At 39.2% G+C, this 71,860-nt stretch overlaps 3 protein-coding genes and 3 pseudogenes across 3 annotated transcripts; 4 read left to right on the top strand and 2 right to left on the bottom strand.

Annotated features, from left to right (window-relative positions):
* Positions 1-8,064: 8,064 nt before the first annotated feature.
* Positions 8,065-9,003, bottom strand: LOC122482819 (olfactory receptor 5B3-like). Its single transcript, XM_043579115.1, is given in 1 exon segment — positions 8,065-9,003. A coding segment is annotated over 1 exon segment (939 nt).
* A 3,884-nt stretch (positions 9,004-12,887) lies between these two features.
* LOC122484359 lies at positions 12,888-13,575 on the top strand (annotated as a pseudogene).
* A 22,668-nt stretch (positions 13,576-36,243) lies between these two features.
* LOC122483798 lies at positions 36,244-37,192 on the top strand (annotated as a pseudogene).
* Positions 37,193-41,019: 3,827 nt separating this feature from the next.
* LOC122483797 (olfactory receptor 5B2-like) lies at positions 41,020-41,966 on the top strand. Its single transcript, XM_043581200.1, is given in 2 exon segments — positions 41,020-41,635; positions 41,638-41,966. Coding segments are annotated over 2 exon segments (942 nt in total). The 5' UTR covers positions 41,020-41,022.
* A 15,857-nt stretch (positions 41,967-57,823) lies between these two features.
* Positions 57,824-58,774, top strand: LOC122484360 (olfactory receptor 5B2-like). Its single transcript, XM_043582312.1, has one exon. It carries the CDS (start codon positions 57,824-57,826, stop codon positions 58,772-58,774), a length of 951 nt encoding a protein of 316 aa, XP_043438247.1.
* Positions 58,775-65,811: 7,037 nt separating this feature from the next.
* LOC122484361 lies at positions 65,812-66,651 on the bottom strand (annotated as a pseudogene).
* Positions 66,652-71,860: the final 5,209 nt, after the last annotated feature.

A 71,860-nucleotide genomic window follows, 5' to 3' on the forward strand; every position in this document is an offset into this window, starting at 1 on the left:
TGAATTACCCTGTTGTAGCCAATGCAGCTGATGTTCTATCCAAATCCCCTAGGCACTCATGTGGCTCCAGAGGTAAAAGTTGAGCAATCGAGAAAACAGGTGAAGGTGGCTAAAGGTACAAATACCTAGTTATAAGATAAATAAGTACTAGGGATGTGACATACACCACGATTACTATAATTAACAACACAAATACGTACACTTGAAAGTTTCTAAGATGTTAGATCTTAAAAGTGCTCATCTCAGGATAAAATGTTGTAACTATGTGATGTCATAGATGTTAGTCAAACATCGTTGCCATCATTTCAAATAATTATGTTATATATCTTAAACTTATATAATGTGATTTATCAATTATATCTTAAAAAGCTGGAAAAAACAAAATTTGAAATCACTCAAGGTAACTAACCACTTTAATAGATTGAGGAGAAAGAACACATTAAGTTATCTGATTTATTAATTCAGAAAAAGTGTTTAACAAAATCTCCAGTGCCTTCGTGATAAAAGCAACCAGAAATCTGATAGAAGTGAACTTCCTCAAAAGTAGAAAGAGTACTAATGAAAAGCCCACAACTAACATCATACTCAAATGTGAAAGAGTGAAATCCTTCCCTGTAACATCACATATTAAGCAAGGATGCCTGATTTCACTACTTACTTTCAAAGTTGTACTGAAAGTTCTATCTAGAGTAATTACATAAGAAAATAAGAGTTAGAAGGCATATAAATTGGAAAGGAAGAAGAAAACCCGTATGATTTTCAGATGATATCTCACATAGAGAAAATCCAAAAGAATGTACAAGAAACTATTAGCTAACAAACTTATTCACCAAACAAAAATATGTAGTGCTTACATACACTAGCAATAAACAATCCCAGAAGAAAATGAAGGAAAAAATTCCACTTACAATAGCCTCCTTATGTTAAAATACAGAGGAATAATCTTAACCAAGGGTGAAAGTGTTGTACACTGAGACTACAGAATAAATTGTTGAAATTCAGGAAGGCCTAAATAAGTGGAAAGACATTCTGTGTTCACGGATTGGGTCATATGATACTGTTTACTGGCAATACTTTCCAAAGTGATCTACAGTTTTGATGTAATCCCTCTCATAATTCTAATGACCACAAGGAGAAAGGCTATTACGTAAATTCAAATGGAATTTTCAGGGACCATCAACAGCCAAAACAATATTGAGAAGGAAGAACAAAGCAGGAGGACTCACCCTTCTGGATTTTGGAACTAATACAAATCTAAATTAATCAAAGCAATTTGATATTGGCTCAAGGATAGTGACGTCAGTCAAGTGAATAGAATTGAGAGACAAGAAATAAACCCATGTGTCTATTGCCAGTTGATTTTTGACAAAAATGCTAAATTCATTCAATGGCAAAAGAAATCTTCAACAAATGGGCTGGGACAGCTGGATATCCACATGTAAGAGTGAAGTTGAATCCCTTCTCACAGCATATATAAAACGCAACACAAAATGGTTGATGACTGAAATATGAGAGCTAAAAACATAAAACCATTAGAAAATGTGAGAAAAGTTCCAGACCTTGGATTGGGCAATGGTTTCTTATGTATTACATCAAAAACACAAGCAACAAAAGAAAAAAGAGATAAGATGAACTTCTTCAAAATTACAAACCTTTGTATATCAAAGTATATTTTCAATAAAATGAAAAGAATGGCTTAAGAATGGGAGAAAAAAATTTGCAAATCACATTACTGATAAGGCTGTAATATGCAGGCTACATGAAGGACTCTTACAACTCAACAACAGAGAAACCAATAGACCCGTTGAAAAATTGGCAAAGTCCTTTAACAGACATTTCTCCAAAGAAGATTTACTCAAAGCCAATAAGCACATGGAAGTATGCTCAAAATCATTAGGCATTAGGGAAAAGTAAATCAAAACCATGAGATACCATTTCACACCCATTAGGATGGTGTGTAAAAGAAAATGGAAACTAACAAATTGTAGCAAGAATGTGGGTAAATAGGAACCCTTGTACGTTGCTGGTGGGAAAGAAAAATGGAACATTTGCTGTGAAAAACAGTTTCATGGTCTTCAAAAGGTAAGCATAGAATTACCGTATAAACCAGCCATTCTGTTCCTAGTAATATCACCCAAGAATGAAAACAGGTCCTCGAATAACACTTGTGCATGAATACAAATATTTCTGCTGCATTATTAACAATTGCCAATAGGTGAAAACAATCCAAATGTCTACCAATTGAGAATGGATGAAAAGATGTGGTATATATGTACACTGGGGTATTGTTCAGCCATAAAAAGAAATGAAGCATTGATACATGCTACAACACAGATAAGCCTCAAAAACAATGAATTGAGTAAAAGAAGCCAGACATAAAAGATCACTTATTGTATGATTCTGTTTACATGAGATATCCATAATAGGTAAATCCATAGGTTATTGGTTCCCAGGGACAGGGGACCTTCATGGGTACGGGATCTTCTTTGTGAATAAAAAAAGTCTTTTGGAATTAAATCGAGGTGATGGTTGCAGAACATTGTTAATGTGCTAAATACTACTGAGTTTCACAATTTAAAACAATAGATTTTTTATGCTAATATCACATACATTAAAAAAGGCCAGGCAGAAGGAAATTAAACAGACAATAGGAGGAGAAAATAATGTGATCACAAAGGCAGGAACTGATGGAAATACCACTGAGGAATGCTGGCGGTCACCTGCAGATGAAATACACCAGGGACGGAGTCTCCCCTAGAGACTTCCGAGACTGAGATCTTTGTTTCATCCCAGTGAAACTGATTTCCAACAACTGGCCTCCGGAACTGCGAGAAAACAAATGTGTGTGGTTTTAAGGTCCCAGAGTGTGGTCATTTGTTACAGCAACCATAGAAAACTAACATAAAATCTTTATTATCTTTGCTGTGTTCAACCACTGGGTTTTCAATTTAACGTGTTCCTGCAGTATGAGCTAGCATACTATGTTGTCTGTGTTCTGTTTTTACAAACAGATGATGAGTTTTTCTGTTTGGTGTCAGTTCCTCTTCTCATGCAGTTATTCATTCCTTAAAATCTTTTACTGAGCCTCAGCTCTGAGCTCTCAAGAGTCTTTGTTAGTGAACAAATCAGAAATTGTTCCCGGCTGCATAGAACTTTTATTCTAATAGAGAAAACAAATGAAAGGAGTAAACACACAAAAATGAATAAGAAATATTTTGACCACTGTTTGTGTAGAAGATAGAGGTAAATATTTGTGCCCTTTTTTTCCCATGTAAATTTGTTCCTATACAGAATCACATTTCATTAGCTACTCTTGAGCTCTATGGAATAAACATTAGTCTAGACTCTGAGAATACATATCTAAATGAGATAACATTTGTGGGCTCAAAAGTCTTGCAATTCAGTGCTACAACTAAACCTACAAAAACAAAGCAATATAATATAAGTTTTAGTAGTTCTATGGAGAAGGTTGGCATATTAGGTGATTGAAAGAGAGAGAAGAAAAGGAACAGAAGGGAAAGGATGTTGACATGTTTTGAGCAGCTACTCTGTTCCAGGCACCGTGCTACAGTCTGGCTCATTCAGTGCCTGTTTAATAGAAGTCTGTGAGAGAGGCAGTAGTTTCCCCATTAGAAACTCAGAACACTTACATAACTTGCCCTACATCACAAAGTTTGGATTGGAACGGAATTCACATTGGATTTGTTCTCTCTCCGAAACGTGTGCTAAGTCGGCGCTAGCCATTTTGGTTATGATTTGGAGGCTGGTGAGTTTTCAAAAGAAATCATTGTAGAATCAAGTTATGTTGGAGAAATTTGATAGTTTTCTCAGCCTAAATCCTCCCCACCCCCACAACATCCTCCAGATGATCTTATGGGAAGCTCTCTGAATCTGTTAGGGTCAATAATACTAGCTGCCAAGCAAGCAAACTGCAAACAGCAGTGACATGACCATAGAGGTCTTTCGTGCTTGCATATTGTTCCATTAGTTGTTCTGGGGGAATCTCTACAGAGATTCAGTTGATCCTGATTCTTTCCATTAGTAATTTTGTCATCTCTTGTGGTCTGAATCCTCTCCACCCAGCTGGTGACAAAGAAAAAGAATGAACAGGACATCACCTGGAGAGTTTCGTGGTCCAGACTCGGAAGCAGCATGTATGATCTGTACTCACATTCCATGGCTAAGAACACAAACATATGGTCAAAATTAATTGTATGAAGGCAGAGGAACAGAGCCTATGCTTTTTCCAGGAGTAAAAAAGAAATAGTTTGGGAAAATAACTAACCAGTCTTTTCCATTGTAATGCTTATGATAATCAAATATTCATCTTATACCTCCTTTCCTACAGAAAATTTCTTATTAACCTCCACCAGGGAGACAACCTAAATCCCAACTAATTAATATAGAAGCACAATGTCCAGGCTATTTGAGAGGTTAAAAGGTCTTCTCCACCCAGTCCTTGTGTGGCTCCTTGTTGCCTAGTAACTTATGCACTAAAAGGAAAACTTAGCTTCTTCCACATTCATTCCCAATAAATAAAATTGGACTATAGTAAAGATAATGGGAAAAAAAGGAGCTCCCATTCAGAATAGATAGTAATGGAAGGCGCACAGATTTCAATTTAGAAATCTTATGGAATCAACATTTTGAAGGCCCCTCAACCCTGGTGATGGGGTATATTTCTTTATAAGACCCTGATTTTTCTTTTTGGAAAAAATTCCCATTTTCTATTAGTTTCCTTAGTACCCGGCCCAATCTCTTAAATGTTTTTTTAATACATAATTTTTTTAACCTCTTTTGAAATATATCAGAGAAATAACTATGTCCATTGCCATATTAACAAACAACAACATCAGCATCACATTTTGGTAGTTTTTTTTTTTAAGTTTATTTCTTTATTTTGAGAGAGAGCATGAGCAGGGTGGGGGCTCAGAGAGAGAGGGAGAGAGAGAATCCAAGCAGTCTTGGTGTCTTCAGCATGGAGCCCGGTGCGGGGCTCATACTCACAAACTGTGAGATCATGACCTGAGCTGAAATCAAGAGTCTGTTGGTCAACTGACTGAGCCACCCGGATGCCCTAAAGTTTGGTAGTTTTTTATTTAGTTATCTTGTTAGATTTATAACTATTTGATTTGGGGGCTGCTAATAGGAAAGGCCTCATGTTTTTAATTTCAGTTCCTGTTTGTTCATTTCAGTATATAAGAAAGTGATCAAATTTAGTATATTAGCCTTGCATCCGACAATCATTCTATAATCACTTATTAGTCCGGGAGGGTTCTTTTCTCCTATTTTTCCCTATTTTTTATGTAGGCATTCATGTCACCTGTGAACAAAAACCAGTTTTTATTTATTCCTTCCCAAGTCTCCGCGTCATGAGATTCCATTCATGTACCGTAGGGATGGAGGAAAGCTCAGTGATTTCCACAGAGGAAGGAGTAGGGACTGGCAGTCTATAACAGAAATGGAAGGGAAATATTAGAATTATAATGTATTCTCCCTGGTACAGTGCTGGTATGACACTTGATCTTAGCCAAAAGGCTGAGAAGTGATAGTGCAGTGCTGGTGAACACAATGCTCTGCATTTGTTAAAACCCTTAAAACCCTACATGAAAGAGTAAAATTAATATATACAAAGCTTGGATTCCTAGTGTTACAAATGCCCCATGGTAATATAAAATTCCTTTTTAGAGGAGACTAGGTGAGAGTTGTATTCATTTTCTATGGCTGTTATAACAAATGACCACAAACCTAGAAGCTTATGCAACACGTATTAATTCCTTCACAGTCTAGAATCCAAAAGTCCAAATCGGGTTCTCTGGACAAAAGTCAGTGTGTTAGAAGAGCCACGCTCCCTCCATAGTCTCTAAGACAAAATCCATTTCTCTCCTCTTCCATTTTCTTTTTTTTTTATATTTATTTATTTATTTATTTATTTATTTATTTTTAACATTTATTTATTTTTGAGACACAGAGAGAGAGAGAGCATGAACAGGGGAGGGTCAGAGGAAGAGGGAGACATAGAATCTGAAACAGGCTCCAGGCTCTGAGCTGTCAACACAGAGCCCGACGCGGGGCTCAAACCCACAGACCATGAGATCATGACCTGAGCCTAAGTCGGACACTTAACCGACTGAGCCACCCAGGCACCCCTTCTCTTCCATTTTCTGATGGCTGTTGTCATCCATGATTTGTGGTCACATCACTTCATCTACTTCCAATATCACATTGTCTACTCTTTTATCTGTGGTCAAACTTCTTATAATTATATGTGGGATTTCCTTCCTGGCCCACACAGAAAATATGGGCTATAATCTTTAAGTTAATCAACTCTTCATAGTCCTTTTAGGCCATATAAGGTAACCTTGGAAGATTCCAGAAATTAGGACGTGGATCAAGTCATTATTCAGATTGCCACAGGGTTAAATTGAACATTCTGCACTGTTCTGAAAATTTTCTGTAACTCTAAAATAGTTCTAAAATGAAACAATTATTTAAGATAATTATAAAAATTTAGGTAATAATGTTTTTGACAGGAGAAATATTACCATAAATGTAGAAGTGAATGTTTGTGTTATATTACACTGTCCCCAAATAGTAGGATGAAAATACTAGTATATTCAAGCACAGTCTTACAAATACTGAAATATCAAAGCCTCTTATTATCTAGAGGTAACAAATTAGTTGAGGGTACATATTTATGTGGGTAAATTTTTATAGTATAAAGCTTTCTGAGGATCAAAATTAAAAACATAAATATTGTGCATTATACTAGCATATTGAATGTACATTATCTTTATTATTGACAGATATTGTCATATATATTCCTATGTAGATATCTAGAATCATTTCAGTTAATTATATTTTGTACATATGAAGTAATTTTCAAATATAATGAGATACTAACCTTTAAATAATTTTTTTTTGAGAGAGAGAGAGAGAGAGAGAGAGAGAGAGAGAGAGATTGAGAGAGAGAATTTCAAACAGGCTCACATTCTGTGTGGAGCCCAATGAAGGGCTTGATCCCACGACCCAGGATCATGACCTGCGCCGAAATCAAGAGTTGGACACTGAACAAATTGAGCCACCCAGGTGTTCCAACACTTCAAATAATTTTAAATTTAATGTCTTTTTATGATTTACTAAAGAGTATTTATTTGATACGTTACTTCCCATTTAATGAGGCATCACTTCAAAGTAAAAATTATAGAATTGTTTCAGATGATTCACTTGATTATGGGATCCAGGAAATCATTGTGCCCAAACTTTTGGAGTACAAACACTGAGTGAGATAAAAATATTTCAGCAAAGCAGAAAATAAGCTGTGCCCTCTTAGGGTAGATACACTCATTTAGTAGTATATTACTTTAAGTATATTCTCAAGGTTATTCTTAAGTTAGGACTCTTCGAACAGCATTCAACTAACGAAATAAAAATATTGGACATAAATTTCTATTCTAATACATGAATTAAATATTTAAATTATTATTATTAAAAACTAACAACATTCCAGTTAATTCTGGGAAATTCCCTACTCCAATGTGTATGTATCCTCATGGGCACATAAGGATATGTGCCCTTCTGTTCATGGTCTCATTTGTGTCCCTATTTTATGTGTTTCTGCATTGATGTGGTAGAAACAAATTCATGTAGAATAAATGAATAAATCAATACCTGCTTTTACAAGTAGTCCCCAGACGATTTTTTTTTTGACAGAGAGAGATGGGGAGCCAGTGAGCAAAGGGCAGAGAAAGAGAAGCAGAGCTCACTTAAGTGGGACTCCAGCTCACCCAAGACGTGGCTCCAGCTCACCCGATCTGGGGCTCCAACTCAAGAACCCTGAGATCATGACCTGAGCAGAAGTCACATGCTTAATGCCTGAGTCACCCAGGCACCCAGGAACTGAGACATCTTAATCATTCTTGTTCAGGTTATTACATTTCCGGACATATGTTTTTTTCCTTCAGGATAAGAGGCATTGAATAAGCAAAGATATCGCTTCAGAAACTTAATTTAACGGTGGTCTTAATGAAATTAGATTAGTGTACGTTGTACAATGTTAAAAAATCACAATCTTAAAGATAATTTTGCCTCTGAAACGACCTTCATGAGTGCACTCTTAACCTCTTTGTTCCTCAGGCTATAGACCACAGGGTTCAGCATGGGGATGACCGTGGTGTAGAACACAGATGCCATTTTGTCTGTGTCCATGGAATGGCTGGAACTGGGCTGTAAGTACATAAAAATGAGTGTCCCATAGAAGATGGAGACTGCAGAGAGGTGAGAAGCACAGGTAGATAAAGCCTTCTGATATCCCGTAGATGAGTGCATCTTTAGGATGGTGATAAATATGAATATGTAGGAAATCAAGATGACCATGAGAGCAAAAAAGCTGTTGAAGCTCACTACATAAACAAGAACCAGCTCACTGACACGTCTATCAGAGCAAGAAAGAACCATGACTGCAGGCACATCACAGAAAAAATGATGAATCACATTGGACATACAAAAGGAGAGACTGAACGTGTCTCCAATGTGGATAGAGGCATTCAGGAAACCACAGGTGTAGGAACCTATTGCCAGACGTGCACACACACCTGTCGTCATGGTGGTGGTGTAATGGAGGGGTTTGCACACTGCTGCATAGCGGTCATAGGCCATTGAAGCCAACAGGTAACTCTCCACAGTGGCAAAGGCTGCAAAAAAGAACATCTGAGCAGCACATGCATTGTAGGAGATGACCTTGTCTCTTATAAGTAATCCAGCCATGACCTTGGGAGTGACAGCTGTAGAGCAACAAAGGTCCACCAGAGACAGGTTACTGAGGAAAAAGTACATGGGAGTGTGGAGACGAGAGTCCAACAGAATCAACACTATTATCCCCAGGTTTCCAACCAGAGTGATGAGTTAGATGAGGGTGAACACGATAAAGAGGGGAACCTGCAGTTCTGCATCACTGGTTAGTCCCAGCAAGATGAACTGCATCACTTCTGTCCTGTTATCCATCAGTGTTGAGAACCACAAACGCTATGGCAATGAGAAGAAAGAAATGGGTGATAAACCAGGAGACTTATATTGAAAAGCGTATACATACAGTATGTGTTATTTCATTAGAGCAGTAGCTTGTATATCAAGTTTCTCCAGATAAAAAAAAAATTAGCTTGACAACAAAAGTTATCGCATTAATGATGTGTAGATTTGCAAACTGTTGAATCTGAAGTATGGAGCATCTCCTCAATTCTAAAGTTTTAGAAATCTGTAAACTGAGACGTAGAGAATTAAATAACTTGATCAAGATGGCTCATCCAGAAGGAATGTCTTGCCGTTCACTTCCCCCAAGCCTAGTGAAAGCAGGTACTTGCCCATGACTCACCCACCAGGAACTGCTGCAGACCCTGTAGAGGTACAGACGGTCCCCAACCTACGATGATTCGATTTAATGATTTTTCCACTTTACGATGGTGCAACAGTGACACACATTCGATGCAAATCAAACTGTGACTTCTGAATTTTGACCTTTTCCCAGCCTACTGATGTGAGGCTTGACTCTCATGATGCTAGGCATTGGCACCAGCCACAGCCCCCAGTCAGCCACACAATCATGAGGGTCAACAACCCAGACACTGGCAACCACTCTGTGGTTCACTTTCAGTACATTACATGAGATATTTATTAGAAAACAGACTTTGTGTGAGATGATTTTGTCCAACTGTAGACTTATGTAAGTGCTCAGAGTATGTTTGAGGTAGGAGAGGCTAAGCTATGATGTTCAGTAAGTCAGGTGTATTAAGTAAATTTTCAACTTACCATATTTTCAACTTACCATGGAGTTATTGAAACATAAGCTCATTGTAAGTCCTGGAAAATCTGTATATTCCTTACATCCTCTCAAGAACATCATGAGTTTAATTTGTTATTACGGTCATTTAAATTATGATGCACAAGGGGTTCCTGGGTGGCTGTCACTTGAGTGTCTGACTCTTGATTTTCGCTCTGGTCATGAGATTGAGCCCTTGCATCAGGCTCCACGTTGATTCTCTTCCTGTCTCTCTGCCCCTCGCCTGCTTGTGCTCTTTCTCTCTAATACATAAATATGCACAGGACATTGAGTAATTTTTTATATTTATTTATTGAAAAAATGTCTAATGTTTATTTGTTTTTGAGAGAGAGAGTGTGTGTGAGCAAGTGAGGGGCAGAGAGAGAGGGAGACACAGAATCCGAAGCAGGTTCCAGGCTCTGAGCTGTCAGCACAGAGCCCAAAGGCGGAGCTCGAACCCGTGCACCATGGGATCATGACCTGAGCCGAAGTTGGAGGTTTAACAGACTGACCCACCCACAGGCCCCGATTTTTTATATTTAAATGAATATTAGTTGACAAGCCATGCTTTGAACCAACTTTTGAACCCACACTGAATGGTTCCTAAGATGACAGTCTAAAATGTATTGAAACGAAATTGAATTGAACTCAACTTACGATTGCTCATTGTCTCTACTGGTCCAAAATCAGTTTGTGGTTTCCCACTGAAGTGTCTGAGAGACATGTGCATGGTGCACATGGTGGGCTACCTGGAGCCTGAGGAGCTGGGATAGTCAGTACTCCTCTATAGGAAGAGTACTATAAATCTGTTCACTTAAACTTGAAGCCTTGGAAGGGCATCCCTCTTCTGCTAACTACTCACATCTTCCTCCTAAACTTTGACAATTTCCCGTACAATAAGGGAATTACTTGCCAACATTAGACATTGTGGACATTGTTTGCCAACCTTAACACACGTACCTACTTGGAGCCTGTACTACATTCTATGAGCAATAATAAAGGCTTTATATGTCAAATGTGTGTGCATACAGGAGGTAGTATTATTATGCCTCCTTCACCATTGTGGAGCGTGAGGATTTGAGAAGTTATGCAATGCTCTAAAATACACAGCTAGCATGGGAAAGAGTCAAGATTCAAGAGTTAAATCCAATTTCTGTGTAACCAAAAGGCTCTGCTTTTAGCCATTCGCTGTCAACATCTGTGGTTGTACTGGTGACGATAAGCTTGAAATTATAGGGGAAAGTTATAGGGAAATTATAGGGGATCTTGTTAATTCATATGAGGGATTTTGTAGTTTAAAGATTATTTCACTCTTGCTCTTGCTTGTTTGTGTCCACTGAGAGGCCAGCATTGAGTGACCAGGATGAAATCACCACTCGATCAATTAGAGAATCATCTGTGGCTGTTTTGTTCATATCTTTAGCAAAGCAGGACGATGTTCCTTAAGTATCAATAAACTCCCTTCTGAAGGAAATTTTGACATGTATATGCCAGTCTCACCTCCGTAGTTTGGAAAAACATTGAAAACATCGATTTCTGTTCTCGAATAACTCAAAGTAAGCAGAGCTGCCCTACTGCTTTTGCATAGATGACACTTGTTATTAAAAATGTTTACGGAATATGGATGCTTACCTGTCTTCTGGGTGAACAGGAAGAGCCAATGATGAGTAGCGGGTCTGAATCAGAATCTCAGCCATAGGATAATGCATAAATCTTACTACAGGAGCTCTCTCAAGACATGGTCATAAGGTTCCAAGGTCTCTGAGGCAGGGAAAAATGGAGGAAAGCATATTAATATGGTTCAATTTCTGAACCTACCATGCATTCCTTCTGTGTCCTTAGAGGAATCACTGGCTTCCTCCTTATTTGTAAAATAAAGATGATAAGATTACCTCTTACATAATTCACAGACTTGTGTCTGTAAATAACAAGCAGGGAGGGTCTGTAAAACATCTCAGTAAGAAATTATCATTTTTGAAGTCAATCGATGTGATTTTTCTCTTGGGGTGTTTCTCCTGAATGTGGTTGCAGGCTGATAGAGAATCCCCGATAAGACTTCTGTGCACTAGCAAGTTTAACATTCATATGAATAAATGATCACCAAATGGGTTCAGCATGTAGACTGGTGCCTCTACAATGATGTCATGTGGAGTCATCTAGGGATTTCATTGGCTAATACATGGGGATGTGGAGAGAATTATAGAGACACAGAGCTTCTCTGGGAATTTCCCCTGGGAGAACATTTCCGGCACCTCATCCCACCTTCTCAGGATGGAAGCAATTAAACAGCCTGTGGGAGCCACTCTGGTTATTTTCACTGAACACACACGTTTTTGTATTACTTGTTATTTTTGTCAGTTTATAATTAATGCATGATTTCCATACAGTAACATCCACAATCTTAGCATATAGTTTTAGGAATATTGTCAGATTCATGTCAAGTAAGCACTATCACCTAAAAAAATTCATACAAACCTCTCTGTGTAAACCCATTCTCCACTCACTGCCCCTGGAAACCCATAAACTCTTTTGTCCAAATAAAGTCGCCTTTTCTAGAGTGTCCTTACCCATAATCTTAGAACATGTACTGCGTAGGTCTATAATTTTTCACTTAGCATTTGAGGCCCATCTGTATTGTTTCCTGTATCAAAGGAGAATATTTTTACTGCGGAGTAGAATTTTACTATCTGGTTGTTACTGATGGTTTATCTAATTCTTAGTTGAAGAACATTTGTGTTGGTGCTAGTGTTTTGTGATTACAAATAAAGCTGATTTAAACATCTGCCTCAAGTTTTTTTGTTTGTTTTTTTTCATGGCAAAAATTCTTATTTTTTAATGGAAAAGTAGCTAGCACAAAATGTTACATTAGTTTCAAGCATACACCACAGTGATTCAACAACTCTATGCATTATGCTCTGCTCACAATTGTAGCTACAGCCTGTCCCCATGCAGCACCATTACAATACCATTGACTGTATTCCCTGGGCTGCACCTTCTATCCTTGTGACATATTCGTTCCATTCCTGGAAGACTGAATCGCCCACCCCCTTCACCTATTTTGCCCTTCCCCCACATGGCTCTCCACTGGCAACCACCAGTTTGTTCTCTGTATACATGGGTCTCTTTTAGCTTTTTGTTCCTACCTAACTTTTGTCTGGTGGAATGTGTTAAGTCTTCTGCTGTCACTCCTACGGTGATGGAGGTTTTCTCACAGAGGAGGAAGTCATCTCCTATGACGTATGCGGTGCTCGAAGGTTCTTCCTTCTGGCTTTTGCCACCGTAGACTGCTTGCTGGTAGCTTTCGTGTGTAGAGTGTCAGCGCTTACTTGACACCCGCCGCTCTGACCACCATCATGTGTGTGCTCAAATGGCGGTAGGCTGGTACGTTTGGGGCTTGCTGAATTTGCCATCCACACTGGAGTCACCTTCGGCCTCTCTTTCTTCGCCATTCTTCACCAATCTCCTCGCCATTCTGATGTGGTCCATTACTTTTTCTGTGATAGCCCCTCAATCCTGGCTCTTTCCTGCTGTGACATCTACGTAAATGAGATTGTGCTCTTTAATTAGTGGATTTCTAAGTCCGTTTTGCCCTTATAGTTATCTTGACCTCCTATCTGTTCACATTCCTTGCCATCCTGAGGATACTCTCAGCACAGGGACAGTGGCTTTGCTACTTGCACGTGGGCTCACTCATGCGGTTGCATATCTGCTGCACAGTCAGTGGGCTGAAAGGCTCAACATGGCATTACTCACGTTTCTGACCCTTGATTCTGGTTATTCTCTCCCTTTTCTCCACATGCTCTTTCGTCTTCCAGAGGTTGGACCTGCTTTCTTACATAATATTTTCAGTGTGAAAGTAAAACTGAAGGGTTTCTTGAAGTCTAGACTCCAAACTCACACAAGATTTTCTCTGCCACATTATCCTAATCCATGATGTCAAAGGGCTGGCCCCGATGCAAGCATGGATCGGGCATGGAAGACTCCATCTCTTGAGGGAAACAACTGCAAAGAATTTGTGTCCATAGTTCATCTATCACAATTGGAAATTAGATTAAACTGCTATAACAAAGAAAGCCAAAACACAGTGGCTTAAATACAATACCAATTCATTTCAAATGGTGGATACCTGTGGTAGGATAAATATGAACTCTCTGGACATGGCACCCATCAGTCATTCTGGGCCAAGTTCAGTCCACACAGCCTCTCTCTGTCATCTTGCAGAGTGTTGAAATTCTGTCCTTATCATAACTATTCTACCTGCAGGAAAGGAGAAAGGGATGGGTTGAAGGAAATATAATTTCTTTTCAAGAAAGTGATATAATAGCTGTTCACATTACCTCTGAGTACATTCCACTGGCAAGAGTTCAGTCATAAGACCACAAAAAAATCAATGATAAACCAACCACAAAATTTTACCTCTGCCTGAAAGGCAATGTGCTTAGCTGAAATCTCAATAGTCTGGAATTTAAAAAAAATGTTCCTTGAGGAAAGCCAGTATACTGCCACACAATTAGGAACTGAATCTGAACTTCTACTCTGTCTCCAAAACTGTGTCTTTGGCTTGTTTTTGCCCTAGTGGAAAGTCCTTTTCCTAGATCTCACACTGCTTCATTAAGAGCCCTTTTCTCAATCACACCATCTAAAATAGCTTTTTATCTCTTATCTGCTCTTATCTTCTTCAGACATTTAAATAAATCTCTTAAATTACATTTTATTTGCTTAATTGCTTATTTTGGTTTCTTCCAAATCATACATAGTATTATATTCTTCCAAGTTGGCCGGATTGTTTTTTACTATGTTTGAAATAATGCAGTGACATGATATGATGATGTATTGGACGTGGAATGTGAAAAAAAAATGGTAGCCTAGCTGCCTAAGCAACTAGAAGGATAAGATGGCTACTATGTGAGGTATGGCAGGCATGATAACAGGAGATTTGAGTGAGAAGGGGGCTTGAATTTCACTGGAGCATACAAAGCTTGAGATGCCTCTTGGATACCACCAGGAAAGTTTTAGCACTGGAGCAGAGGTACAAATTTGGAATTTTCAGCATGTAGATGGTATTTAAACCGTGAGAATGAGAACATAGGTAAGAGAATGTAGGTAGAGAGAAGCAAAGTGTTTCAAGGACCGACACCTGGAACTTTCTCAATGAAAGGCCAAAGAGATGAGGAGCCAACAAAGGTGAGTGGTGTCCTGGAAACCAAGTGATGAGAAATGCATCAGTAGGGAACAGACGTGTCAAATCTGCTGGTAGATTAAACAATGTCAAGACTTAGAACTGGCAATACGTCATAGTGATATGAAGTTGGTGGATGACTTTGAGTGGTTTTGGTTGGATGGTGGGGTGACAAATCTCATAACGGTGTACTCTACAATCTAGTCCATGATTTTTCTTTGGTTTACATAGTTTCTAAGTATTGTCCCAACCTGTATGATGGAGTAAATGCATATTGTCTTTTCCTAGAGAAGCGAGAGAGATAAGGCTTTGAGACTTTCAACTCTGAAAAGAGAGAAGATGGACAGAGGCTAACAACATGGTGGGAAGCCAAGGTTTTAGGAGAGAGTTGGCTGGGAGGAGATGTTTGACAGTAGATGATGCTTCATGAACCTGAAGGTCAGTTTTATATCAAATATTTACTTTGCAGCAGTTCATCGATCTGGGCTTCACTTCCCCTCCATGTTGTCTGAGTACAAGGTTACTGTGTATATGGTTCTCTGGAAGAATGAAGGAGGATGAGTAGTTTATGTCACCTTGGGGAAAAGCAGTGTAGACACAGGGGAAAAAACGGCTCAGGAGGAGGTGTGGTTCTTGAAGTGATGAACAAGTAAGAAAAAGGCAGGGACTTAGAACAGGAACCGACAGACTAAAAGAGAACTTATATGCACACAATCCCTACCCCAAGATGCCTCAGAAAATTTAGGAAGGTCCTTAGCCTCTTGTAGCTAGTTGTTATTTCATTTTCCAGTTAAAGGAAAGAAGGCTGGAGGGTTTGGGTTCATTTGAGTTTCACTGGAGAGTGAGCTGGACTCTTTGGAGAAAGAGCTGATGACTGGATTGGGACCGGAATAGCACAACAGGAGCCTGGAATGTTTTATAGTTCCAGAAAGTAAGGAGGAGTTCAAAAAACAGAAAGATTGAGCAGCTCACAAAGAAACAAGAGTAAAACTGCAAGTGACCCCAATGGTCAAAGATGGAGTGATCTGAACAATAAAATAAATAATATAGTACAAACTGTACCCCAAATTTTAAAGCAGATCAATGTAAGTACATACTGACGTAAGTAAGAAATTAAGTAAGTAAAGTTTTCTTATAGAAAAACCCTAAATAATATATTTAAGTTTCCCCTAGGAGGTGGAGTGTAGTCCCTTCCACCATGACCATGACCTGAACTTAGTGTATGTTTCTAAAGTGTAGAATTTGCAGGGGGAGAAAGGTAGCATTATCTGAAGCACCAAGAAAACATATCTTGTTTAGATGACCAAGATTAAGATCCTCAGTGACAAGTCATGTAAGTAATATATGTCCCCTGATAGGAGGTGATAAGAATGGGACTTGTCACTGTTTCTCAAAGACCAAACCTCCTTGTAACCATGACAAAAAGATCAGGTGAATGCAAATTGAAAGACTTTCTACAAAATACCTGAGTAGTACTTCTCAAAGCTATTAATGTAGTGAAAAATACAGGAAGAACTGAGACACTGTCACAGATCAGAGGAGACTAACGAGACAGGACAATATATGCAGTGTTGTATCCAGGGTCAGACCCTGTAAGAGCACAATGATATTAGTTAAAAAATAATAATCTAAGTAAATTCTTGAATTTTAGAGAATAGTAGTGTATCAATGATGGCTTCTTAGTTTTGACTTATGTATTATGATAAGGGAAGATGCTACCATTAGGGGAAACTGGGTGAGAGGTATGTGGGACTTGACTGTAATATCTCAGAAACTTTTTTGAAACTTTAAAATCTTTTTAAATGTAATGTTATATGTAAAGTAATTATTAAGAAATGGTTCCAGAAAAGGACCTACCATTTTTATAGACTTCAGACCCAGATATATCCATATATTCATATATATATATATATATATTTTTTTTTAGAAAATCTCAGTAGCCCTGTATTTTTTTAATTGGATCTGAAATTCAAACTTTCTCTCCAAAAAAATTCTAAGTATAGATATATTTACCAGTAAATTCTACAAACACGTAAGAAAGAAATAAAACCAATCTGAGTGTATTCTTTCAGAGAACTTAAAATGTTTTTGTTTATTTATTTATTTATTCATTTATTTATTTGCCAACCTTAGTTTATTTACTAAACAAAAGTCCTTTAGAAAAAGGCCACCTAGTAAAGTCACAGATGATCCCTGATCCCAGGCAGACCATGCCTCTCTCATGTTTAGCTTCTGTAGCACTGACTGATGTGTGTGTGTGTGTGTATGTGTGTGTGTGTGTGTGTATATATATATATATATATATAATAATTTATTGTCAAATTGGTTTCCATACAACACCCAGTGCTCATCCCAACAGGTGTCCTCCTCAATGCCCATCACCCACTTTCCCTTCTCCCCCACCCCCCCATCAACCCTCAGTTTCTTCTCAGTATTTAAGAGTTTCTTATGGTTTGCCTCCCTCCCTCTCTGTAACTTTTATTTTCCCCCTTCCCCCTCCCATGATCTTCTGTTGTTTCTCAAGATCCACATACGAGTGAAAACATATGGTATCTGTCTTTCTCTGCCTGACTTATTTCACTTAGCATAATACCCTCCAGTTCCATCTACATTGCTACAAATGGCCAGATTTCATTCTTTCTCATTGTCAAGTAGTATTCCATTGTATATATGAACCACGTCTTCTTTATCCATTCATCAGTTGATGAACCTTTAGGCTTTTTCCATAATTTGGCTATTGTTGAAAGTGCTGCTATAAACATTGGGGTACAAGTGTCTCTATGAATCAGCACTCCTATATCCTTTGGATAATTTCCTAGTTGTATAATTGCTGGGTCATAGGGTAGTTCTATTTTTAATTTTTTGAGGAACCTCCACACTGTTTTCCAGAGTGGCTGCACCAGTTTGCATTCCCACCAACAGTGCAAGAGGGTTCCCATTCTCCACATCCTCGCCAGCATCTGTAGTCTCCTGATTTGTTCATTTTAGCCACTCTGACCTGCGTGAGGTGGTATCTCAGTGTGGTTTTGATTTGTATTTCCCTGATGAGGAGTGACGTTGAGCATCATTTCATGTGTCTGTTGGCCATCTGGATGTCTTCTTTAGAGAAGTGTCTATTCATGTCTTCTGCCCATTTCTTCACTGATTATTTGGTTTTTGGGTGTGGAGTGTGGTGAGTTCTTTATAGATTTTGGATACTAGCCCTTTTCCGATATGTCATTTGCAAATATCTTCCCCATTCCATCGGTTGCCTTTTAGTTTTGTTGATTGTTTCCTTTGCAGTGAAGAAGCTTTTTATCTTGATGAGGTCCCAATAGTTCATTTTTGCTTTTTTTTTTTAAATTTTTTTTCAACGTTTATTTATTTTGGGGACAGAGAGAGACAGAGCATGAACGGGGGAGGGGCAGAGAGAGAGGGAGACACAGAATCGGAAACAGGCTCCAGGATCCGAGCCATCAGCCCAGAGCCTGATGCGGGGCTCGAACTCACGGACCGCGAGATTGTGACCTGGCTGAAGTCGGATGCTTAACCGACTGCGCCACCCAGGCGCCCCTCATTTTTGCTTTTAATTCCCTTGCCTTTGGAGATGTGTCAAGTAAGAAATTTCTGCAGCTGAGGTCAGAGAGGTTTTTTCCTGCTTTCTCCTTTAGGGTTTAATGGTTTCCTGTCTCACATTCAGGTCCTTCATCCATTTTGAGTTTACCTTTGTGAATGGTGTAAGAAAGTGATCTAGTTTCATTCTGCATATTGCTGTCCAGTTCTCCCAGCACCATTTGTTAAAGAGGCTGTCTTTTTTCCATTGGATGTTCTTTCCTGCTTTGTCAAAGATGAGTTGGCCATATATTTGTGGGTTCAACTCTGGAGTCTCTATTGTATTCCATTGGTCTATGTGCCTGTTTTTTGTGCCAATATCATACTGTCTCGATGATTACAGCTTGGTAGTAGAGGCTAAAGTCTGAGATTGTGATGCCTCATGCTTTGGTTTTCTTCTTCAATATTACCTTGGCTATTAGGGGTCTTTTGTGGTTCCATACAAATTTTAGGATTGCTTGTTCTAGCTTCGAGAAGAATGCTGGTGCAATTTTGATTGGGGTTGCATTGAATGTGTAGATTGCTTCAGGTAGTATTGACATTTTAACAATATTTATTCTTCCAATCCATGAGCACGGAATGTTTTTCCATTTCTTTGTATCTTCTTCAATTTCCTTCATAAGCTTTCTATAGTTTTCAGCATACAGATCTTTTACATCTTTGGTTAGGTTCATTCCTAGGTATTTTATGATTCTTGGTGCAGTTGTGAATGGGATCAGTTTCTTTGACTTTCTGTTGCTTCATTATTAGTGTATAAGAATGCAACTGATTTCTGTACATTAATTTTGTACCCTGCGACTTTGCTGAATTCACGTATCGGTTCTGGCAGACTTTTAGTGGATTTTGCCGGGTTTTCCATGTAGAGTATCATGTCATCTGCAACAAGTGAAGGTTTGACTTCATCTTTGCCAATTTTGTTGCCTTTGATTTCACTTTGTTGTCTGATTGCTGATGCAAGAACTTCCAACACTGTGTGAAACAACAGCGGTGAGAGCAGAGCTAGTTATTTTTGTTGCACCACACAGACATCTTAGGACATTCAAGCAGTTTCACAAATCTTGAGAAGTTGAGTGTTTCTAAAATTATAGAGATAGAAAAGGAAGGTGGGTATATATTCCTTTTGGTAGGCTTCTTATAAAAATACCTCTCCTAAAAGCCAATAAAATACAGCATTATTATCTATTATATTAGCACATTAAGGTAGGATATGTAATATTGTTGTAAAGAATTTCCATACTTACATTTTCTATGGATGTTTAGAATCATTGGAGTTGATTGAATAATCATCATTTATCAAGAAATTTTGCAAATTGAGTCAGCTAGGAAACTTTTTGCAGTATCAGGTTTTGTTATTACACTTCACTAAATGTAATGTATTTCATGTGTTATTTTTCATTTAGTGAGAAATTCCTCATAGAAAAGAATTAACATGGTTTTTATATGATCTGTTTGACAGTGTGGTTTCCAAAAAGTTATTTGTCCAAAAGTGGGAAATGTAAATAGAGAATGAGAGAATGTTAAAAAAAGAAAAAAGAAAATGGCATCTTATGAAATGCTCTAAAATTCCTTTCTAAAGAACTATATAATGGGTAATCAACTATAATTATCCATGGTTCAGACATAGTTACTGCTGGACTCAAACGAGTAGTTTATTCATTAATTTAACCAATGTTTGTTGAGAAATTAGTACAAACCAGGCCATAACTCAATTATTGGGGATGAAGTTGTTAGTAAGGAACACAAATCCACTCTTCTCGTGCAATGCACATTCTAGGTAGTTAGAGAAATGAATAAACAAAGAAATAAATAGAAATAGTTGATCACAGCCATGAAGAATAAAGTAAATTGGGCACAGTGTCCATGGGGGTGGGGTGACTATGATACAGTAACATTTAAGCAAAGACTCGAGGGAAGTGAGGGGGCTTTCTGAGCGTTGACAACAGTAGAGAACTCAGTGCGAGTGAAGAGGAGGGAGCGAGTAGGGGAGCAGAAGACACGATGTAGCTCATATGAAACTAACAGAGGGGCACTAGCCATCCCATAGTATTTCCAGACAGAAAAATAGATAACACTATCATACTGAGTGTATCTATCTTAAAAAGTTGAAAAGTTGGTAGCCCTGCATGGAAAATTTTTTAAAATGTCTTTATTATCCACTGACCATTTTCTTCCCTTGTATTTTGGTCTTCTTGCTTTTGAAAATGATCCTTTGAACATCCTGTTTACCACACACTCCTGAAGATAGAAAAATTAATTCCTTTGATATATTGTATGTTTATAGATCTGAATAAACGTGCCCCCCAAAGCATATAACTTTATTTAAAAATTTATGTTATTGCACCCCAATGTTTATAGCAGTACTATTGACAATAGCCAATTTGGAAAGAGCCCCAATGTCCATCGACAGATGAATGGATAAAAAAAAGATGTGGTATGCTACTCAGCGATGAAAGAGAATGAAATCTTGCCATTTGCAACAACATGGATGGAACTAGAGTTAGTGTATTACGCTAAGTGAAATAAATCAGTCAGAGAAAAACAAACATCATATGCTTTCACTCATATGTGGAATTTAAGAAATAAAACAGATTAACGTAGGGGAAGGGAAGTAAAAATAAGATAAAAAGAGAGAGGGAGAAAAACCATAAGAAACTCTTAAATACAGAGAACAAACTCAGGGTTGCTCAAAGGGTGTCGGGTGGGGGGATGGGCTAAATGGGTGATGGGCACTTGTTGGGATGAGTATTGGGGTGTTATAGGTAAGTGATGAATCACTAAATTCTATTCCTGAAATCATTATTACACTATATGTTAACTAATTTGGATTTAAATTAAAATTTTTGTCATGTTTTTCTTGATTTTGGTCTCTTGAAATTGTTTTTCTTTCTTTTCCAGTTTATTTATTTACTTTGTGAGAGAGAGCGTGCACGCCCACAAGCAGTGGAGGGGAAGAGAGAGAGGAAGAGAGAGATAATCCCAAGAAAACTGCACACTGTCAGGGCTGAGACCAATGCAGGGCTTGAGCTCACGAACCATAAGATCATGACTTGAGCCAAAATCAAGAGATGGAAACTTAAGCAACTGAGCCACCCGGTGCCCCAATAGTTTTTCACCTAGAGAAAAAAATAATGTCGGACACAAATTTATATTCTGATATCTAAATTTACTACTCAAACTTTTTAAAATTAGAAAACACTGCATCCAACACCTTTAGCAAATTCCCCATTCCTTTGTGTCTGTGCACATATGGGATTCTTGCATATGCTTCTCTTCATGAGCTTATGTGTGCCACGGTTTACATAGAGGTATGCGTTGCCACATGGTAGACTAAATAAGACATAAAGTTATAAGGTTGATTAAAAACAGGGCTCCAAAATTTTAAGGCCCCTTTGGCCATCCTTGTTCAGGTATCACATATGTGAACATACGATTTTCTTTTCCAGATGAGAGACGTTTGAATAAGAAATGACATCACTCCAGTAATCTAGGTGCAGTATGGCCAGTAATATGTCATGTGTGGATTCAGTCATATGTGGAATTTGAGAAACAAAGGATAAAAAAAAAGAGACAAGAAGCGACAAAAAAAAAGCTGACTCAAATGTAGGGATCTGGTGGTTGCCAAAAGAGGAGGTGGATAGGAGGATGGATGGAAGGGATAAAGGAGATTAAGAGTTAAGCTTCCAGGGGCACCTGGGTGGCTCAGTTGGTTGGGCCTCCGACTTCGGCTCAGGTCAGGATCTCACAGCTTGTGAGTTCTAGTCTCGCATCGGGCTCTGCTCTGACAGCTCAGAGCCTGGAGCCTGCTTCGGATTCTGCCTCTCCCTCTCTCTCTGCCCCTCCCCCACTTGCACTCTACCTCTCTCTCAAAAATAAATAAACGTTTAAAGAAAGAGTTAAACTTCCAAAATAAATAAACTTCCAAAATAAATAAATAACTTTCAAAATAAACTTACAAAATAAGTAAGTCATGGAAACGAAAACTACCACATAGGGAATATAGTCAGCCAATAAGATGGTAATAATGTTGTTTGGTGACAGATGGTGGCTACAATTATTGTGGTGAGCACTAAGTAGCATATAATTGTTGAATCATTATGTTGTACACCAGCACTAATATAACATTATATGTTAATTATACTTTGATTTTTAAAAATGCGAATCATTGCCTATTGGGGATCTGAGAAGAACAACACAGGTCACTGTGGATCTTATAACTTTAAGAGACAACGCTTAGAGAAAATTTTGCCTTCTCAACCACCTTCTTGAATGCGTTTTTCACCTCTTTGTTCCTTAGGCTATGCACCAGGGGGTTTAGCATGGGAATTACCACAGTGTAGAACACGGATGCAATTTTATCTGAGTCCGTGGAATGGCTGGAGCTGGGCTGGGCGTACATGAAGAGGGCTGTCCCATAGAAGATGGAGACTGTAGAGAGGTGGGAAGTGCAGGTGGACAAAGCCTTCTGATATCCCTCACCTGAGCACATCTTCAGGATGTGCACTAAATCCATATCTTTCAATAATAACTCTGAATGTAAATGGACTAAATGTTCTAATCAAAAGACATAGGGTATCAGAATGGATAAAAAAAAAAAACAAGACCCATCTATATGCTGTCTGCAAGAGACTTCTTTTAGACCTAAAGACACCTGCAGATTGAAAGTGAGGGGATGGAAAACTATCTATCATACTAATGGATGCCAAAAGAAAGCTGGAATAGCCATACTTATGTCAGACAAACCAGACTTTAAAACAGACTGTAATAAAAGATGAAGAAGGGCATTGTATCATAATTAAGGGATCTATCCATCAAGAAGACCTAACTATTGTAAATATTTATCCCCACATCTTGGAACCACCCAAGTATATAAATCAATTAATAACAAACATATAGAAACGCATTGATGGGGTGCCTGGGTGGCTCAGTCGGTTAAGCACCCAACACCAGCTCAGGTCATGATCTCACAGTCTATGAGTTTGAGCCCTGTGTTGGGCTCTTTGCTGACAGCTCAAAGCCTGGAGTCTGCTTTGGATTCTCTCTCTCTCTCTCTCTCTCTGTCCCTTCCCACTTCGCACTCTGTCTCTCTCTCTGTTTCTCAAAAATAAATAAACATTAAAAAATAAACTTCTAAAAATAAAAAAAGAAACTCATTGATAATAATACAATAATAGTGGGGGGCTTTAACATCTCCCTTACATCAATGGACAGATCATCCAAGCAGAAAATCAACAGGGAAACAATGGCTTTGAATGACACACTGGACTGGATGGACTTACCAGATATATGCAGAACATTTTATCCTAAAGCAGCAGACTACACATTCTTCTGAGGGTACATGGGACATTCTCCAGAACAGATCACATACTGGGTCACAAATATGCCCCACTAAGTTCAAAAAGATCGAGATCACGCCATACATATTTTCAGATCACAATGCTATGAAACTTAAAATCAATCACAAGAAAAAAATTGGAAAGCCCTCAAATACATGGAGGTTAAAGAACATCCTATTAAATAATGAATGGGTTAATGAGTAAATTAAAGAAGAAACTAAAAAAATACATGGGAGCAAATGAAAATGAAAGTAAAACAGTCCAAAACCTTTGGGATGTAGCAAAGACAGTCCTACGAGGGAAGTATATTGCAATTCAGTCCTATCTGAAGAAGTATGAAAGGTCTCAAATACACAGCCCAACCTTAAACCTAAAGGTGGCAGAAAGGAGCAGCAAACAAAGCCCAAAGCCAGCAGAAGAAGGGAAATAATAAAGATTAGAGCAGAAATAAATAATATGGAAACAAAAAAAAAAATCACAGAACAGATGAATGAAACTAAGATCTGGTTCTCTGAAAGAATAAACAAAATTGATAAACCCCTAGCCAGCTTATCAAAAAGAAAAGAGAAAGGACCCAAATAGACAAAACTCACAAATGAAAGAAGACAGATCACAGCCAACATCACAGAAATTAAAATCCTTGTTTTAGCATGAGTCAAAAGAGTGTCCTTTCTTAAACTCATTCTTCCTCCCATTACTGTCATCTCATAGTTGAATCACCAAGATCAAGAGTTGAAAAGTCCTGGTTTGTTGGCTAGCTTGAGTCTTCAGGTCTGTTTTGGTGGAGAGCTCCATGTTTAAAAATTTTTATGTGATATGTTCTTGTGTAGGAACCGTGTCTTAAATCTTTATTATAATCTGAGGCCCTTTAGAAAGACAACTATCCTCACAAATCATTATCTACCATTGTTCTCCTGATTCTTTCACATCCTCATTCTCCAAGCCTAGCCCCTGAAGTCATTAGGTCTGTCAACCATCGACAGTCATAACATCTCAGAATATGGAACGTCCTGCAAAGAGTAAGAACTACATGCATATATATTTCTATGTATGCATGTGTACATATATTTATGCATGTGTTAATATACATGTATAAAATATACCATTTCATTTAAATTCATTCTGAGGTAAGTAGAATTTTGATTATTCCCACTTTACCATTAAGACACCTGAGGATATGAGAAGGTATATAATTTGGCTGATCTTTTTAAAGAAAGCAGTTGATGTTATTCCATAGATATCACTAAACTCCCCATTGACGGAAATTTTGATACTAAAATCCCAGCCTCAGCTCACTGCTTTAGAAGTAATGTTCAAATCATCTATTTTGGTGCTCAAATAACTCATAGTAGGTACAGCGCCCCGTGGATTTTGCATTAATTATACTTCTTACTAAAAAAACAATACACGCAACATAGAAGCTTACCTCGCTGGCAGAAAAGAAGAGACAGGCAATCCTGAATAGTGAGTCTGAAATCAGACTTTTTGCTATGAAATAATGCATATATACTGTTGTAGATGTTCTTTATCAGGTACTAGTGAAAATTCCAAGACTTCTAAGACAGGTAAAATTGGAGGAAAGATCCCAACATGGAGTCACAAACATGATCCAAGTCCTAAACCCACCCTTAGTTCTGACTATGCTTTTGGAGCAGCCACTTGTCTTCTCCCTATTTGTAAAATAAAGGATAAAATCATCTCTCCCACATAATTCACAGAATTGTGTCGTGATGAGCAAAGGAGGGAAGCTCTAGAAAACACCTTGCTGAGGGGTTCTCACCTGGAACTCAATCAATATCATTTCCATGAGGAGATGTTTTCCCTGGCCACGATCGCAGGCTGGAAACAAATTCTCAGGTCCAAGGTCAGGGAGGAAGGTCTGCATGTACCAGCAACGATAGCAGTCAGCTGAATAAATGATGGCCAGAGGGGCGTGGCACATGGCCTGGGGTCTCTGAAATGATGTCATGTTGAGTCCTACTGGGATTTCAGGGGCTATCTCATGGAATCAGGAGGGAGTGAGATAGACACGGAGTTCTCCGTGTATGTCCCCCAGGAGGGCATCTGTAGCTCTCATCCACCTTCTTAGGGAGAAGCAATTAAACAGCCTGTGGGGACCTAGCTGGATCTGATCAGGGTGCACACATGGTTTTGTGTCACATGTTCTTATATTTCATCCCTTCTCCTACCTGCTGTCCCTGGAAACCACGTTGCGGCTTTTGTCCATGTAATTTTGCCTTTGCAATAATGTCCTGTAAGTTGAGTCCTAGTGTGTGTAGCCTTTGTGTCTGGATTCCTTCACGTAAGATGTATCTGAGATTCATCCATATTGTTGCCTATATTAATTTCCTAAGACTGCTCTTAAAAAGTACCACAAAGAAGGTGGCATTAACAGAAATGTATCATCTCACATTTCTGATGCTAGAAATCTGAGGTCCATGTGTCGATGGGGTTGGTTCCGTTGGTTGCTTGTGAATTCGGTAAGGGAGAAATTGTCTCATATCTGTCTCCGAGCATCAGGGTGATGTGCTGGTGTTCGTTTGCATTCCTTGGTCTGCTGACCATTCTGACCTCTGTCTTCCTCTTCACATGGTGTTATTGCCTTGTGATTGCATCTGTGTAAATTTTCCCTTTTTAAAGGGAGTCCTATTAGATTAGATTAATCCTATAAGATTTGGGGCCCACCCTACCCCAGTGGAACCTCATCTTAAATAAGTAAATCTGCAACAATCCTATTTCCAAATAAGAACACACTTTGAAGTACTCAGCGTTGAGATTTCAACACACAAGACATCGAACTGGACTTTGCACTTCTCATAAGGGTGTTTCGTTACTTATAGTCTTAAATTTGTTTTTCTGTCAGGGAACGTGGATATTGATTTCCTATCCCTCTGTCCTGCTAATCTCACTCTCCAGTCATTTATTTATGTGGCTAATGACTTGCAGAACTAATTCAGCAAAGTGTATCTATTTCCCCTGAAGTATGCGGGTTCTGATGTCCTTGACCCTACCTTTTCCCCTATTTATCTTTTAGCCTGCCTGCCAATGGATTACTCTTGGGACTCATGCACCATTTCCACATAAAAAATTGTTCTTAAGTCTCCCGAATCAGGTAGACACCAATTTTCACATTTTACCATTGGATGTTTCTGTGTGTTGGATATGGCTTTCACAGTTCAGCGACATTATAATTTTGCCCTACGTTCATCCAGGGACTAGAAGTTTTCCTTCCTATGACTCTCCAGGGAGTGTAACCTTGGGAATGCACAACGTCTTCCAGATCAACAGGGATAAGCATGACTTTTTTCAGACACTACTCCTTTAGAGTTATACCTGGATTAGAGTAGTTTATTCTTCATCCAGTGTTTAGTCGAAGGTTGTGGTCAAGTGTGCTAAGGGTTCAAGGCTCTTTGCTTATGGATCACTGTGTGGTTTGGTAAAGCTTTTGCATTTTCTCCGCATCCTGCTTTTATGACTCTTAAGTGGATGCAATGTAAAGTATGTGTTCAGCCCTCAGGACCATTAGGCATGAGTATGATTTTAGGAGGACTTTTCTTGACTATCTCTTGCTCCTGTTCTCTCTTGAAATCTACTGGATGCTCTGCCATTTTATGTTTTTCTACCAGTATCATGAAATTTTCCAACCCTCTTTTAATTGCTTATCACCAAATGCTCTATGGTTTTCCATAATATTCTTAGGCTTGAACTTCTTACCTGCTCTAAATAAAGTCATTCACCTCAGGTAAAGCTTCAGAATTCTTGTCTTCATGGACTGCCTACTCTCTGGATAGAAACTCTGTGCCATTGTACTAGGACTGGAGGAAGAGACAGGATCCAGCTCTCCCAGAATGATACTCTTCTTCTTTAAGCAAGTGCTAGGGGGAAGACCATAGCCCTAGGTTTCTTGGCCTGTCCTTCCCAATGTGAAATCACTACCCAACAAACAAATTGAGGCAGAGGCCATTGGGTCCCTAAACTCTCAGCCTTCTGTATGTTGGGCAAAGCTTTTACCCTATTAACTGGATGGGAGATGACAGCCTCTGCCCCCCGCTCCCAGCCTCACTCATTGGGAATAATGCTTCTGCAATATGGACGTGGAGAGAATGAGAGATGCCTGTGTCCTGCCCTGCAGAGAATGATACTGTAGCCCACAATGGAACCTGGAGTTAGAAAGTACCCCTGCCTTCTTGGACACATTTTCCTGTAACATAACTTCTACTGCACAGAGCTGGGGAAGGTGATAGAAGGTGGGTCATGGCCTAAATGCCACAATGCTGTTCTTAGGAGACTGAGCAGATCTCCTCAAGCACATGTTTCTCCATTTGCTGTATGTCCTTAAGACAAGTTCAAAGGATTTCAAATTGTTGGGGTTAAAAAAAATTTCCACCAGTGATGACGTTGTTTCACTGAAGAGAAGTTCTGTTGAGCCCTTTGTATGCCATCTAGAGAGCCCACTGTTTAAATTATTTCTCATAAACTTTTAATGTTGGAATTGTTTTGGATTTGCACAAAAGTTTCACAGGTAGCACCAAGAACTCCTGGATATCCACTCACCTAGTTTCCCTCAAAACTTTTCACCTAAAGTTTTATTATCTTACATTATCATGTTGCATTTTTCAAGGCAAAGAATCCAACATTGGTACTTTACTGTTAAGTGAAGTCCAGAGATTATTCAAACTTTATTACTTTTTCCCATAATGTCTTTTCTTTCTCCCCTTTGGTCAGGATCCAATCTTGGATACCACATAAGCAAGTAAAAATCATTGTAATTTTAAACCACAATCTATTAGTCACCAACAATATGTCAGTCATAGTCTTTCCTTCTTTCTTCCTTTCTTTATAGTATTGTTAGTAGTTTTGGGGTTTTTTTTTTTTAATTTTTTTTTCAACGTTTTTTTTTTTTTATTTATTTTTTGGGACAGAGAGAGACAGAGCATGAACGGGGGAGGGGCAGAGAGAGAGGGAGACACAGAATCGGAAACAGGCTCCAGGCTCTGAGCCATCGGCCCAGAGCCCGACGCGGGGCTCGAACTCACGGACCGCGAGATCGTGACCTGGTTGAAGGCGGACGCTTAACCGACTGTGCCACCCAGGCGCCCCAGTAGTTTTGGGTTTTTATTTACATTCCAGTTGGTTAACATATAGCGTAATACTAGATTCAGGAGTAGAATTTAGAGATTCATCACTTCTATATAACACCCAGTGCTCATCACAAGTTCCCTTAATACCCATCACCCATTTAACCCATTCCCTGCCCCCCTCCAGCAATCCTCAGCTTGTTATCTTTAGTTAAGAGTCTGTTTTATGGTTTGCCTCTCTCTTTTTCCCCGTTATGTTCATGTTTTGCTTCTTAAGTTCCACATATGAGAGAAATCATATGGTATTTGTCCTTCTCTGACTGACTTATATTGCTTAGCATAATACTCTCTAGCTCCATCCATGTCATTGCCAATGGCAAAATTTCATTCTTTTTTGTGGCTGAATAATATTCCATGGTATTATAAACACCACAACTTCTTTATCCATTCATCAGTCAATGGACATTCGGGCTCTTTCCATAATTTGGCTATTGTTGATAGCACGGCTATAAACATCAGCATCCATGTGTCCTTTAAAATCACAGGCATTATTAAGTTAAGAGAGAAAGATACAGGAGTAAGGAGGAAAATAAATAAAATAATCTAGAGAGTTATATCTAGAAAATAATTTGGGGTGTGTTGACTAGACTATGGGAGCAAATTGATAAGAAACATCCAGGTTTTTTAAGGAGCTGCATCTCTAAGAAGGTTATACCTTCATTGAAAAAGTCTTAAACCACCTGTGGAAATTAAAAAATTGCATGGGTGGAAGTAAGTCTGCCAAATGATGTTCCTCAAGGAGAACAGACCCTTCAAAATCACTTCACAAGTTGTAAATAAAGAATAATGGGTAAGAAAACAATTTCAAAAAAAAACTGAATGAGGTTCTAAGAAAAAGAATGGCAAATAGAGTTCATCACAAAAATAAGAATCAAGATATAATGAAGAATTATCTATCATCCTCATGGTGGAAGGGTCTTTGTCAACTCAGCAAAATTCTGGAATTAACTTTGTCTTCCTTTGTTCACTTTTATGAATGAGTTGGTGGCTTTTTCCTTATTATCTTTACCCTAGTTCAATATTATATATTGGATGTGTATACAGGATGAGCTAACTTTTCTTCTTAGTTCATAAGCTATTGGATTGAAAGGACCCACACTTGCAGTGGATGGAGACGATAAATTTATCCCTTAGATACACGGAGCTTCTAGAAGTCGTTATAATCACTAGAATTTCAGCTGCTTCCTCCCAGGAATTTTGATTGGAACTCTAAAAAGTCTTTATGGGGGTGCCTGGGTGGCTCAGTCAGTTAAGCATCTGACTCTTGATTTTGGCCTAGGTCATGATCTCGTGGGTAGTGAGTTTGAGCCCCACATCAGACTCTGTGCTGACAGTGTGGAGCCTGCTTGGGATCCTCTCTCTCCCTCTCTTTCTGCCTTTCTCCTGCTTGTGCTCTCTCTCTCTCTCCCTCAAAATAAGTAAACACTAAAAATATACAAAAACTAAAATAAAAAGTCTTCTGTCCTTAATGTCTTCAGAAGTTTCCAGAGCAGTCCCCTAGCACCTCACTCCTTGACCTTCTAAAGACAGCTATATCTTGTGAGTGATATTGTCTTTGTGCCTGAAACAGACTTCCTTCCTCCAGTAGTTATTTGCTTTTTTTGTATAATGAGACCGCAGAGGATTTTATTCGACCTCTTTATTCTACCAAGAGTTTGTCCCAATTCTCCAGCCTCTCCAGTAACCCCAACTTCAAATACTACCAGTGAGGTAAGAGGACCCTCCTTTACCACAGCTGTACAAGCATCTGTTATTATCTGTTTACTCAATGGCAGCCATACAAATGTGTGTGAACTGGTGTCTCCTTCTGGTTTTAGTATTTATGGTTATTGATATTTTGTATCTTTTCATGTGCTTCTTAGCACTCATACGCTTTCTTTGTTAACACATCTCTTCAAACCTTTCCCCCGCTTTTTAATCGAAATGTTTGTTTTCTCATAATTGAGTTGCAAGATGTCTACAGTCTCAAAATGAACTTTTAAATCAGCTATTGTATTTGCAAACACTTTCTTCCAATTTGTGATTTGTCTTTTTAAAAATTGTATTCATGGCATTGCTTGATATGGAAAAACAATTGAATTTTGATGCAGTTAAAGTTTGGACTCCAAAATTACAGCTTCTTCCTTTTTTATAACTTTCATCTTGTTTATTGCTATTCTTTATTAGATGAATCACTGGCATCATATCTTCCTCTCCTTGTTTTCTTCAGTTCTTTGAATACATCTGACCTCCCTCAGAGAGTTTCTATTGACTGTTCTCCCCTTTGTTTGGACCACATTTTTCTCCTTATTTTCATGCCTTACCATTTTTTTTTGGCTGAAAAAATGGGCCCTTCAGATCACATAGTATAGAAACTTTGAATGCTGACCATCCCCAGAGTTGTTGTTTGATACTCATTCTTGTTTCATTGATCGAACTACACTGATTTTAGAGTCTGTGTCCCTTCTGTGTGTAGCCTTTGAAGTTTCAACCCAATCTTTTCAACTCTTGCTCTTATTTATAAGCCTGTGCTCTTAAGGGTAGCCACTGTATCAGTGGTCAGCGAATGATGTGCCGGAAGTTCTTCTTAGACCCATTTTGAAGGAAGGTTCTGGGAATGGTTTGGGGAACGTATTCAAAGTTTGGGCAGTTGACAAATCTTCCCTGGTTTTTGCTTTCTTCTTGGCGGGGAACCATAAGATGAGCCACGAATAAGTAACTGGCATCAGCTCTGTTTTTACCTGCATACTACATGTGCATACCCAGAAATATGTCAGAGCTTTTCAAAGCCCCTGTATCATTTCCTGAATATCCCTTTTTAATGCTTGACTTGTCCCTTATTTTCCCCAAACAGTATCACAGCTCTTGGCAGCTGTGATTGGCCCTTCTGCAATAGTTCTGCCACATACTGTTGTGGGGCTAATGGACTTCTCTTGCTCCATAACCAACATAATTTCTCACAGCCTTAGAATCTTCATTCAGGCTCTTTGTTCTGTCAGGAATACTCTACCTTGGGGTTGACAGTACTAAGGTTTGGCAATGACATGAAGAAATTGAGATTATCATGGACTACCAATGGAAATACAAAATGGCGCATTACTCAAAAAAATTGTTTGGCTGGGCGCCTGGGTGGCTCAGCAGATTAAGCGTCTGAGTTCTGCTCAGGCATGATCTCATGGTTCATGGGCTTGAGCCCCATGCTAGACTTTGTGCTGACTGCTCAGAGCCTGGATCCTGCTTCAGATTCTGTGTCTCTCTCTTTCGCTCTCTGCCCCTCCCCGACTTGTGTGCTCTCCCTCCCCCCACCCCCGCACTTTCTCTCTCTGTCAAAAATAAAAATAAACTTAAAAAAATCATTTGGCAATGTCTGATAAGGTTAAACATAAATCTACCATATCTGCTAACAATCTCACTTCAAGGTATTTACTCAAACCCATGTTTATACAATAGTTCTGTATGCAAAGGTTTATAGCTGATGTAACTGTAATCAATACAATCTAGAAATAAACGGTGTGGTTAGGTCCACATAATAGAATACTACTCGACAATAAAAAGGAACAAACCACTGATACGTGCAAGAAATGGATGAATCTCATATACACCTTATGCTGAGTGAAACAAGCCAGACTCAACAAATTAGATAGTGTATGACCTCATTTATATGACATTTCTTCCAGAGGAAAAGTCTCAAGAACAAAATCAGTTTCAGGATCTGAGGGCAGCAGGAGGGCTTCACCAAAAAGGAACACAGGGACTTTGGAGGACAGATGGTACTAGTCTTTGTTTTGATTGTGTTGGTGGCTCACGATCATACGCATTTAACCAACTTTCAGGACTATACACTAAAATGCATGAAATTTGCTGTAAGTGAATTATGCCTAAACTGAAAACGAGGAAGACATGGCAAAAAAAAAAAAATAATGTAAATGCATCTGTGTGTTCACTCAACACATTAAGCTAGGTATTCGCAGATGGTTTAATTGCCTCTCCCTTAAGTAGTAGGAGAAAGTCCTAGAGCTGCCCTCACAAGGGCCTGTTCCCCTGAGATCTCCAGGTTTCTGGTTCTTATTCATTATTATCTTTTAGAATCCCAACATGGTTCTTCTGTCTGACATCATTTTGAAAGGAACAGATTATATACCAAGGCATCTGGGTAATTTATTTACTCGTGTGAATGCGAATGGTTGTTAGTACACGTGCTGATCTTCCCCCAAATTGTGGAATTTCTGTGAGTCTGCAACCATCGTCAGGAAAACCCCTAGCATGAAAATTATATTGAATGCAGTCCAAGTGATAACCCTTTACTGAGTTGTTTTATAGCCTTTTTATTTGCTATTCATAGCCACAGTCCTGCGAATCATGCCCATGTGTTAATAACACTCTATTTCACAAATAAAGAAACTAAGTTTGACATCAGATAAGGGACAACTCTAAGGGCACCTTTTGATTCGCTTCTGGGAGGGAGCTTTGTTGATGGGATTGCTACGTTCTTCCCCCACAGAGTTTCGGATCAATTACTAAACATTCAGGATTTCCGTCGCCTGTTTTCAAGGACCAGGTAAGTAACCTTTTGTATTTCACACACATTTTTAGTGAGAAGTGTAGTACATGTAAAAGTAGTAATGAAGCTGATGTTATGAGTTATTTGAGCTCAAAATAGAATACCATGAACATCTTTTCTGAAACGCTTGGGACTTTATGTCCAATTAAAAACCACTTCCGTTAGCAGGAAGCTCAGTGGCACTTATGAAACGTTGTTATGTTCCTAAAGAGGATGGACAAAGACAGAAGGTGGATGATGCTCTGATTGAACAGGAGGTAATTTCCTCCCATTTTCTATCTTTTCCTGTCATTGTAGGGGAGGCTCACAAGCAAAGTTTGATTGGACAGTTCTTTAGATGCCAGAAGGATCTTCATGAGATTATTTAGATCTGTACTCCACTTTAATATTCTTTACCCCCGAAGCTTACCCTTTTCCTGACGTCTAGAAAAGTCGACAGAGCAGTCATTCAGTGCGTAGGTTGTAAAATAGATCATAGATACATTTGATTCTCAGAGCTGCTTCCTCTTAGACATGTAATTTTAGGAAGTAACTTCTCAAATCCTCTTTTCTTATTTGTAAAATAGGGATACTAGTGCCGACTGACGTTTAATGTTATGAAGATTAAAGTGAAACATATCTATATCTGAATATGTCATTCCTTTATTCATGGTCATAGAATGCAGCACATTATATTTGCTTTAAAAGTCGTAGGTTATATTATCATGTATGTTAGAAATTTATAAACACACAAGTGCCTTTAGGGACAGGAATGTAAAGTGAAGTTGCAAAATGGCCAGGAGGAAATAGAAGGTAGAGAGGAGATAGAGAAAGTAGTTACCAGAGAATGGACATGCTACCAAAAGCTCCAAGGTCAAATTAAAAATTAAAAAGCAAAACCATGGAGCTGACTACATAACAGATCTGCAGACTAGAATGAAATTCCTGGTCCATGACCCTTCAACTCTCCATCTCTGTGACTGTACAAGAGGCTGGGGGCTACGAGACTTCACACTGCCTCCACATCGTGAAGCCCTGCATCCCACCCCCACCTGTCCTTAACCAAGATGGAGACCATCGTTCCATCCTATTAATAATGTAGTAACTCATCAGGATTGTGATGAATGCCCACATTGTGCTTTTTTAAAAATGAATTACCTCATTTAGATTTTGTAAAAAATCCCTTTTAAATCATTCCATTACCATCTTTATTTATTTATTTTTTTAAGGGGCTCCACGCCCAGCGTGGCTTGAAGTCACCATCCTGAGATCAAGACCTGAGCTGAGAAAAAGAGCTGGAGGCTTAACCAACTGAACCACGCAGGTGCCCTGCCATCTTCATTTTATAAAGAAAATGAGGCTCAAGGAAGTTATGTTAGGACCAATGTCTCCTTGGTTGAAAATGGTAGGGCTGCTCTCTGAATGCTTATGAACATCTTCTCAGAGCCCAAGCTCTAACACCCAATGCCATACCTTCTTCAGAATTGAATTGAACTGCAATTCCTGGTTGTACATGCCTCTACTGTAGTTGTGCTGTTATCCCAGTACATCTAGTTTGTATATACATAGCTATTCTACTGAATACCTACAAGTACTGAGTTTGGCCTAATGGACACAATGAATAAATGTGAACTCAGCTAAAATAAATTCAATTAAACTTCAGTTAAGAGCCTGGATCTAGGCTGGGGCGCCTGGGTGGCGCAGTCGGTTAAGCGTCCAACTTCAGCCAGGTCATGATCTCGCGGTCCGTGAGTTCGAGCCCCGCGTCAGGCTCTGGGCTGATGGCTCGGAGCCTGGAGCCTGTTTCTGATTCTGTGTCTCCCTCTCTCTCTGCCCCTCCCCCGTTCGTGCTCTGTCTCTCTCTGTCCCAAAAATAAATAAACGTTGAAAAAAAAAAAAGAGCCTGGGTCTAGGAAATCACTTTGCCTGGGTCCAAGGCTTGACTCTATTGGTTGATACTGATGTAGACTTGCACAGTCATTTGTGGGTTGTGGAGAGGATCAAGCATATGTCAACATTAGACATAAGCGTGTACTTGATGTGAGCACTGTATAAACTTTAGCTGTCAATAAACTCAGGAAATCTGACTTAGGAAATGTAGGTACAGCAAATATGTGACCTTGGATAAATCATAATCTCTTTCTGCGCCTCTCTTTGTGCATTGGCACAAGTAAGAAGTTGGCTATGGGACTTGTAAGGATCTTTTGGCTTTAACAGTATGTAACCATATAGATCATTTATCTAAGCCCTAAGTTTTTTGTTCAAATCTATGCTTTATATCAGAGAATCATGAAGAATAAATTATTGCCATAATTAAATGGTGAAATAAATGAGGTATTTATATATTTAAATTTCAGTGCAGGGGGGCCTGGGTGGCTCAGTTGGTTAAGCATCTGACTTGGTTTCAGCTCAGGTCATGATCTCACAGTTTTCTGAGTTTGAGCCCTGTGTAGGGCTTTGTGCTGGCAGCTTAGAGCCTGCTTGGGATTCTCTTTCCTTGTCTCTCTGCCTATTTCCCCGCTTGTGCTGTTTCTGTCTCTCTCAAATAAATAAACATACTTATGAATAAATAAATAAATAAATAAATAAATAAGTAAATTTAAGTACCATTTATTTTCTGCTTACCAAACATTCCTTTCTTTCTCATTACTACAAAGAATTTAGTAATTCCCATGGACACTAATACAGAAGTGACAGATTTCATCCTGATGGATCTGACCAATACTCTAGAACTTTAAATTCCACTTTTTATTGTGTTCACCCCTCATTTACTTCATCAGTGTTTGGGGGAACCTGGGGATGATCATACTGATCCTACTGGACTCCCATTTCCACTCTCTCATGTACTTTTTCCTCAGTAACCTGTCTCTGGTGGACTTTGGTTGCTCTACAGCTGTCATTCCCAGGGTCATGGCTGGATTCCTTATAGGAGACCAGGTCATCTCCTATAATGCGTGTGCTGCTCAAAAGTTCTCTTCTGCAGCCTTTGCAACTGTGGAACATTATCTCTTATCCTCAGCGGCCCATGACCTCTACGCAGCAGTGTGAAGCCCCTCCATCCCACCACCACCATGACGATGAGTGTGTGTGCTCTTCTGGCCATGGGTTGCTACATCTGTAGTCTCCTGAATGCATCCATTCAGGTTGGGAATACGTTCAGTCTTTCTTTCTGTCAGTCCAATGTGGTCCATCACTTTTTCCTGTGATATTCCAGCAGTCATGGCTCTCTCTTGCTTTGATAAACACATTAGTAAGGTGGTTCTTGTGTATGTGTCCAGCTTTAATGTCTTTTTTGCTCTTCTCGTTATAATCCTATCCTATCTATTCATATTTATAACCAGCTTGAAGATGCAGTCAGCTCAGGGGCACCAAAAGGCTTTGTCCACCTGCACTTCCCACCTCACTACAGTCTCCATCTTCTATGGGACAGTCATCTTTATGTACTTACAGCCCAGTTCCAGCCATTCCATGGACACAGACAAAACGGCATCCGTGTTCTACACTGTGCTCATCCCCATGCTGAACCCTGTGGTCTACAGCCTGAGGAACAAAGAGGTCAAGAACACTTTCAAGAAAGTTTTGGAAAAAGCAAAATCATCTCTCGTCCTGGGATTTTAATATTATATTATGCACAATAATCTAGTTTCATTTCTCTTGGTTTATCCCATTCATATTTTTAAGACTTACCCTGCATTTAATTCCTCAAGTTATATCCCTAACACTTGAAAAGCCTGCTGTCTTGTAAAAATAAAGCATGTCTAAAATATAATACTTGAACTAGTATGGCTCAAAGAAAGCCATGAAAATCCAGGGGTCCTGCTTCTCAAAACACTTACTAATGGCATTTGTTTTATTCGCTTGTTCCACATGCATTTTCTCTACCACGTGCCTGTGTAAACGTACATGTAAATCAGTGGGAAAAATGAGTCTATGAGCAGAGACACATACACATATCCTCTATGACTCTGAGGACATATACACATGGCAGTGGTAAATTTGGCAGAGGTAAACGAAGTGTCAGTGGTTTTGAATAAAATGATTTTAAATAATTTGGGGGTTAGAATATAAATTTGTGTCTAATATTTGTTTCTTTTGCTGAATTCCTGTTGTAAAATCTTAACTGAAGAAAAAGTACGTAATTCTAAATAGAAGTATTTTCTTTGTTGGCACATTTTATTGAAAGACACATAGATATTGCATTTAAATGGAATCGTATTGGGGCGCCTGGGTGGCTCAGTCAGTTAAATGTCCAACTTCAGCTCAGGTCATGATCTCACAGTTGATGGGTTTGAGCCCTGCGTCAGGTTCTGTGCTGACAGCTCCGAGTCTGGAGCCTGCTTCGGATTCTGTGTCTCCCTCTCTCTCTGCCCCTCCTCTGCCCATGCTCTGTCTCTCTCTGCCTCTCAAAAACAAATAAAAATGTTAACAATTTTAAAAGAATAAAAAGAGTTATATTTCTGTCTTGACTGAGTCATTCTGTAGAGTCAACATATCCACATTACACTTTTTAAAAGGACAAAAGATCTAGACTACACACACAAAAAATGGAGGGAAATAAACACATTTTCCGTTATTCACATGTAACCTCAAACTCTCATAATGCTTAAAAAATGAACAGAGACTGTCAAGAATGCACACTTTTCTCTCTAAAAATGCTTTGAAATGGCTAATGTTTCCTATTTTTCATACTGCAGTGTTGTTAGGTCATCTCTTGTCCCTCTCCCGGACTTCTCCCTCACTTCATCCACAGTGATTTCCTTGGTTTTTATGGACAACTCAAATACACTTCCACCTCAGGGTCTTTGTACTTGCTGTTCCTTCTGAAAGAAATCTTCTCTTAGTCCATTCAGGGTCTCCTTAATCTTAGAGGCCTTCTCTGCCTACCTTTAAAAATTTGTCACTTTCTCCTTCCCGCATACACCAACTTCTCACCCTGCATTATTCTTTGTCATCCTTACAAACACTCGCCTGTTGTATATTTATCGGCCTTTTGCTTTGTGAACTATCTCTCCTAACTAGAATCTAACTCCATAAGAACAGTGACTTTATCCGTTGTATTTACCACATGATCACCAACACTAAAATGAGTATGTGATTCGTTGTAGATTCTCAATAAATAATTATCTAACAAATGAATAAATTGAGTCCAATTGGACCATATGTTAGGTCCTTGAGTCTTTGGGAATTCTCTGTAGCAACTGTCTAGATATGCTCCTAGAGCATTTCCTGTATTATAGCTTATTTTCCACTTTGCTGAAATATTTTCATCTATGTTCTCACTCAGTGCTTGCAGCCGTCACTTTTGGCATGATTGCCTGGAAATCTCAACAGCTGTGTGACCTCAAACCATTTTATAATTTTTACTCAGAAGTATGGCTTGCAAGGTGTCAAGGAAGCACAAGATAAATGCTATTTAGTATTTGCTATATGATTTAATTTGGAAAATTACTTCATGCACTCTGGAACATACATTAACTGAAATGGTTCAAAATATCCATATAGAAGATAAACCAGAAAATAACTGTCAGTAATAAACATAACGTACTTTCAAAATCCCAAAGTAATGCACAACATTTATGCATTTAATTTGCCCCGCAGGGAACCCCATTCTATACTGAAACTACCTCTGGGAATGTGCACTCATGGCTCCATTTTTTGGTCTCTGTCTAATTACAGGCTGCAACATCTCCATATTTGTAAAATTTTTCTTCAATGTACAGAAATGTCATGCTACTACTTGTGGGACAGTGTAGCCTATTACAAGACTCACTTTTTTTCTTTATAGGGATGTTTCTCTTGTTGAAATCTAATTATTTGAATGCATAATTTTTTTAGAGTTACAGAAAGTCTTCAAAGATGGTGTGGAATGTTCCCATATGACCCATTGTAGGCTGAAAATAGCTAAATCATACATTCAGGGAAAAAAAGAAATACCAAATAATGACAACTGTGCATACCCACTCAATATATGTAGGAGGTCCCCGTAGGTAGTTTAATTGCTTCTTCCGTAGAAAGGTGGGATGAAGAGCCATAGATGCTCTTGAAAGAGCTTCCCCTGAGCCCCATATCTTAATAACTCATTTTTGGTGCCCTTATATCAGTCTCTGAAATAGCAACAACAGTCCACATAGCATCATTCTAGAGAGATCAGATTGCACACTGGGCTCCATGATCATCCTACATTCATCTGAATGTCAGTGGGCATCATTGCCCTCAGGCTTTCTCCTTCCCTGAAGACTTGCTGTCAGCCTGCAACCATGACCAAGGAACGCACCTCAAGACAAAAGTTGTATTGAGTGGCTTTAAAATGGTAACCCCTTACTGAGTTATTTTATAGACCTTCCCTTATTTGCTATTTACAGACACAATTCTGTAAAATATGTGGGAGAAGTATTTTTACTATGCTTATTTTACAAATAAGGAGAAGGTAAGTGACTTCTCCAAGGGCACAGCATGAATTAATGGTAGATTCAGAATCTGAGCTCAGGTTCCTGGGTCCTTGTTGGTGTGTTTCCATTCGTTTTTTGCTGCCTTGGAGAACTTGGAAACTTTTGACCACTACCGAACATATAGCTTCTCTACAGTTTGTGTGGGTTATTTCTTGGATGATTTTCTCATGAATTTCACACTCACTATTGAGGACTGACTGTCTCTTCTCTTCAAGGAGCAAGGTAAGCCACTATATTCCATATACATTATTAGTGAAAAGTGTAATTCACGCAAAAGGAGTATGAAAGCCAAACATGCTATGAGTTGTTTGAGCAGAGAAATTGATGTTTTGAAACATTTTTTCTAAAATAGTAAGTTGAAGCTGGAGTATAAATTCAAAATTCCATTAGCAGGGGATTTAATGATACTTATAAAATACCCTGTGGCTTCCCTTAAAAAAATAAGATAGTTGATGCTCTACTTGAGTATATGGTAATTTCATTTTGTTCAGTATCAGATAGCCTCTCATTGGAGGTGAAATAAAGTGTGAAGTGACTCTTCTTTAAGCTACAAAGGGAATTGAGTGATTTAGTAAGATCAAACTGCAGTGTAACCTTTTCTCCCTAATCTCATCCTTATTGTTATTGGCACCTTTAAATATTCCGAGTGAAGGAGTTAAAAGTGCACAGATTCTGGTTAGGTCAAAACTGAGTCTCAAACTTGAATCTTTTTCATACTAGTGATATCATTGTAAAATATCACATAAGTCCTCAAATCCCTAATTCCTTCAATGGTAAAATTAAAATAATACTACCCATTGTACACACACACACACACACACTCTAACACACATATTTATATGTAAAGCCCTTAACATTAGACCAGGATCATTCTGAAGTACAAATTATTAATGAAATAATGCACGTGGTATTTATACATTTCAATGTCATTAGAATTTCTTTTTGTTTTCTCCTTTATTTCTCTTTAACAGGACATCTCATAATTCCCTGATCACGTTGATGGATAACAGGACAGAAGAGACACAATTCATCCTGGTGGGACTAACCAGTGACCCAGAAGTGCTGATCCCCCTTTTTATCATGTTCACCCTCATCTACCTCATCAATGTGGTTGGGAACCTGGGGATGATGGTGCTGATTCTCTTGGACTCCCGTCTCCACACTCCCATGTACTTTTTCCTCAGTAACCTGTCTCTGGTGGATCTTTGCTACTCTACAGCTGTCACTCCCAAGGTCATGGCTGGATTACTTATGGGAGACAAGGTCATCTCCTACAATGCATGTGCTGCTCAGATGTTCTTTTTTGTAGCATTTGCCACTGTGGAAAATTACCTCTTGGCCTCAATGGCCTATGACCGCTACACAGCAGTGTGCAAACCCCTCCATTATACCACCACCTTGACCACAGGTGTGTGTGCTTCTCTAGCTATAGGCTCCTACATCTGTGGTTTTCTGAATGCCTCTTTCCATGTTGGGGACATATTCAGTCTGTCTTTATGTAAGTCCAATCTGATCCATCACTTTTTCTGTGATGTTCCAGCTGTCATGGCTCTCTCTTGCTTTGATAAACACGTTAGTGAACTGATTCTTGTTTTTATGTCAAGCTTTAATGCCCTTTTGCTCTTCTGGTTATATTGATTTCCTACCTATTCATATTTATATCCATCTTGAAGATGCAGTCAGCTCAGGGGCACCAAAAGGCTTTGTCCACCTGCGCTTCCCACCTCACTACAGTCTCCATCTTCTATGGGACAGTCATCTTTATGTATTTACAGCCCAGTTCCAGCCATTCCATGGACACAGACAAAATGGCTTCCGTGTTCTATTCTATGGTCATCCCCATGCTGAATCCTGTGGTCTATAGCCTGAGAAACAAAGAGGTCAAGTGTGCATTCAAGAAGGTGGTGGAGAAGGCAAATTTTTCTACAGGATTAGGAATTTAACATTACAGTGTGCATAACCTTGTTTAATTCCACTCAGACTTTCCCCATGCAATGAGCTACTTTTTAAGACCCATGCTGCATTTAAACTTCTGAAGTGACACCCTTCTCTCTTCAAAAGTCTATTGTTTGGCAAAAAGAAAACATATTCAGGGTCGCCAGATGGCTCAGTTGGTTAAGTGTTTGACTTTGGCTCAGGTCATCATCTCACGGTTCGTGAGTTTGAGCCCTGTCTCAGGCCCTCTGCTGTCAGCACAGAGCCTGTTGGCGTTTCTCACTCTTTTCCCTCTCTCTCTCTGCCCTTCCCTTGCTGGCTCTCTCTCGCGCTCGCTCGCTCTCTCTCTCTCTCTCAGGCAGTCTCTCTCTCTCAAAATAAATAAATAAACTTAAAAAAAAAACATGTTAAGAAATGTAATTCCTGAATGGGGATGTTAATAAGAAGCATTAAAAATTTGGGGACCCACTTGTCAAACTTGACTAATGATATTTGAATTATTCGCTTGTTGCACTTATATTTTTTTCTACCCAACGCAAACATACATGTTAAGTAGGGGTCAAAACAAGCCCAGGAACAAAGCACATGTATATGCCCCATGTAGGCACATACACATTGCAGTAGAAATTTTGTCAGGGGTAAATGGAGTGTGACAAGTTTTGAATAAAAATAATTTAAGTAGTTAATTGAGGTATTAAATATAAAGTCATATTTAATTGTAATTATTTCTTTTATTGAACAACTGTTTTAAGATTCTGAGTAGAAGCAGAATCATGTACTTTTAAATGAAAGTATGTACTGTTTTGGCACATTTCATTGGGAGGTACATACATATCAAATCTAAATGAATCTCTGTCTTGACTGAGTCATTTTGCAGAATCAACACGTTCACATTATAATTTTGAAAAAGACAAAAGAATCACCTAAATTCTATAACTTACCTTAGGGTTCTGTCTTGGTGGTGTATACGCTATGGCTTTGGGCAAATGTATAAAGAATTGAATCTGTCATTGTAGCATCATACAGGGTGTTTTCACTGCTCTAAAAATCGCCTGTTCTCTGCCTAGTCATCCTCCCCACCCCCACCCCCAAACCACTGGCAACTACTGATCTTTCAGGTGTCTCCATGGTTCTGCCTTTACCAGAGTTTAATATAGTTGGAATCATATAGCTGGAAACCAGCCTTCTCAGATTGGCTTCTTTCATGCGGTAGTATGCATTTAAAATTCCTTCATGTCTTTCCTTTCATTTATCCATTAACCTAATGAAAGACATCTTGGTTACTGCCAGTTTGGGCAATCATGAATGAAGGTGCTGTAAACATTCATGTGCAAGTTGTGTGAACATAAGTTTTCAACTCGTTTGGGTAAATACCAATAACGATGATTGCTGCATCATATGGTGAGAGTATGTTTAGGTTTTTAACAAATGTCCACACTGTCCTCCAAAGTGGCTGTCCCACTTTTCACTTTGACCAGCAATGAATGAAAGTTCCTTTTGCTCCGCCGCCACTGATGTTTTCGGTGTTCTGGATTTTGGCCATTTTTAAAAGGTGTATAGTGAAATCTATTGGTGTTTTAATTTGCATTTCTCTGATGACATATGATGTGGATCATCTCTTAAAATGCTTATTTACCATCTGTATATCTTCTTTGTTGAAGTGTCTGTTAAAGCTTTGGCCCATTTAAAAATCCAGTTGTTTGTTTTCTTATTAAGTTTTAAGAGTCCCTTTTATATTTGGCATAATAGTCCTTTACCAGATGTGTCCTTTGCAAGTATTTTCTCCCAGTTTGTAGATTGTTCTCCCATTCTCTTGACATTGTTCATCACAGAGCAAAAGTTTTTAACATTGGTGAAGTCCAGTATATTAATTATTTTTTTTCTTATATGTGCTTCCAAAGTGAGCACTAATTATTTCTTTTATGAATCATGACTTTATTGTTGTATCTACAGAGTACTCACCATACCCAAGGACATCTAGGTTTTTTCCCCTATGTTATCTTCTAGGAATTTTAGTTTCACATTTTGCATTTTGGCCTGTGATCCATTTTGACTTAATTTTTGTGTGGGGTGTAAGTAAAGTAGGTTTCTAGATTCAGTTTTGCATGTGGTTGTCAAGTTGTTCCAGCACTATTTGCTGAAAACTATATTTTCAAAGCAAAAAAGACAGGATGGGAATGCAAGCTGGTGCAGCCACTCTGGAAAACAGTATGGAGGTGCCTCAAAAAACTAGAAATAGAACTACCCTATGACCCAGCATTTGCACTACTAGGTATTTATCCACGGGATACAGGTGTGCTGTTTCGAAGGGGCACATGCACCCCCATGTTTATAGCAGCACTATCAACAATAGCCAAAGTATGGAAAGAGCCCAACTGTCCATCGGTGGATGAATGGATAAAGAAGATGTGGTACACACACACAATGGAGTATTCCTCGGCAATCAAAAAGAATGAAATCTTGCCATTTGCAACTACGTGGATGGAACTGGAGGGTATTATGTTAAGTGAAATTAGTCAGGCAGAGAAAGACGAAAATCATATGACTTCACTCATATGACGACTTTAAGAGACAAAACAGATGAACATAAAGGAAGGGAAACAAAAAGAATATAAAAACAGTGAGGGGGACAAAACAGAAGAGACTCATAAATATGGAGAACAAACTGAGGGTTACTGGAGGGGGTGTGGAGGGGGAATGGGCTAAATGGGTAAGGGGCACTAAGTAATCTACTCCTGAAATAATTGTTTCACTATATGCTAACTAATTTGGATGTAAATTTTTAAAAATAAGAAATAAAATTTTAAAAAGAAATGTACTAGAGCCTCAAAGACAAGAGCTACGGTATGATTAGTTTTCAATAAATATACTTGCATGTACATCAATATATTAGAATTCTCTAGTCATCCAAGAACTTGACTTGGAGAACATTCTGCTCACTCCAGGTTTGCTCCCCACTATAAAATACAACTTTTAAATCATAAATATTAATCAGGCCCCATATCAAGAACTCCAAAATATTTAAAAATAATGTTATGAATAAATATTCTTTTATCCTTTAAAAAAAAGAAAGAAAACATAAACAATAAGCTCCTTGACATCAGTCTTAGTGATGTTCCTTTGGATCTGACTCCAAAGGAAAGGGGAACAAAAGTAAAAATAAACAAACAGAAATATACCAAACTAAAAAGCTCTGAAAAGTGAAAGAAACCATCAACAAAGCAAAAAGCCAATGTAGTGAATGAGAGAAGATATTTACAAATTATATATCTGACAAAAGCTTAATATCCAAAGTACATAAAGAACTTATACAATTCAATAAAAAAAAATAAACAATTCAATCAAAAAATGGGCAGAAGATCTTAACAGACATTTTTCCAAAGAAGACATACAGATGGCCAACAGGCACATAAAATGATTCTCAACATCACAATCTTCAGGGAAAAGCAAACCAAAACCACAATTAAATAACATCTTTAGCTGTTAAACTGGCTTTATTTATCAAAAAGACAAGAAACAACACATGTAGGTGAGGGTATGGAAAAAAGTGAACCTCGTGTATTGTTTATGGGAACGTAAATCGGTGCAGCTACTATGGAAAACAGTATGGAAGTTCTTCAACAAAATTAAAAATAGAACTACCATATGATCCCAGAATCCCACTACTGGTTATTTATCCTAACAAAACAAAAACACTATCCTGAAAAAAATCTTTTCATAACAGCGTTATTAACAATAGCCAAGATATGGAAACACCCTAAGTGTTCACCAATGGATAAATAGGTAAACATGTGTGTGGGGTGTGTGTGTATGGATGTGTATGGATAATATGTAATTTACATATAATGGAATACTATTCAGCCATTAAAAAGCATGAAATTTTGCCATTTGCAACAATATGGATAGACCTTGCGGGTATTACTCTAAGTGAAATAAGTCAGATAGAGAAAGACAAATACTGTATGATTTTATTTATATGTGGAATTTTTTCCCAATGTATGAAGTTTATTGTCAAATTGGTTTCCATACAATACCCAGTGCTCATCCCAAAAGGTGCCATCCTCAATACCCATCACCCACCCTCCCCTCCTTCCGACCCCCATCAACCCTCAGTTTGTTCTCAGTTTTTAAGAGTCTCGTATGCTTTGGCTCTCTCCCACTCTAACCTCCTTTTTTTTTCCTTCCCCTCCCCCATGGGTTTCTGTTAAGTTTCTCAGGATCCACATAAGAGTGAAACCATATGGTATCTGTCTTTCTCTGTATGGCTTATTTCACTTAGCATCACACTCTCCAGTTCTGTCCACGTTGCTACAAAGGGCCATATTTCATTCTTTCTCATTGCCACGTAGTACTCCATTGTGTATATAAACCACAATTTCTTTATCCATTCATCAGTTGATGGACATTTAGGCTCTTTCCATAATTTGGCTATTGTTGAGAGTGCTGCTATAAACATTGGGGTACAAGTGCCCCTATGCATCAGTACTCCTGTATCCCTTGGGTAAATTCCTAGCAGTGCTATTGCTGGGTCAGAGGGTAGGTCTATTTTTAATTTTTTGAGGAATCTCCACACTGTTTTCCAGAGCGGCTGCACCAATTTGCATTCCCACCAACAGTGCAAGAGGGTTCCCGTTTCTCCACATCCTCCCCAGCATCTATAGTCTCCTGATTTGTTCATTTTGGCCACTCTGACTGGCGTGAGGTGGTATCTGAGTGTGGTTCTGATTTGTATTTCCCTGATAAGGAGCGACGTTGAGCATCTTTTCATGTGCCTGTTGGCCATCCGCATGTCTTCTTTAGAGAAGTGTCTATTCATGTTTTCTGCCCATTTCTTCACTGGGTTATTTGTTTTTCGGGTGTGGAGTTTGGTGAGTTCTTTATAGATTTTGGATACTAGCCCTTTGTCCGATATGTCACTTGCAAATATCTTTTCCCATTCTGTTGGTTGCCTTTTAGTATTGTTGGTTGTTTCCTTTGCTGTGCAGAAGCTTTTTATCTTCAGAAGGTCCCAGTAGTTCATTTTTGCTTTTAATTCCCTTGCCTTTGGGGATGTGTCAAGTAAGAACTTGCTATGGCTGAGGTCAGAGAGGTCTTTTCCTGCTTTCTCCTCTAGGGTTTTGATGGTTTCCTATCTCTGATTCAGGTCCTTTATCCATTTTGAGTTTATTTTTGTGAATGGTGTGAGAAAGTGGTCTAGTTTCAACCTTCTGCATGTTGCTGTCCAGTTCTCCCAGCACCATTTGTTAAAGAGACTGTCTTTTTTCCATTGGATATTCTTTCCTGCTTTGTCAAAGATTAGTCGGCCATACGATTGTGGGTCTAGTTCTGGGGTTTCTATTCTATTCCATTGGTCTATGTGTCTGTTTTTGTGCCAATACCGTGCTGTCTTGATGATTACAGCTTTGTAGTAGAGGCTAAAGTCTGGGATTGTGATGCCTCCTGCTTTGGTCTTCTTCAAAATTACTTTGGCTATTCGGGGCCTTTTGTAGTTCCATATGAATTTTAGGATTGCTTGTTCTAGTTTCGAGAAGAATGCTGGTGCAATTTTGATTGGGATTGCATTGAATGTGTAGATAGCTTTGGGTAGTATCGACATTTTGACAATATTTATTCTTCCAATCCATGAGCATGGAATGTTTTTCCATTTCTTTATATCTTCTTCAATTTCCTTCATAAGCTTTCTATAGTTTTCAGCATACAGATCTTTTACACCTTTGGTTAGATTTATTCCTAGGTATTTTATGCTTCTTGGTGCAATTGTGAATGGGATCAGTTTCTTTATTTGTCTTTCTGTTGCTTCATTGTTAGTGTATAAGACTGCAACTGATTTCTGTACATTGATTTTGTATCCTGCAACTTTGCTAAATTTATATATCAGTTCTAGCAGACTTCTGGTGGAGTCTATCGGATTTTCCATGTATAATATGTCATCTGCAAAAAGTGAAAGCTTGACTTCATCTTTGCCAATTTTGTTGCCTTTGATTTCCTTTCGTTGTCTGATTGCTGATGCTAGAACTTCCAACACTATGTTAAACAGCAGCAGTGAGAGTGGATATCCCTGTCGTGTTCCTGATCTCAGGGAAAAAGCTCTCAGTTTTTCCCCATTGAGGATGATGTTAGCTGTGGGCTTTTCATAAATGGCTTTTATGATCTTTAAGTATGTTCCTTCTATCCCGACTTTCTCAAGGGTTTTTATTAAGAAAGGTGCTGAATTTTGTCAAAGGCCTTTTCTGCATCGATTGACAGGATCATATGGTTCTTATCTTTTCTTTTATTAATGTGATGCATCACGTTGATTGATTTGCGAATGTTGAACCAGCCCTGCATCCCAGGAATGAATCCCACTTGATCATGGTGAATAATTCTTTTTATATGCTGTTGAATTCGATTTGCTAGTATCTTATTGAGAATTTTTACATCCTATTCATCAGGGATATTGGCCTGTAGTTCTCTTTTTTACTGGGTCTCTGTCTGGTTTAGGAATCAAAGTAATACTGGCTTCATAGAATGAGTCTGGAAGTTTTCCTTCCCTTTCTATTTTTTGGAATAGCTTGAGAAGGATAGGTATTATCTCTGTTTAAACGTCTGGTAGAACTCCCCTGGGAAGCCATCTGGTCCTGGACTCTTATTTGTTGGGAGATTTTTGATGACTGATTCAATTTCTTCGCTGGTTATGGGTCTGTTCAAGCTTTCTATTTCCTCCTGACTGAGTTTTGGAAGAGTGTGGGTGTTTAGGAATTTTTCCATTTCTTCCAGGCTGTCCAGTTTGTTGGCATATAATTTTTCATAGTATTCCCTGATAATTGCTTGTATCTCTGAGGGATTGATTGTAATAATTCCATTTTCACTCATGATTTTATCTATTTGGGTCATCTCCCTTTTCTTTTTGAGAAGCCTGGCTAGAGGTTTGTCAATTTTGTTTATTTTTTCAAAAAACCAACTCTTGGTTTCGTTGATCTGCTCTACAGTTTTTTTAGATTCTATATTGTTTATTTCTGCTCTGATCTTTATTATTTCTCTTCTGCTGGGTTTAGGCTGCCTTTGCTGTTCTGCTTCTAGTTCCTTTAGGTGTGCTGTTAGATTTTGTATTTGGGATTTTTCTTGTTTCTTGAGATAGGCCTGGATTGCAATGTATTTTCCTCTCAGGACTGCCTTCGCTGCATCCCAAAGCTTTTGGACTGTTGTATTTTCATTTTCATTTGTTTCCATATATTTTTTAATTTCTTCTCTAATTGCCTAGTTGACCCATTCACTCTTTAGTAGGGTGTTCTTTAACCTCCATGCTTTTTGAGGTTTTCCAGACTTTTTCCTGTGGTTGATTTCAAGCTTCATAGCATTGTGGTCTGAAAGTATGCATGGTATGATCTCAATTCTTGTATACTTATGAAGGGCTGTTTTGTGACCAGTATGTGATCTGTCTTGGAGAACGTTCCATGTGCACGCGAGAAGAAAGTATATTCTGTTGCTTTGGGATGCAGAGTTCTAAATATATCTGTCAAGTCCATCTGATCCAATGTATCATTCGGGGCCCCTGTTTCTTTATTGACCGTGTGTCTAGATGATCTATCCATTTCTGTAAGTGGAGTGTTAAAGTCCCCTGCAATTACCACATTCTTATCAATAAGGTTGCTTATATTTGTGAGTAATTGTTTTATATATTTGGGGGCTCCCGTATTTGGCGTATAGACATTTATAATTGTTAGCTCTTCCTGATGGATAGACCCTGTAATGATTATATAATGCCTTTCTTCATCTCTTGTTACAGACTTTAATTTAAAGTTAGTTTGTCTGATATAGGTATGGCTACTCCAGCTTTCTTTTGACTTCCAGTGGCATGATAAATAGTTCTCCATCCCCTCCCTCTCAATCTAAAGGTGTCCTCAGGTCTAAAATGAGTCTCTTGTAGACAGCAAATAGATGGGTCTTGTTTTTTTATCCATTCTGATACCCTATGTCTTTTGGTTGGCGCATTTAGTCCATTTACATTCAGTGTCATATAGAAAGATATGGGTTTAGAGTCATTGTGATGTCCATAGGTTTCATGCTTGTAGCGATGTCTGTGGTACTTTGTCTCACAGGATCCCCCTTAGGATCTCTTGCAGGGCTGGTTTAGTGGTGACGAATTCCTTCAGTTTTTGTTTGTTTGGGAAGACCTTTATCTCTCCTTCTATTCTAAATGACAGACTTGCTGGATAAAGGATTCTTGCCTGCATATTTTTTCTGTTCATCACATTGAAGATCTCCTGCCATTCCTTTCTGGCCTGCCAAGTTTCAGTAGAGAGATCAGTCACGAGTCTTATAGGTCTCCCTTTATATTTTAGAGCACGTTTACCCCTTGCTCCTTTCAGAATTTTCTCTATCCTTGTATTTTGCCAGTTTCACTATGATATGTCATGCAGAAGATCGATTGAAGTTACATCTGAAGGGAGTTCTCTGTGCCTCTTGGATTTCAATGCTTTTTTCCTTCCCCAGATCAGGGAAGTTCTCAACTATTATTTCTTCAAGTACCCCTTCAGCACCTTTCCCTCTCTCTTCCTCCTCTGGAATACCAATTATGCATATATTATTTCTCTTTAGTGCATCACTTAGTTCTCTAATTCTCCCCTCATACTCCTGGATATTTTTATCTCTCTTTTTCTCAGCTTCTTCTTTTTCCATAATTTTATCTTCTAGTTCACCTATTCTCTCCTCTGCCTCTTCAATCCAAGCTGTGGTTGTCTCCATTTTATTTTGCAGCTCATTGATAGCATTTTTTAGCTCCTCCTGGCTGTTCCTTAGTCCCTTGATCTCTGTAGCAAACGATTCTCTGCTGTCATTTATACTGTTTTCAAGCCCAGCGATTAATTTTATGACTATTATTCTAAATTCACTTTCTGTTATATTGTTTAAATCGTTTTTGATCAGTTCGTTAGCTGTCGTTATTTCCTGGAGGTTTTTTTGAGGGGAATTCTTCTGTTTCGTCATTTTGGATAGTCCCTGGAGTGGTGCGGACCTGCAGGGCACTTCCCCTGTGCTGTGGTGTATAACTGGAGTTGGTGGACGGGGCCGCAGTCCGACCTGCTCTCTGCCCCCAGCCCACCTCTGGGGCCACAGTCAGACTGGTGTGTGCCTTCTCTTCCCCTCTCCTAGGGGCGGGATTCACTGTGAGGTGGCGTGGCCTGTCTGGGCTACTTGCACACTGCCACGCTTGTGGTGCTGGGGATCTGGCATATTAGCTGGGGTGGATCGGCAAGGTGCACGGAGGTGGGAGGAGCAGGCTCAGCTTGCTTATCCTTCAGTGATCGGCTTGGGGAGGGGCCCTGCTGCACCGGGATTGAGTGAGACCCGCGGGAGGGATGGCTCCGCAGAAGCACAGCGTTGGGTGTTTGCATGGTGCAAGCAAGTTCTCTGGCAGGAACTGGTTCCCTTTGGGACTTTGGCTGGGGGATGGGTGAGGGAGATGGTGCTGGTGAGGGCTTTTGTTCCCCGCCAAGCTGAGCTCTGTCATCTGGGGCTCAACAACTCTCCCTCCCTTTGTTCTCCAGCCCTCCCGCTCTCTGAGCAGAGCGGTTAGCCTATAACCTTCCAGATGTCAAGTCCCTCTTGCTGTCGGAACACATTCCGTCTGGCCCCTCCACTTTTGCAAGCCAGACTCAGGGGCTCTGCTTGGCCCGCAGGCTGCCTCTCTGCCCCGGCTCCCTCCCGCCAGTCCGTGGAGCGCGCACCGCCTCTCCGCCCTTCCTACCCTCTTCCGTGAGCCTCTCGTCTGCACTTGGCTCCAGAGACTCTGTTCTGCTAGTCTTCTGGCGGTTTTCTGGGTTATTTAGGCAGATGTGGGCGGAATCTACGTGATCAGCAGGATGTGGTGAGCCCAGCGTCCTCCTACGCCGCCATCTTCCCAGGATCCTCCTATATGTGGAATTTTAAAAACAAAACAAGTAAAACAACAACAAAAAACCCAGACTCATACAGAGAATAGATTGGGGTTGACAGAGAGAAAGAAGACTTAGGGGGCATCAGTGGGGAAAGGGTGAAGGGGATCAAGAAAAACAAATTTCCAGTTATAAAATAAATACGTCATAGGAATATAATGTACAGCATGGGGGATATAGTCAATAATATTGTATTCGCGTTGTATGGTGACAGACAATATCTAGCCTTATTGTGGTAATCAGTTTGCAATATATACAAATGTCAAGTCACTATGTTATACACCTGAAACTAATATATTATATGTCCATTATAACTCAATAAATAATATTTTTCATTTTAAAAAAAAGACAAGAAATAAGAAGTATTGGCAAGAATGTGGAGACAAAGGACCCTCATATACCATTTGTGGGAATGTAAATTAGTGTACCCACTTCCAGGAACTATAGCACTTCCTCAAAAAAATGTTTGTTGTGGCATTGCTTATAATAGCCAAGATATGGAAGCAATCCAGGTGTCCACTGATAGAGTAATGGATAAAGAAGAAGTGATATATATATATCTATATATATATATATATATATATATATTACTCATCCATAAAAAAAGATGGGATCTCGCCATTGTGACAACATGGATTGACCTAGAGGGTATTACACTCAGTGAAATAAGTTAGTCAAAGAAAGACAAATATCATACAATTTCACTTATATGTGAAATCTGAAGAAACAAATGAACAAACAAACAAAAAAAGAAGCAGACCCATAAATACAAGAAACAAATAGATGGTTTCCAGAGGGAAGGGGTAGGCAAGGATGGGAAAAAGGGGTGAGGGGGAGTGGGAGATACAGGCTTCCAGTTATGGAATGTATAAAAGGTACAGCATAAGGAATAAAGTTACAGCATAGGGAATATAGTCAAAGGTGTTGTGATAGCATTGTATGGGGTCAGATGGTAGCTACACTCGTGATGAGCACATAACATACAGACTTTTCTAGTCACTTGGTTGCATGCCTGAAACTAGTGTAACATTGTGTGTCAACTATTGTTCGGTGTAAAAAAGTATACTACAGTAAAACCTTGGATTGCAAGTAACTTGTTCTCCAAGTGTTCTGCAAGACGAGCAAATATTTCTAATAAATTTTAACTTGATAAATGAACGACGTCTTGCAATATGAGTAGTACATGATGCCGAACATCACATGATCACAACCGAGCCAATGATTCTTCTTTCTCTCTCGCTTGCCACTGTGAGATTGTGGGTGATCGTCTCTCATGCTTGGATGCTGGGTCCCATGCTGTGGTGTTTGGCAAAAATTATCTATTTTTCAGAACTTTGGAAGGTGCCCCAAACTGGTGTAATTTTTGTCGCTTCAAAGCACCTATGGACAGTTCTTTGATTTTCCATACAAGAGTAAGCTTAGGAATGCTTTGCTTGGTTTTGGTCAGGCTGCTTGAAGGTATAGACCCTTTCCTCTGCTGTCTTATTGCCAGTTATATTAAATACAGTATATGACAAGAGTTTATTAATACTGTACTGTAGTCAACATCAGTTAGTGATAATGAAAGTCGTCCTATACAATAATCCTCCTCGTTCATGTCTCCCTCAGCCACGAAGGTTTTCAAAGGTAAGCACAGGTTAATTTGTTTATTTATCCTTGTATTTTGTATTTTTTTAAATTATTTTGTATTATATTATGGTATTGTAATCAGTTTTACGTGAATATTTTTGGGTTGTAGAACTAATCATCTGAGTTTCCATTATTTCCTATGGGGAAATTTGCTTTGACAGACAAGTGCTTTGGATTACAAGCATGTTTCTGGAAGGAATTATGCTCACAAACCAAGGATTTACTGCATTTATGAACAAAATACAAAAAATAAATGAGCAGAGTAAAATTAGCAGGAAGAAGGAATAGAAAGTCCAAATCTACACCCCCTGATAGAAACACAGGTTTAACAATTTAAGTAACAAAATACCCTTCTGAGAAGTCCGAAGTCCAGTTCAGTGTCTCATCTGTTGAATTCCTAACCTTTGGTACTCCGAAATGTGATCTTGTATAGAAATAAGATTGTTGCAGATTTACATACTTAAGATGAAGTGCCACTGGGGTAGAGTAGGCCCCAAATCTAATAGGACTCGTGCCCCTTTAAAAAATGGAATATTTAGACAGATGCAGGCACAAGGGGGGAACACCAAGTGAAGAGGAAGACAGAGGTCAGAATGGTCAGCAGACCAAGGAATGCAAACGAACGCCAGGACATCACCCTGATGCTTGGGGACAGATATGAGACAAATTCTCCCTTACAGAATTCACAAGTAACCAACAGAACCAACCCCATCGACACATTGACCTCAGATTTCTAGTATCCAGAAATGTGAGACGATACATTTCTGTTGTTAATGCCACCTTCTTTGTGGTACTTTTTAAGAGCAGTCTTAGGAAATTAATATAGGCAACAATATGGATGAATCTCAGATACATCTTACATGAAGGAATCCAGACACAAAGGCTACACACACTAGGACTCAACTTACAGGACATTATTGCAAAGACAAAATTACATGGACAAAAGCGGTTATGTGGTTTCCAGGGACAGCAGGTGGGAGAAGGGGTTGAGCACAAAGAAGCTTGGGGTTTGGTGTAGACAATGGAACTCTTCTATATCACGATGGTGCTGGCAGCTATGTGACCTTGTAAATGTGGCCAAACTCTTAGATTTATACAATCAAAACTAGGGGTATCATTGTTGTTTCTAAATTCTACTTCAGTTAGAAAATGGGTGAAATATAAGAAAGAACATGTGATATAAAACCATGTGTGCACCCTCATCAGATCCATGAGGTCCCCACAGGCTGTTTAACTGCTTCTCCCTGAGAAGGTGGATGAGAGCTACAGACGCCCTCCTGGGGGACATGCACGGAGAACTCCGTGTCTATCTCACTCCCTCCTGATTCCATGAGATAGCCCCTGAAATCCCAGCAGGACTCAACCTGACATCATTTCAGAGGGACCAGGCCATGTGCCACGCCCCTCTGGCCATCATTTATTCAGCTGACTGCTATCGTTGCTGGTACATGCAGACCTTCCTCCCTGACCTTGGACCTGAGAATTTGTTTCCAGCCTGCGATCGTGGCCAGGGAAAACATCTCCTCATGGAAATGATATTGATTGAGTTCAAAGCGAGAACCCCTCAGCAAGGTGTTTTCTAGAGCTTCCCTCCTTTGCTCATCACGACACAATTCTGTGAATTATGTAGGAGAGGTGATTTTATCCTTTATTTTACAAATAGGGAGAAGACAAGCGGCTGCTCCAAAAGCATAGTCAGAACTAAGGGTGGGTTTAGGACTTGGATCATGTTTGTGACTCCATGTTGGGATCTTTCCTCCAATTTTACCTGTCTTAGAAGTCTTGGAATTTTCACTAGTACCTGATAGAGAACATCTCCAACAGTATATATGCATTATTTCATAGCAAAAAGTCTGATTTCAGACTCACCATTCAAGATTGCCTGCCTGTCTCTTCTTTTCTGCCAGCGAGGTAAGCTTCTATGTTGCATGTATTTTTTTATTTTTAGTAAGAAGTATAATTCATGAAAAATCCATGGGGCGCTCTACCTGCTATGAGTCATTTGAGCACCGAAATAGATGATTTGAACATTACTTCTAAAGCAGTGAGCTGAGGCTGGGATTTTAGTATCAAGATTTCCATCAATGGGGAGTTTAGCAATATTTACGGAGTAACATCAACTGCTTTCTTTAAAAAGATCAGCCAAACAAAAAAGTTAAGTGATGCTCTGATTCAGTAACTTTTAAATTCATCTTATTTACTATCTCTGTCCTGTCACTGGAGGTTAAAAAAAAAAAAACCCAGAAGACAGTGAAACAATCTCTCTATAAACTACAAAGTGTTATAATTCAATTAACAAGATTAGTACTCCGCTGTAATCTCTCCAGCATTATCTGGTCCTTATTAATATTGCTAGCACATCTACAGAGGCCAATGATAAGGTCTCTGAAAGCACAGGCTTTTGACTTGGTCACAGGGTCATTTGAATCTTGAATCTTCCTCATTCAAGCTATGTAATTGTAGAGCTTTACATAACCTCTCAAATGATAAAGGGGGAATAACAATTACACTGACCTCACAACATCTCAGTGAATTTAAATGAAATGATACATTTTTACACATATATACAAACACATGCATAAATACATGTCCACATGCATGAATAGAAATGTATATGCATATAGCTCTTACTGTTTGTAGAACATGTCCTATTCTGAGATGTTATGATTGTCAAAGCTTGACAGACACAACGACCTCAGGGTCTAGGTTTGGTGAGGATGTGACAGAATCAGGAGGGAATGGTAGAGAGTGATCAGTTGAGGACAGATGTCTTTCTAAAGGCTTCAAATTCAAGGTTAAAAGATTTAAGACACTGTTCCTACACAAGAACATATCACATAAATTAAAAATGTGGAGCGCCCCACCAAAACAGACCTGCAGGCTCAAGGCGGTCAAAAACTGGGACCTTTCAACCCTTGATCTTGGTGATTCAACTATGAGATGATAGTAATGGAAGGAAGAGTGAGTTTAAGAAAAGACACTCTTTTGACTCTTGCTAAAATATGGATTTTAAGAAAGAAATTAAGCAAAAGAATGGCTCATTTGGAATGACTAGAACAGAACTTGAGCTGGCAGAGGACAGACTGAGGAACACTGGAAGGAACAAAATAATCAGTGGACCAAGTGTGTGAGAAAAAGGAAACCAAGGAGAGGCTACAAGGCCTCAGAACTCATCCACACCTGAATCCCTCAAATCACCACCCACCTTTCCCAAACAGAAAGGTTATCATTCCGTCCTAGAAATATTACTACAGTAACATTGGTCAGGCCATGCTAAACATCCAACATTTTACCCCTTGTTTATAATGCATTATCTCATTTGTATCACTCAACAATATCTTGGAGATCTCGTTACAATCTGCACTGTGTGTATGGAAGAAATCAGGTCCTGGTACTGAGGTTGGAATCAATGTTTCTTGGGTGGTAAATGATAGGGTTGATAGGCACCACTTCCTAGAGCCTCAGCTCTACACCTGACATTGTGCCTTGCCCTCAGAATTGTCTCTTCTGGCTATACATGCCCTACTGCTCAAGTTATCCCACTACATCCATAATGCTTGTATGTCTCAGTTACTTAAGTAGAAAGCCACGAACACTGAGTTTGGAACAATGAAGTCAATGAGTATGTGTAAATTGAGTTAAGTTCAATTTTACTTAAATTAAGACCAGTGGACTGAAGAACCAGTCGTGGGTGCAAAACTTGGCTTTGGCAGTAATAATTTTGTAAACTTAAATACATGATTTAATCTCTGTGCTTCACAAGTTAAATGGGGGTAATAAAGAACTAGTCAATCCCATAGGGTTGTTGAAAAAAATGAATGAATACACACAAAGTGTCTAGAGTAGTTTCTGTCTAGAGCAACATACAGGTATAAACATTTAATGATCCATGGAACTGAAATGACAGATATATTTGATTTCAGACTTGCCATCTTGATCAAGACATTACTCTTCACATCTCAGTTTACAAATTTACAAAATTTAGAAAGTGAGACTTGATCCATGAAGATCCTTCAGTTTTAGCAATGTGTGACTGTATAGAGAATTCATGCATTGCATTTCATTGTCAAGCTCACACGTGAGATCTGAATAATATGAAGAATTACTGCTGTAAAGAAATAATGCACATCTATCTATCATCTATCTACCTACCAATCTATCATTGAGATATCTATCTAGATTATCTATCTATCATCTATCATCTATCTTTCTGTGTATCTATCTTTCTACGTATCTGTTTCAATTTCACTTCACTTGCTTTTTTGTTTATGACTCTTCCTTTATTTTCATCACTACAGGGCATATTGCGGTTCCCAAACAACATCATGAAGAACAACACAGAAGTGGCTGAATTCATTCTGCTGGGACTAACCAATGACCCAAAGCTACAGATCCTTCTATTTATCATGTTCACCCTCATTTACCTCATCACACTGTTTGGAAACATGGGGATGATTGTTTTGATTCTCTTAGACTCTCATCTCCACACTCCCATGTACTTTTTCCTCAGTAACCTGTCTCTGGTGGACTTTGGTTACTCTACAGCTGTCACTCCCAAAGTTATGGCTGGGCTCCTTATGGGAGACAAAGTCATCTCTTACAATGCATGTGCTGCCCAGATGTTCTTTTTTGGAGCCTTGGCCACTGTGGAAAATTTCCTTTTGGCCTCAATGGCCTATGACCGCTACACAGCAGTGTGCAAACCCCTCCATTACACCACCACCATGACGACAAGGGTGTGTGCATGTCTGGCGATAGGTTCCTACATCTATGGTTTCTTGAATGCTTCCATCCACATTCGGGACACGTTCAGTCTCTCATTCTGCAAGTCCAATCGGATCCATCACTTTTTCTGTGATGTTCCAGCTGTTATGGCTCTATCTTGTTCTGATAGACATGTCAGTGAACTTATTCTTATTGTGGTAGCAAGCTTCAACATCTTTTTTGCTGTCTTTGTTATCTTGATTTCCTACCTGCTCATATTTATCACCATCCTGAAGATGCACTCAACTCAGGGTTATCAGAAGGCTTTATCCACGTGCACTTCCCACCTCACTACAGTCTCCATCTTCTATGGGACAGCCATATTTATGTACTCCCAGCCCACCTCCAGCCATTCCATGGACTCAGACAAAATCGCATCCATGTTCTACACTATGGTTATTCCCATGCTGAACCCCCTGGTCTATAGCTTAAGAAACAAGGAGGTTAAAACTGCTTTCAAGAAGGTGGGTGAGAAGGCAAAACTGTCTCTAGGCCTTCTACTAAAGTCATAGCATGCACAATGATCTGTGTAAATCCTCTCAGACTTCCAACATGCAGTTAGTCACATTTTAATGCCCCCCACTCCACCTAAATTACTGAGGCAATACGATCTCTTGTTCAAAAGTCTATCATCTGGAAAAAGAAGTATATGTCCAAATACATGATATCCAAATGAGGATGGCCAATGGGAACCTTAAAAATTTGGGGGCCCTGCTTGTAGTAAAACTTATTAATTATATGTTAATTATTTTCCTTACCATATAACAATGCATCTCTATATGTAAACCATGGCACACAAAAATCCATGAATAGAAGCATATGGAAGAATCCCATATGTGCAGATGCACACAGGAGCGGGAAATTAGTTAAAGGAGTTAAATGTAGTGTGGCTAGTTTTTAATAGAAAAGTTAAAATAGTCAATTTAAATATTAGAATATGAATTTATGTCTGACGTTATTTATTTCCGTAGTTAAAATTTTTTCAAGAGTCCAAAATGGGGATTAAGAATACACTTACCTTGGGGCGCCTGGGTGGCGCAGTTGGTTAAGCGTCCGACTTCAGCCAGGTCACGATCTCGCGGTCCGTGAGTTCGAGCCCCGCGTCGGGCTCTGGGCTGATGGCTCAGAGCCTGGAGCCTGTTTCCGATTCTGTGTCTCCCTCTCTCTCTGCCCCTCCCCCGTTCATGCTCTGTCTCTCTCTGTCCCAAAAATAAATAAACGTTGAAAAAAAAAATTTAAAAAAAAAAAGAATACACTTACCTTGGTGAGCACCGAGAAATGTATAAAATTGTCAAATCATTACATTGTACACTTGAAACTAATATAACACTGTATGTTAATTATACTTGAATAAGAAGAAAAATGACTGAAGGTGGCAAAACAAAGGTCCCAAATGAAGTAAGACATGACATAAATTTTTAAATAAAAATATATACTTTTGTGGCACATTTTATTCAGAGCTACATGCATACAATATTTTAAAGGAATCAATACTTCTGTCTTTAGTGTTTGTTAGAAACAGATTTGTCACAGGGCAATTTTCAAAAGCAAGAAGGCCAGAAAAAGAAAAGTCGGTCTGTATATTACAAGGGATTTTTCCAATTTTTCTGTTCATCTTTTCTTATATTTTGTAAAACAATAAAGGCACTTAGTAAGGATAATGTTATCTATCTTCCTGCTGAAAATACTACGAGATGGCTAATGACACTCAGGCAGGGATACTTTAGTTTCAGATGAGCTACGTCATGTCTTGCCCCTCTCCTATACCCTGTCTCCTCTCCCCTCACACTGAGTTCCCTGCTGTTCCTGGACAATCCAACCTCCCTCCTGCCTCAGGGCCTTTGTACTTGCTATACTTGCTGATGTTCAAAAAGCTTCCTCATTTCCCTCAGGTTTTTGTTTAAATATTAGCATATCACAGCCCTCCCACCTCCTATGGACAATGTTCTCAACTTGCTCTATTCTTCATAGTCCTGATCAGTACTCAACAATTTCTTTTTTTTTTTTTTTGAAACATATGAAATTTATTGTCAAATTGATTTCCATACAACAATTTCTATTTATTTGTTTGTTAGCTTGTTTACTTGTTTACTGGTCCCGCTAGGACATACACCACACAAGACAGCGAATCTTCTTTATTAACAACGTTATCCTCAATACTTAAATTGTTCATAATAATTTCTCAGTAAGCATTTGTTAAATTAATGAATAAATTAATTAAGCTTTGAGCCCAGAAGTCAATATATTTGAGCCACTGATAATTATAGATAACAATGCATTATGTAATTCTTTTTTAAATATAATTTATTGTCAAGTTGGCTAAAATACAGTGTATACAGTGTGCTCTTGGTTTTGGTGGGTAGATTCCCATGATATATCACTTACATACAACACCCTGTGCTCATTCCAAGTGCCCTCAATGTCCATCATCCTTTTTCCCCTTTTCTCCTCCCACCCCATCAACCCTCAGTTTATTCTCTGTATTTAAGAGTCTCTTATGGTTTGCCTCACTCCCTCTCTATTTGTAACTATTTTTTTCCCTTTCCCTTCCCCCATGGTCTTCTGTTAAGTTTCTCAAGTTCCACATATGAGTGAAAACATTTGTCTTTTTCTGACTTATTTCCTTTAGCATAATACCTTCCAGTTCCATCCACGTTGCTACAAATGGCCAGATTTCATTCTTTCTCATTGCCAAGTAGTATTCCATTGTATATACGTCCCACATCTTCTTTAACCATTCATCAGTTGATGGACGTTTAGGCTCTTTCTATAATTTGGCTATTGTTGAAAGTGCTGCTATAAACATTGGGGTACAAGTGTCTCTATGAATCAGCACTCCTATATCCTTTGGATAATTTCCTAGTTGTATAATTGCTGGGTCATAGGGTAGTTCTATTTTTAATTTTTTGAGGAAACTCCACACTGCTTTCCAGAGTGGCTGCACCAGTTTGCATTCCCACCAGCAGTGCAAGAGGGTTCCCGTTTCTCCACATCCTTGCCAGCATCTGTTGTTTCCTGAATTGTTAATTTAAGCTTGATAATGCATTATGTAATTCTTTAAAAAAGAATTTGAGAGCATTTTAGGATATGTGCTTGCTTTTTTTCTGTATTCTCTCACTCACTATTTGCATTTCACTCTTTTGCACAAATAACCTTTTGAAAACCACATTATCAAGTAGATCATATAAAACTATTTTAATTCTTTTTTATTAGGAATTTCTCATTAAATGAAAATGCATGAAATAAATTGTTTTTAATAAATTATAATAACACAAAATATGAGTCTGCAAAGTTTCCTAACTGTTCAATTTGCAAAATTCCTTCATAAATAACGATTACTCAATCAACTCCAATGATTCTAAACATCCATAGAAAATGTAAGCATGACAATATTTTACAATTAACATAACCTACCTCAATATGCTAATATAATCTATGGTCAGTGCATATTTTATTTGAATTAGAAGTGAGCTGAATTTTATAATAAACCCTTCCAAAGGAATTTTTACCCATCTTCCTTTCCCATCTCTATAATTTTAAAAGCATCCAACTTCCCAAGATTTGCAAAACGGTGCATAAATGTCCTAAGAGGGATATGTTGACATTAGTGGGGTCTGTGCGGGGCAACACAAGTATCTGCTCTGAAGTCTATGAAAATAGTTTATCTTCTGGAACCATTTCTTTAAAAAATTTTCTTTTAAACATTTATTTAATTTTGAGAGACAGAGAGAGACAGAGTATGAGCAGGGGAGGGGCAGAGAGAGAGGGAGACAAAGAATTTCAAGCAGGCTGCAGGCTCTGAGCTGTCAGCACAGACCCCCACGTGGAGCCCCAACTCACAAATCGAGAGATCATGACCTGAGCCGAAGTCGGACACTCAACCGACTGAGCCACCCAGGCGCCCCATCGGAACCATTTCTTAATAATTACTTTAAATATATCTGAAATTTGAAAATGATTTTAGATTTTCAAAATATTAGCTGGGATATTATATAATACATGTCCTTTATACCTGTCACCCAGTTTCCCCTATTGTTAACATCTTACTTTATCATAATACATTAGTCAAAACTAAGAAACCAACATTGATACAGTTCTGTTATCTAAACTTAAAAAATTCATTGAGATTATTATTTTTCAACTCATGTCATTTTGCTCTTACAGATTCAGAATACAGCACTGAATATATTGTCCCATTTCCTTAACCTCCTTTGATTGGTGACAGTGTCTCAGTCCTTCCTGGATTTTCACGACCTTAACAGCTCAGAAGTAGAAGGTCTTCCAATTTTTGTTTTTTAGAAGGTTTTCCAATCGGTGTTTGATTTTTTGTGTGTGTGTGGTCAGGATTATAGGTTTTCAGAAAAATAAGAATTGCCATTGTCATCACACCTTATCAGGGGACACATATTACTGTGACTTGTCACTGGGGATAGTAACCTTAATCACCAAAACAAGATATGTTTTCCAGGTTCTTCAGTATAATGCTATCGTTTTCCACCAGCAAGTTCTATACTTTAGAATCACGTCACTAAGTTCAGGCCACAATCAATGTGGATTGTCCATCTCTTAGGGGAAGTCTCAACATGTAATTTAGAATTTTTCTACAAGAAAAAAATTTTTTTGTTTGTTTATTATTTACATCTATGTGGACTTACATATACCTGCTTTGTGCTTTGGGGTACAATTTGTACTGTATTATTTATTTTATTGTTCAGATCGCTCCATCTTTGGCCATTGGGGGCACTTCCAGTTTGACTTTTGTTTCCTTGTGAGATGCTCAACCCTTCTGTTTTCTGAACTCCTCCTTACTTTCTGGAACTGTAAGGCACTCCGGGCTCCTGTTGTGCTATTCTGGTCCCAGCCCAGTCATCAGCCCTTTCTCCAAAGAGCCCAGTTCACTCTCCATTGGAACTCAAATGACCCCAAACCCTCCAGCTTTCTTTCCTATAACTGGTAAATGAAATAACAAATAGCTACAGGAGGCTGAGGACCTTCCTAAGTGGTTTTTGAAGCATCTGTGAGTAGAGACTGTGTGCACATAAGTTCTCTTTTAGTCTCTCAGTTCCTGTTCCAAGTCCTTGCCTTTGTCTCACTTGTTCCTCACTTCAAGCACCACACCACTTCTTGTGCCTCCTCTCTCCCTGTCTCTACACTGTTTTTCCCAGGGTGACATAAACCACCCACTCTCCTTAATTCTTCCAGAGAACAAAATACACAGTAACCTGGTACTCAGACAAAATGGACAGGAAGTGAAGCCCAGAATGATGAATTGATGCAAAGTAAGAATTTGATATAACTTATCCTCAGGTTCATGAAGCATCATCTACTGTCAAACATCTCTTCCCAGCCAGCTCTCTCCTAAAACCCTCTGTTCCCACCATGTTGTTAGGTTCCACCCATCTTCTCTCTTCTCAAAGTTTAAAGTCTCAAGACTCTGTCTTTCTAGATGCTCTGGGAAAAGACAATATGCATTTCCTCCATCATTCAGGTTGGGAAAATACTTAGAAACTATGTAAAGCAAAGAATAATCATGGAATAGATTGTTGAATAAACATTTATGAGATTTGTAACCCCGCCATCCCACCAAAACCACTCAAAGTCATCCACCAACTTCATATCACTATGACATATTGCCAGTTCTAAGTGTTGATATTGCTTGACCTACCAACAGCTTTGACACAGCCCTTCCCTCTTGATGCTTTTCTCACCACTAGGTTCCCAGGACACCTTCACTGGCTCCTCATCTTGGTGATATTTTATTAAGAGAGTTCCAGATGCCAGTCCTTGAAAACATTTAGCTTCTCTCTACCTGCATTCTCTTACCTATGTTCTCATTCTCATGCTGAAAACTCTAAATTTATACGATTCCAGTCCCAAACCTTCCCTGTGGTATCTGAGAGGCATCTCAAGTCTTGTATGCCCCAAGTGAAATTCATGCCCTCTTCTCACCCAAACTTCTTGCTTTCATGCCTGCCACACCTCACATAGTAGTCCTTTTAGTGCTTATGTAGCTAGGCTACCATTTTCCTCCCACTCCACATCCAGTACACCATCATATCATGTCATCTCATTATTTTAAACATAATAAAAACAACCCGGCCAGCTTGGATCAATATAAAATACCTTATATGATTTGGAAGAAACAAAAAAAAGCCATCAAACAAATAAAATATTAATTTCATAGACTTATTTTAAATTATGAAAAACGTAAGAGTCGATAAGAGATAAAAAGCTATCTTAGATGGTGTGGTCAAGAAAAGGGCTCTTGAGGGGTGCCTGGGTGGCGCAGTCGGTTAAGCGTCCGACTTCAGCCAGGTCACGATCTCGCGGCCCGTGAGTTCGAGCCCCGTGTCAGGCTCTGGGCTGATGGCTCAGAGCCTGGAGCCTGTTTCCGATTCTGTGTCTCCCTCTCTCTCTGCCCCTCCCCCGTTCATGCTCTGTCTCTCTCTGTCCCAAAAATAAATAAATGTTGAAAAAAAAAATTTTAAAAAAAAAAAGAAAAGGGCTCTTGATAAAGCAACGTGAGGTCTAGGAAAAGACCTTACACTAAGGGCAAACACAAGCCAGAGACCCAATTTTGGAGACAAGGCTAGCCATTCAGATTCAGGTACAAGTTGTGTGGTGGGATGCTGGTTTTCCTCAAAAAAACATTCTTTTCTTCTTCAAAAGTATGGGAATTTCAGCTAAGTACATTAACTTTCAGCTAAAGATTAAATTTTGAAGTTAGCTTTCCAGGTCATTTTTGTGGCCTTATGACTGAATTCTTGCCAATGGGATGTACTCAGAAGTATTGCATACAGCTACAATATCACTTTCTTGAAAAGAAATTGTTTTTCCTTCAATCCGTCTCTTCCTCTTTTCCTGCAGATAAAATAGTTATGATGAGGAAAGACTTTCAATATTCTGGGAGATGGTAGATAGAGACTATGTGGACTGAACCTGGCCCCAGAATGATCAAGACACATCATGTCCAGATAATTCATATATATCCTGCTGAATTCGCATCCACTAGTTGAGAATAAGTTGCTCTTGTATTTAAGCCACTGTAGTTTGGCTTTCTTTGTTACAGTACTTTAGCCTAATTTCTAATTGTGGTAGGTTAACTCCGGGCACAAATCCTTTGCAGCTGTTTTCTTCAAGAGGTGGAGTCTTTCTTCATGCTTGCATTGGGGCCAACCTTTTGATACCATTAATTAGTACAATATGATAGAGGAAACGTGTGTTAGGAGTCTGTGTTTTGAGAACCATTCTGTTTTATTTTTACAATGAGAATATTATGTAAGAAAGCTGGTCCATCCTCTGGAGGATGAAAGAAAGGTCCATCCTTCTGTGGAGAAGAGGTAGGGCATAACCAGAATCAACAGTTAGAAACATGAGTAAGGCCATCTTGAACCTTTCAGCCCAGCTGACTGTGCAGAAGACGTGAATGAGCCTGTGTGGAAGCAGCAAAGGAACTGCCCTGCCAACCACAGAACTATGAGAAATAATAAACTGTTGTTTTAAGTCACTAGGCATTGTGATATTTTGCTACACAACAATAGAGAACTGGTTATCTATTCAGTTTTATAATCTCTCTAATTAATCGTGGACTGAATGGAATCTTCATCTTCTTAGTGGATTTCCTGAAAGCATTATTCACCTCTTTATTCCTTAGACTGTAGACAGTAGGGCTCAACATGAGGACTCTAATTACATAGAACACAGATGCCACTTGGTCATTGTCTGTAGAATCACTAGAACTGGGTTGTAAGTACACGAACGTGACAGTTCCATAGAAGAGGGTGACTGCAGTGAGGTGTGAGGCACAGGTGGAGAAGGCTTTCTTCTGTCTGTCGGCTGAGCGCATCCTCAGGAGGGCAATGAATGTGAACAGATAGGAGGTCAAGATTACTATCAGGGCAAAACAAACTTAGAAATCTACTAAGATAAAGAGCACGATCTCATTTATGTAGTTGTCACAACAGGAAGGAGCCTAGATTGGGGCGATATCACAGAAAAAGTGATGGACCACATTGGAATGGCAGAAGAGGCAGAAGGTGAATCCAGAGTGGGTGACCCCAGACATAGCAGCCTACTGCCATTTGAGCACACAAGCTGGTGGTCACAGCGGTGGTATAATGTAAGGGCTTACATACCACTGCAGGCCGATCGTTAAGTCATGACCGCTAGCAAGAAAGTCTACACTGGCAAAAGCCGCACAGAAGAACACATGAGCAACACAGTCACCAGAGGAGTTGACTTTGTCCTCTGTGAGAAACCCAGCCGCCACCTTGGTAGTAACAGTTAGGAAGTAAACGGGGTCCACCAGAGAGAGGTTACATACAAACAAAAAGCTGAAACAGGCCCATAAATCCAGAGAACACACCGGTGGTTGCCTGCGGGGACACATGTGGGGGAAGGGCAAAGTGAGCAAAGGGGAAATGGGAGATATAGACTTCCACTTAGGAAGTGAATAAACCAGGAGAAGGAAGCTACAACGTAGGGAATACAGTCAGTGGTATTGTAAACAGTGTTACAAGGGTGGCGTGGTGATGGATGGGAGCTAGAGTTGTGGCAGAGCATAACGTGTAGAACAGTCAAATCACAATATTGTAGGTCTGAAACCAGTGTATCATTGGGTACCACCTATGTTTCAATAAAAAATAAAACGAGTGTTTCTTCATTGAAAGAAAAAAACGTTAGGTAAAGGTTTAGATCATGTCTCTTGTTTGTTTTTGTTTTGAGTAGTTATTTAAATTCCAGTTAGTTCACCTACAGTGTGATATTAGTTTCAGGAGTAGAATTTAGTGATTCATCACTTGTATAGAACATCCAGGGCTCATCCCAACACGTGCCCTCCTTAATACCCATCACCCATTCAGCCCATCCCTCACCCACCTCCCTCTGGCACCCCCGGTTGTTCTCTATCGTTAAGAATCTGTTTTATGGTTTGCGTCTCTCTTTTTTTCCCCTATGTTCATATATTTTGTTTCTTAAGTTCCACATATAAATGAAATCATAAGGTATTTGTCTTTCTCTGACTTATTTCGCTTACCCTAATACGCTCTAGCTCCATCCACATCATTGAAAATGGCAAGATTTCATTCTTTTTGACGTGGCTGAGTAATGTCCTATTGTATATATGTGCCACATCTTCTTTATCCATTCACCAGTTGATGGACATTTGGGCTCTTTTCATAATTTGGCTATTGTTGATAAGGCTGCTGTAAACATTGGTGTGCCTGTGCCCCTTCGAGTCCGTATTTTTGTAATCTTTGGGTAAATGGCTAGTAGTGCAATTGCTGAATCATAGGGTAGTTCTATTTTTTAACTTTTCGAGGAAACTCCCTACTGTTTTCCAGAGTGGCTGCGCCAGTTTGCCTCCCACCAACAGTGTAAGAGGGTTTCCCTTTCTCTGCATCCTCTCTAACACCTGTTGTTTTCTGTGTCATCACTTTTAGCCATTCTGACGGGTGTGAGGTGGTATCTCATTGTGGTTTTGACTTGTGTTTCCCTGATGAAAAGTGATGTTGAACATCTTTTCTTGTGTCTGTTGGCCATCTACGGGTCTTCTTTGGAAAAATGCCTACTCATAGATCGTCTTTAGTCATAATCACCAAACACTAGAACCAACACAGATGTACCTCAGTTGAAGAGAGGGATAAACAATCGGTAATGACCATACAGTTAAATACTACTCTACAGTAAAAATATTGCCCTTTGTCACAGGTAGCAATGTAGATGGGTCTCAAATGCTAAGCGAAGGATTATAGACTCAAAGAGTACATAGTTTAGAATTACAGTTAGGATACTCTTGCCAAGGCAAATTTATTTAGACAAAACAGTTTATAGGTTGCCTGGGACAGTGGGTAGGAGAATGGGTTTACCAAAAGCAGTTCCTATGAATTTCTTTAGGTGCTAGTGCTCACTTGTAAATTTGACAGGATCTTACAACTACCCACTGGGATTATGGATATTATTGCATGAAAAATAATACATAATTATAAACTGACAAAAATAATAAGGACTAACAAGTAATACAAAAATATGTGTGTTCAGTGAAAATTACCTGCATGGCCCCACAGGCAGTTTAATTACTTCTGTCCTGGGAAAGTGGGATGAGGTGCCAGAAATGTTCTCCCAGGGGAAATTCCCAGAAGTCCCTGTGTCTCTATAATTCTTTCCATGTCCCCATGCATTAGCCAATGAAATCCCAAGATGACTCCACATGACATCATTGTAGAGGCACCAGTCTGCATGCTGAACCCATTTGGTGATCATTTATTCATGTGAATGTTAAACTTGCTAGTGCACAGAAGTCTTATCGTGGAATTCTCTATCAGCCTGCAACCACATTCAGGGGAAACACCCCAAGAGAAAAATCACATCGATTGACTTTAAAAATGATAATTTCTTACTCAGATGCTTTACAGACCCTCCCTGCTTGTTATTTACAGACACAAGTCTGAATTATGTCAGAGGGAATCATATCGTCTTTATTTTACAAATAAGGAGAAAGTCAGTGATTCTTGTAAGGACACAGAAGGAATGCATAGTAGGTTCAGAAATTAACCACGTTAATGTTCCTTCCTCCATTTTTCCCTGCCTCGGAGACCTTGGAGCCTTATGACCATGTCCTGAGAGAGCTCCTGTAGTAGCATTTATGCATTATTCTACGGCTGAGATTCTGATTCAGACCCACTACGCAACATTGGCTCTTCCTGCTCACGGTAAGCATCCATATTCCGTAAACATTTTTTTTTTTAATTTTTTTTTTCAACGTTTATTTATTTTTGGGACAGAGAGAGACAGAGCATGAATGGGGGAGGGGCAGAGAGAGAGGGAGACACAGAATCGGAAGCAGGCTCCAGGCTCTGAGCCATCAGCCCAGAGCCTGACGTGGGGCTCGAACCCACGGACCGCGAGATCGTGACCCGGCTGAAGTCGGACGCTTAACCGACTGCACCACCCAGGCGCCCCAACATTTTTAACGACAAGTGTAATCCATGCAAACGCAGTAGGGCAGCTCTGCTTATTTCGAGTTATTTGAGAACAGAAATCGATCTTTTCAATGTTTTTCCAAACTACGGAGGTGAGACTGGCATATACATGTCAAAATTTCCTTCAGAAGGGAGTTTATTGATACTTAAGGAACATCGTCCTGCTTTGCTAGAGTTATGAACAAAACAGCCACAGATGATTCTCTAATTGATCGAGTGGTGATTTCATCCTGGTCACTCAATGCTGGCCTCTCATTGGACACAAACAAGCAAGAGCAAGAGTGAAATAACCTTTAAACTACAAAATCCCTCATATGAATTAACAAGATCCCCGATAATTTCCCTATAACTTTTCCCTATAATTTCAAGCTTACCGTCAGCAGTACAACCACAGATGTTGACAGCGAATGGCTAAAAGCAGAGCCTTTTGATTACACAGAAAGTGGATTTAACTCTCGAATCTTGACTCTTTCCCATGCTAGCTGTGTATTTTAGAGCATCGCATAACTTCTCAAATCCTCACGCTCCACAATGGTGAAGGAGGCATAATAATACTACCTCCTGTATGCACACACATTTGACATATAAAGCCTTTATTATTGCTTATAGAATGTAGTACAGGCTCCAAGTTGGTACATGTGTTAAGGTTGGCAAACAATGTCCACATGACACAGGCTTGTACAGGGAAATTGCCAAAGTTTAGGAGGAAGATGTTAATAGTTAGCAGAGGAGAGACGCCCTTTCAAGGCTTCAAAGTCAAGTGAACAGATTTACAGTACTGTTCTTATGGAAGAACAGATTCAAATGAAATATTTTACAACGTGGTACTTGCCACCAAAACAGATCTGCAGGTTGAAGAGAGGCCACAAACAAGGAACCACTAACCCTTGATCTCTGATTCTGCTATGAGATGGCAGGCATGAGAGACAGAGTGACAGCCACAGGGACTCTCATCCAAGGTACTGTATGGATCCCAAGGAAGAGATGAGGCACGAGAAGGTTCGCATGGAACTGTTGGGGCAGCCAATCACATGGATGAAGGAAAGACAGACAGAAACCCTGGAGATCGCAGAAAATCTTCGAGGCCCTCATGTGTGAGAAAAGGCAAATTGAAGAGACTTCTTACATCATGCACACCTGATTTTACTGTATTTTTAGGCATTACCTCATTTAATTCTCATAAGGATTAATGCTCCTAATTCTTATAATGTGGTCTCATTATTGTCTTATTTGTTTGCAGGTGGAAATAGGAGGCTCAGGTAAGTTGGGATTCATGAGTCAGTAAGTGTTACAAGGGCTGATATGCACCTCATCCTAGAGCCCAAGGTCCATGTGATTCTGTGCCTTCCCCTCAGGTTGCCTCTGATGGCTGTCCTGGCCCTTCAGGCTGCAGGTAGACCACCTCATGCACTATGCATGTGTCTCTTGATACTTCACTGGGGAACCTCAAACAATGAATTTGGATGAATGGAGACAATGAGCAATTGCATTGAGTTCAATTCAACTTGATTTAAACATGATTTAGACTATCACGTCAAGAATAGTGTGGGTTCAAAAGTTGGCTGGGGTCCAAAGCACGGCTTGTCAATTAATACTCATTTTAAATATAAAAAGTTACTCAACCTCTGTGCATCATAATTTACTTTTCTTACACTTGTTTTAAGATTTTTTTTTAAAATAGTCTCTACACCCAGGGGCTCAAACTTACTCCCTGAGAGAAAGAGTCACAGGCTCTACTGACTGAGCCAGCCAGACACCCCTCTGTGTATCATAAGTCAAATGCAAGGAATAACAAATAAAACTCATAATGTTCTTGAGAAGATGTAATGAATACACAGAACTTCTTGTACTTACAATGGCGTTATGTCCCAATTGCTGATATGCCAATAAACCCAGTGCACATTGAAAATATCATAAGATGAAAATTCACTGGGGCGCCTGGAAGGCTCGGTTGTAAGACCATGAGATTCCTGATCTCGGGATTGTGAGTTCCCATGTTGGGTGTGGAGATTACTTAAATAGATAAAACTAAAAAGATGGGATCACACAACACTTAGTCCTTTAAAAAAAAGAGAGAGAGAATTCATTTACTACATCTGACCCACTGAACATTACAGCTTAGCCTTTTCTACCTTAAACATGTTCCTGGCACTTGCATTAGTGCACCGATGGGCAAAAATGATCTCACACAAAGCCTATTAAATAATGAAGCATTGAATATCTCGTGTAATTTATTGAACACGGTACTGAAAGTGAAACACAGAATGCCTGTGTCGGTACAGGATGGTTGGAGATGCATCAGTTGTTGACCCTCATGATTGCCTGGCCGACCTGGAGCTTGGCTCACTGCCCCTACCCTGCGCCAGGAGAGATTGTACCAGGTATCGCTAACCTGGAAAAATAACCATCTGAAGTATGGTTTCTATCGCACGTGTGTCACTGTTTCACCACCGTAAAGTGGAAGAATCATTAAATCGAATCATCGTAGGTTGGGGACCATCTGTACCTCTACAGGGTCTGCAGCAGTTCCTGGTGGGTGAGTCATGGGCAAGTACCTGCTTTCACTAGGCTTGGGGGGAAGTGAACGGCCAGACATTCCTTCTGGACGAGCCATCTTGA

The sequence above is a fragment of the Prionailurus bengalensis genome, chromosome D1 (assembly GCF_016509475.1).
Source record: "Prionailurus bengalensis isolate Pbe53 chromosome D1, Fcat_Pben_1.1_paternal_pri, whole genome shotgun sequence".
NCBI lineage: Eukaryota > Metazoa > Chordata > Mammalia > Carnivora > Felidae > Prionailurus > Prionailurus bengalensis.

What these genes read in the sequence shown, in the direction of transcription:
- LOC122484360 (XM_043582312.1), top strand. Translation starts at nt 57,824, where the DNA reads ATGAAGAACAACACAGAAGTGGCTGAATTCATTCTGCTGGGACTAACC.